At 39.3% G+C, this 72,089-nt stretch overlaps 2 protein-coding genes across 3 annotated transcripts; both read right to left on the reverse strand.

Moving 5' to 3' along the window:
- Window positions 1–20,144: 20,144 nt before the first annotated feature.
- On the reverse strand, window positions 20,145–31,027 carry zfand2a (zinc finger, AN1-type domain 2A). 2 transcript variants are annotated; one of them, XM_018097116.2, is made up of 9 exons: window positions 30,910–31,027; window positions 28,105–28,198; window positions 27,556–27,650; window positions 27,343–27,465; window positions 25,753–25,904; window positions 25,061–25,177; window positions 23,982–24,042; window positions 23,247–23,323; window positions 20,145–20,492 (listed from the first exon to the last, which is right to left on the reverse strand). In XM_018097116.2, exons 2-9 carry the CDS (start codon window positions 28,157–28,159, stop codon window positions 20,393–20,395), a joined length of 780 nt encoding a protein of 259 aa, XP_017952605.2. In that variant the 5' UTR covers window positions 28,160–28,198; window positions 30,910–31,027; the 3' UTR covers window positions 20,145–20,392.
- Window positions 31,028–35,843: 4,816 nt separating this feature from the next.
- Window positions 35,844–48,134, reverse strand: drg2 (developmentally regulated GTP binding protein 2). Its single transcript, NM_001006839.1, is given in 13 exon segments — window positions 35,844–36,195; window positions 36,273–36,326; window positions 37,026–37,084; window positions 38,897–38,985; window positions 39,958–40,034; window positions 42,546–42,643; window positions 43,079–43,169; window positions 43,283–43,355; window positions 43,443–43,533; window positions 44,895–44,955; window positions 45,969–46,058; window positions 46,269–46,429; window positions 48,010–48,134. Coding segments are annotated over 13 exon segments (1,095 nt in total). The 5' UTR covers window positions 48,074–48,134; the 3' UTR covers window positions 35,844–36,108.
- Window positions 48,135–72,089: the final 23,955 nt, after the last annotated feature.

A 72,089-nucleotide genomic window follows, 5' to 3' on the forward strand; every position in this document is an offset into this window, starting at 1 on the left:
CACTGTGACCTACAGCACTTATATTTGCCTATTTGTATCTGTAAGTTACCCTCCCATCTAGATTGTAAGCTCTACGGGGCAGGGACCTCCTTCCTCTTGTGTCTTTGACTCTTAACTTATTGCAACTGTAACTGTATCTTGTATTTATTTGTATTTATTGTTAGACTTTGTATTTATCTATTATCTTATTAACCCCCTGTTTGTATAAATGTATTCTACTGTACAGCGCTGCGTACATAAGTAGCGCTTTATAAATAAAATTATACATACATACATACAAGGATCCTCCAGCGAGAATCCTTCATGCATTTGACTGGACATTTAAACAGCACTATATTAACCATTATTACCATATAATATTGAAAAGCAAACTGCATGGAACTCTTGACATAGCACAGACAGGGATCATTCTCATAATTTGCAGAAAGAAAATATCCTTCTAAGCAACTTTCAGTAATATATTAACTGTGACTGGGTCACCAAGGGCCCCCAGGGAACCCAATATTAACATCTCAGCAACCAGAGCCATTAAACATTTCTTGTAACTAAGAAAACACTGGTAATCACCGTGAGAGATTCGGTGTTCCAATGTAACTGACTAATATCCCCAAAAGTCTCTGGGAATCATATTATACTAGATATCACAGCAACCAGTGTGGCAGATTTTAGAGCAATGCAATGATACAGACTGCCAAGGATAGCACAGAGAGCAGTGTGCATGCCGAACCTTTTCTTTTACTCATGCTGCTTACAGGCCAGATTATATGTTTGTTTTAGGTCAGTGCTGTCCAACTTCTGTGGTACCGAGGGCCGGAATTTTTCCGACCTACGTGGTGGAGGGCCGATAATGGAAGCCAGTTTTGACCACTCCCCTTTTTGAAACCGCACCCACTTGAAACCACACCCATGTTATCACATGACCATACCCATATTAATTGTTGTAGTACAGCAAAAACCTGCCATACTCTGCCTGCCCTACCCTGCCTGTGTGTGCCATACTCTGCCTTCCCTACCCTGCCTGTGTGTGCCATACTCTGCCTTCCCTACCCTGCCTGTGTGCCATACTTTCACTGTGTGTGCCATTCTTGGCTGGTTTGTGCCATACTTGGCCTGTGTGTGCCATACTCTGCCTGCCCTACCCTGCCTGTGTGTGCCATACTCTGCCTTCCCTACCCTGCCTGCGTGTGCCATACTTTCACTGTGTTTGCCATTCTTGGCTGGTTTGTGCCATACTTGGCCTGTGTGTGCCATACTCTGCCTGTGCCATACTCTTTCTGTGTGTGCCATACTCTGCCTTCCCTACCCTGCCTGTGTGTGCCATACTCTGCTTGCCCTATGATGCCTGTGTGTATGGCACACACAGGCAGCCTACAGTGGCACAATGCTGGCACTGCTCCTACAGTCTGCACAATAACTATATATTAAAAAACTTTTTAATTGAAGTACCACCTCAGTATATGTTCTTTTGTAGTGTGCAGGGTTTATTTGTGGGTTTCTACTGCTCCTGAGGTGTGAACAGGGGAACAATGGGGGTGATTACAGCCTGAGCCTGAGGTGTGAACACTGCAGGGGGTGAACAATACAGAGATTAAAAGGTGTGAACAACACAGGGGATTACATATTTAAACAATACAGCCTGATTACAGCCTGAATCTGAGGTGAGAACCATGCAGGGGGGGCAGTTAATCTCAGTACTGATACCATTTAAAGCTTACACAAGAGTAAGCCATCAAAGCAGCCAGGCAGGTGGGGGGCCACACAGAGGGGGGTCGCGGGCCGCATGCGGCCCGCGGGCCGCCAGTTGGACAGCACTGTTTTAGGTAATCTATTCTCTCTCATGCTCCCATTCATACTGTGCAATTTCTTCCTGCAAAACTTCCCTGCCTGTATAAGTAACAGCTTCCCTGGATTCTCCTGCTTATCTATGGCAAATGTGGTATCTATCTATTCCCCCGATCCTATCATAGAGTGCTAAAATAATTCTTTCCTATCTTTCTCACTGATGGGAATTAATAAAAACACAAACAGAACCTCAAAATGGTAGAAAATAGTTAATGCTTTGTGCTTCAGAATGGGCAAAGATAGGCAAAGATGGGCAAAGGGCCATTTGAACTAAAGAAGCCACTTGGATGAGTGGTAAAACTTTTCAAGAAAAACACAGAAAAAGTCCAGTTGTTTTAGACTTAAATCTGCTAGATACTGTATATCATGACCTGGATGAATGAGAATCTTCATAGACAGTAGAGGTTATGTATCTTAATTTTCCTCATCTTCAACTCCATCTTGTGACAGAGTTATATACGGTCAAGGGTTCTAGACCTTTTTTCTTTACATATTTCTTCTGGCCTGCTCATAGTTTCAAAAGCAGGCTTTCAGTCAGTGTTCTCACAGTGAATTGAATAGTCTTAACACTGAAGTACTTCCTTGAATTTCATCAACCTTTTAGGAAAGTTTCCAGCCTATATACAGTGGAGGAAATAATTATTTGACCCCTCACTGATTTTGTAAGTTTGTCCAATGACAAAGAAATGAAAAGTCTCAGAACAGTATCATTTCAATGGTAGGTTTATTTTAACAGTGGCAGATAGCACATCAAAAGGAAAATCGAAAAAATAACTTTAAATAAAAGATAGCAACTGATTTGCATTTCATTGAGTGAAATAAGTTTTTGAACCCCTACCAACCATTAAGAGTTCTGGCTCCCACAGAGTGGTTAGACACTTCTACTCAATTAGTCAACCTCATTAAGGACACCTGTATAAAAGACACCTGTCCACAGAATCAATCAATCAAGCAGACTCCAAACTCTCCAACATGGGAAAGACCAAAGAGCTGTCCAAGGATGTCAGAGACAAAATTGTAGACCTGCACAAGGCTGGAATGGGCTACAAAACCATTAGCAAGAAGCTGGGAGAGAAGGTGACAACTGTTGGTGCGATTGTTCGAAAATGGAAGGAGCACAAAATGACCATCAATCGACCTCGCTCTGGGGCTCCACGCAAGATCTCACCTCGTGGGGTGTCAATGATTCTGAGAAAGGTGAAAAAGCATCCTAGAACTACACGGGAGGAGTTAGTTAATGACCTCAAATTAGCAGGGACCACAGTCACCAAGAAAACCATTGGAAACACATTACACCGCAATGGATTAAAATCCTGCAGGGCTCGCAAGGTCCCCCTGCTCAAGAAGGCACATGTGCAGGCCCGTCTGAAGTTTGCCAATGAACACCTGAATGATTCTGTGAGTGACTGGGAGAAGGTGCTGTGGTCTGATGAGACCAAAATAGAGCTCTTTGGCATTAACTCAACTCGCTGTGTTTGGAGGAAGAAAAATGCTGCCTATGACCCCCAAAACACCGTCCCCACCGTCAAGCATGGGGGTGGAAACATTTTGCTTTGGGGGTGTTTTTCTGCTAAGGGCACAGGACAACTTATTCGCATTAACGGGAAAATGGACGGAGCCATGTATCGTGAAATCCTGAACGACAACCTCCTTCCCTCTGCCAGGAAACTGAAAATGGGTCGTGGATGGGTGTTCCAGCACGACAATGACCCAAAACATACAGCAAAGGCAACAAAGGAGTGGCTCAAGAAGAAGCACATTAAGGTCATGGAGTGGCCTAGTCAGTCTCCGGACCTTAATCCAATAGAAAACCTATGGAGGGAGCTCAAGCTCAGAGTTGCACAGAGACAGCCTCGAAACCTTAGGGATTTAGAGATGATCTGCAAAGAGGAGTGGACCAACATTCCTCCTAAAATGTGCGCAAACTTGGTCATCAATTACAAGAAACGTTTGACCTCTGTGCTTGCAAACAAGGGTTTTTCCACTAAGTATTAAGTCTTTTTTTGTTAGAGGGTTCAAAAACTTATTTCACTCAATGAAATGCAAATCAGTTGCTATCTTTTATTTAAAGTTATTTTTTCGATTTTCCTTTTGATGTGCTATCTGCCACTGTTAAAATAAACCTACCATTGAAATGATACTGTTCTGAGACTTTTCATTTCTTTGTCATTGGACAAACTTACAAAATCAGTGAGGGGTCAAATAATTATTTCCTCCACTGTATTTCTGCCTCCTCTCCCTCCCATCAGTTTGTCTCCCAGCCTACTTCCTCCTCTTCCTCCCACTGGAATACTTACACCTCCTCTCCCTCCCATCATTTCTTCAGTTTTCCAAGATAAGCATTGCTGGGAGAATATATGAATTGGCTGGCCTTGGAAGTTACTTACAATATAGATTCAGATGCTGATTTTCTCATGCAGCCATTCATTACATTGCAGCTCATTTTCTATCCAGCCATGTAAAGTTCAGTTTGGGTTCCAAGTCAACCACACAGGCATCTACTTTTTTAGGGAATGCAGTAAACTTCCTTCTCTCAAAGCAACCAATGAGATGTCTTCTCATTTTCTTACTCTCGTATTTGCAGATGGGGGTTCCACCAGACAGGAACTCAAATGCATTAGCAATAGCATAAACCCCACAGTCATGAGTGTTTTCTTGTTCATTAACATCCAGTATTTCCATAGTTCCTTCAGGATCATTCACTAGTTCACTATAGCATTCATTTATTTGTTTATTAAGTGAGGTACAGTGCTGTTTAGTCACAGCACTGTCTGCAATCTCCACATGATCCATTTTAAAGCAGCTTGTCAACCAGTGTTTCTCTACACTGTCATAATGTATCTGTACTGATGGTCCTTTAACTGCATCAAATCCAATTTGGGAAAGGAGGCAGCTTTGAAGCCCCTCTGTCTCAAACTGGATTTTCAGCAAGGACTTGATAGTCTGTCTGTTGTACTTTCTACCTTTCCTTGCGTCCTTTTTGTCCCTTCTCTCATGTAAGAAGGGTGTGATTTCATGCTCCTTATTCATCCAAGGAGTGAAATCCGGTTCTGTTTTCCATTCCTCCATTTTGTAAGTGGATGGCTCATTTGTGCAGGCATACAGGGGTCTGTATAAGCCCACAGAGTCCCATTCTGGTTTTTTCTCTATTTCTGCCTTGATAGGGCGTTTCTTTGCTTTCCTCTCTTTTCTGGCCATCTGTTTGCTATTTTCCTCCTTTAGGCAGATAGTGGAGGGTTTTTCTTCTAATTCCACCTTGATGGTCTGTTTCTTATTTTTCTTCCATTTCCTTGCCACCTTTCTGGTCTTTTTCTGCTTTTTGCTTTGATGTTCCACTATTTTGCAAAGAGGGGAATCAGGTTCAGGTTTCTGTTCCTCCTTTTTGCAAGTGGTGGAATCATCTTGCTTTTCATTGAATGTCTCAGGTCTCTCTTCCTCTAGGCTGTTGGTTGAGAGATTCTTTTCCTCTTCATTTTCACTATTGGATTTTGTGTTTTCTTCAGGTTCCACATTTGCTGCCTCTTTGGTGCTTTCTTGCTCTGCTTTGCAGGGGACGGAGAGCTCATTTCCCTCTTCCTCTGTTATACAGGTGCTTAAGGCCATGTTTAGTTTTTCTTTAGCAGTGGAGATTTGGGTTTTTTCTTCTAATTGATTTATCTTTATGTTTGATTTCTTAAAAAAACAAAGCTTTGAAAAAAATCCATCTTCATCTTTGTTTTGTGTATTACAACCATTTTTCATTGGACTTGATGATTTGATGAATTTTTGCTTATATTTTTTGATGTTAAACAGTTGAATAAAAGGTTTAAAAAGCTGTCTAAGACAGGAAAAGCTCCTAGAAGAGGCCATGGTATAACCAAAGTCTAAAGGGGAAAAGATAGACTATAAAAAGATAGTTATGTTAAGAAAAAGCGAATTTCTGCATTTTGCCATTGGCGAATTGTTTCGGGAAACTTCTGCAAAAATTTGCAGCGGAAAAATTCATTGCGCATCAAAAAAAAAATCACTGTTGCGTCAAAATGGGCATGGGTGCATAAAAAAAGATTCATGCGACAACAAAAGACACGGGTGACAAAAAAGTATCCCCACAAACACGTTTTGTGCCTTTTTTGCCGTTTCACGAATTTTCCTGCCGTTTTGCGAATTTTACGCTTAAGTGAAACGGGACAGATTCGCTCATCACTAATCATAATCAGTAATACATACAGATTTTCAAGCAGATTTTGTCATTGTAATATTTATAAGACTCTTTATTATCCTATTACATACACACACAAATCTCAAGTGTAATCAGGTCTAATCAGAATATTCATTTAAAAGTATTAAAGAATTGCCATGAATACAAATATTAAACATAAAAAGACTGTAACACTACTAAATTGCATTAAAATCTATATTTAAGTACAGGTATAGGACCCATTATCCAGAATGCTCGGGACCAAGGGTATTCCGGATAAGGGGTCTTTCTGTAATTTGGATCTCCATACTTTAAGTATACTAAAAAATCAATAAAACATTAATTAAACCCTATTGGATTGTTTTGCATCCAATAAGGATTATTTATATCTTAGTTGGGATCAATTACAAGGTACTGTTTTAATACTACAGAGATAAAGGAAATAAGTTTTAAAATTCTGAATTATCTGATTAAAATGGAGCCTATGGGAGACAGGCATTCCGTAATTCGGAGCTTTCTGGATAACGGGTTTCCGGATAAGGGATCCCATACCTGTATATTAAAAACAGACTTCACATTTGGGGACCACTATGTATTTATAGCAGCAGAGTCTACTTCTGATATGCTTTAATACAGCTTCTCATGCAAATGTGATGTCAGAATGTCTGCTTATAATAACTTATAATAACTGTAAATTACAGTAGCAATACTGCTAAGTTTAGTCTCAGCTTTTTAATTAAAGGAGCATTATCACAAAAAATACTCTTTTTGGCTGCACCCTGAAGACAGACAAACCAGGGGTAATACTGTCTCCTAAGAAAGAATGTTTGTAGTCCCCAAATACTCATAAAGATTAATGATACAAGTATAGAGGTGTCATGGAAGCCATTACACAGCATAGGTGGTAAATGAGAGAAAGCAAAGTGACTGTAAGGACACAGGGCTGGGTGCAGTGGAGGAGGAGGAGGAGTGTTCATGGGTAAAGCAAGGGACAAGCAGTGTACAAGGGGAATATAAATGTTCCATAAACATATCCTGCTCCCCTTAGCTCTGAGTGCCTTAAAAAGTCTGTAACTAGTGTGAGTGCTAATCATCTTGTTAAAGATTTTATTACATTCTCAGCTCATTTAATTGTTTGTAAAAATCATATTGCACAGGAAGAACTGGTGAAACTGGAAATCTGATCACTAAAGTTGCTGAGCTATAAAAAGTTTCTTTGCTTTGATTAGTTTTATTTGATTTTTAAGGTTTCCACACCACAGAGTTTTGCAATCTTATCTATACTGGGTGTTAAACTGCTCTCAAGACACCTAGCATTCATTTATGATTTTTTTATTTACAGTATGATGTCTCTAAGGATAAGGTACTGTGAGATCCGAACTGTAAGATAAATTTCAGACATTTTATGTATTAGAAACAACAACAAACTTTAACTTAGGTTTGAAGTTTATAGTAGAAAGACATATTTACACATTCTGTATGCCTAATGGTCAGTTTACTGTTATGGGCTATTACAACATATAAATGACAGACAGTGTGCTAATTTGGGGGTAGGTGGAGTGTAAATTGCTCTAAATTGTGGGTTTTCTATAAGCTTTAGCTAATGCTAAATGCTTTGGCATTAATATGAATTATTATAAGACAAAGTATTCTAGATTATATGGATATGGGGTATTTCACTTAAATAAGACTCTGTGGAATATTCCATATCTGTACTGACATTTTAAATCACTAGTTCGTCTGTATAAATAATTTTTTTAACCATGTAGTCTGTAGTGGTCATATAGTCTTATTACTGTTCTCGAGTAGGGGTAGTAGTAGTAGGCATTATTAATGGAAGTTACTGTAAAACTACTGCTTTGACTTATTCACACTGGTGATGTGGCACAAAGAAAGCATGATTGTGCTCTGCTACATCCTGGATGATAGTAGACAAGGAAATGCAAATGTTCCTGTGGCAAATAGTGTGTGATTACATTATAAAATAGGTACAAGCTCCAGCCCATTCCAACCTAACAGTTCCCTAGGTTAAAGTTATAATGTAATGTGTGATGATCTTAATAACAATCTCCCCAGTATAGTATGGAAATTATGCAATACTCACACAAACTACCTAATGTGAAGGATTTATAAAATTCTTTCCCTAAATCATTGTATATAGGATGGGGAAGTGTTTAAAAAGGTCCTACAGAACTAAAGGTGGCCACGATCTGACGATCTTTCGTGCGACCGATGGTCAGATCCGCCACTAACCTTCAGGGCTGAAACAGGCAGATAAGGAGGTAGAAACAATAGGATTTCTACCTCCTTCTGCCGATTCAGCGCTGAAGGCAGATTTTGGTCAGGCGCCTTCCATGGCGCCCGATCAAAATCTTTTAACTGGCCCGATCGGCGAGTCGACCGATATCAGCAGCTTCCGAATATCGTACGAAACGAGGTTTCGTATGATATTATCGGTGCGTGTATGGCCAGCTTAACTCTGCCATCATGACATAGGCATTAACAAATTAATGGGTGATGTACAACATACAGGGTGTGCAAATTGTAGCTCTGCAAGTGCCTCTAACCTGAGGGCTTTCTCTGGGATATTGGGGGCCTTAATTCCGCTATTCCTAAACGCCATGGGTTAAGTATATCTTATATAAACACACATACACATTTCCCAAAAATGGGTAAGAAATGGCTCTGGCTGGCAGATTAGGGGTTGCTCCTAGTGGACTGGGGGCCTGGTCAAATATGCCCTGATTTTCTAATTGAGTACATAAGCAAGGAAATATTAAATATTAAACTGTCTAAAAAATGTCATTTTTAATATATTTATAGTATATTTCTATTATGAACTAAGGGCATGACATTTTCTGCTCAAAGGACCCATCTTCTCTTTTGCACACTGTACATATCTGACTACTGACAAAATTAGACTAGACAGCAAGAGATATTGTAGATATAGAGGCTGAAGTCACAGCAGTAAGCAGAGATGTAATAAGCAAAACAGGTCAATATCATAAAATCAGTCTCAGAAGGATCAGAAACTGGATAAAGGTAGGTAAATGAAAAGAACAGCTCACAAACATGGTTATGCATGGGTAACTGGACAAAAATACATAAAACAGATAATAAACCATGACACAACAGAACTAGAACCTATTTCACTCCAATTTGGTTGCACAACCCAAGGAATATGTGTACAGTGTTAAACCTAAAAGTAAAGAGGAAATAAAGTGTTGCTAATGTGTGCACACAAGTAAGAGCAGTAGGTAGGAACTTAAAAGAAGAAACAGACTAAAGTATTATATGACCAGGGTATGTAGAGTCACCATGGCCTTGTTGTAAGACTTTGTTCCTGCAATAAACTGCACCTTTCCTTTACTGGCTGGATTTCCTTATTGCCTATCACTCTACTTATTCTTTTCTATTGTGGTAAAAAGTAAACATAACATAATTGAACTCCCTTAGAAAATACTTTTTTTTATTCATAATATATGGATTTAGCAGTGTAAAACCTTGCTAGCACACAGCCAGCCATGGTATGTGACAGTTGATTAACAAATCCCATTGGCCATACAAGAGAAGCTATTACATTTTTACAGGTATGTAAATATTAATATATGACTTCCTGGGCTTGATATTTACTCTTTATACACATCATAAAATCCATTCTTACCATCCAAGCATTGCTAGCATTCAAGTGTTACTCCTCTTATTATCATCCACACATTAATATGTATATAAATGTAATGTGTCGCTATTTGGATCAGAATAACAGATAATGAAAACCATCTAGCACTTCTGCCAGCAGCCTGTACCCTGTTCCTCTCTACCTACTACATGGTACAAACAGAATACTGACCAAATATGCCTCCATATAATATAATAGTTATTGTAAATAATATGCTTTCTGCATAGCAATAACAGCTACTTGAGCTTCTACTGTAACCCCATCAGCAATAAGAGTTGCTGTGTCTAAAGAAGCTGGAATAATGAAAGACAAAAAATGATTTGTTGCCATTGGTTACAGCATAGGAGCAAAAAGCTATATTAAAAAAGCTATGTCGCTACATCAGCCAAACTTTCTTCTAAACTGGCTCATGCTCTTTATGGTCAGTGGTTTTAGATTTTTTTCCCAAGTAACAAGAAAATCTAAGGCAACAAATAGGTATTCACACTAGTGATCATGGCTGGGATTCTAATAAAATCTATGATAGCAAAAAAAATCACTTTTGCCACCATGAAGACTTGGCCTCTGTCCACTACTTTGTGCCCCCATAGTGCGGCCAACTCACAGTTTGGGACCCAGAGAGGTAAGTGGTAGATTGAGTTGAAAGTCAAGGTTAAGAATTAACCCCCTTCTAAGGGCTCTGGTACACGGGGAGATTAGTCGCCCGCGGCAAAACTCCCTGCTCGCGGGCGACTAATCTCCCCGAGTTGCCTTCCCTCTGCCATCCCACCGGCGAACATGTAAGTCGCCGGCGGGATGGCAGACGCGGCGGCGCGATTTCGGGAAATCGCCGAAAAAGACTCGCGAGTCAGAGGGAAGGCAACTCGGGGAGATTAGTCGCCCGCGAGCAGGGAGTTTTGCCGCGGGCGACTAATCTCCCCGTGTACCAGAGCCCTAAAATCTCATGTTGGAACAGTCTCTTACTGATAAGTTCTACTCTGTCTCTGGATGCAGTGCCAGCACTAAAACATTTTGGGTTTGTATTTTTCCAGCATCCAGTGGAAAGCCTTCCCAGAGGAATACAGGCTGTTATAGCAGCAAAGGCAAGATCAGTTATATATTAATCCTTTGCTTTCAGAATGAGATTCATGACAGGCAGCTGTCCGGATACTTTTTGTAATACAGTTTAACTACTGCTTAGGAACAGGAATAGTATCCACAACAACATTAGTGGGCAGCAGAAGGGTCATCTAACTTTATGGTTATTAAATGAAACTGCTGGTTTTTAACTCTTCTTATACATTTATCCTTCAGTTCTTCAGGTCAAGGTAGATTAGGGGGTAAAAATTGTTCACAGTTGTCTGTGTTTGTTGACTGTGCATGTATATTTGTTTGTTGACTGTGCATTTATATGTTTGTTGACTGTGCATGTATATTTGTTTGTTGACTGTGCATGTATATTTGTTTGTTGACTGTGCATGTATATTTGTTTGTTGACTGTGCATTTATATTTGTTTGTTGACTGTGCATGTATATTTGTTTGTTGACTGTGCATGTATATTTGTTTGTTGACTGTGCATTTATATTTGTTTGTTGACTGTGCATTTATATTTGTTTGTTGACTGTGCATGTATATTTGTTTGTTGACTGTGCATGTATATTTGTTTGTTGACTGTGCATGTATATTTGTAATAATAATAAGTTAACACACCTAAATTTGCGTAAACAAAAAGCTGTGAGTGTCAGCATCGAATTTATAGACAAAATAAAAAAGAAAACAACTTTTTGATTGAAGGAAGCCAAGACATAATCCCACCTGTACCTATCTTTCTATACTGAAATTGCGATTCCTATGGCAGCCAAAGTATCTTCAAGTTTCCTCACATTTCTAACGCCATGTTATAGAATAGGAACCGCAGGGACCACACATATACAGGGTTATACAGGATTTACCTACCCACCCAATGCACCTAAACTCATGCTAGCCTGCCTACCCACCCAATGCAACTAACCTCTTGCTCGCCTGCTTACTCACCCACCTATTGCACCTAACCTCATGCTAGCCTGCCTACCCACCCAATGCACCTAACCTCTTGCTCGCCTGCCTACCCACCCAATGCAACTAACCTCTTGCTCGCCTGCTTACTCACCCACCCATTGCACCTAACTGACTGCTTGCTTGCCTACCCACCCAACCACCACTGGTCCTGACAGGGAGCTGGCCTGGGTCAGACTCAGAGGGGCCCAGTATCCCACGGCCCAATCCAACACTGCAAAATATTTGCATGTCTAAATAATACCTGACTGTGCCAAAAGATATGAAATACAGATAAGACATTTCTCTTTAAACAACTGAACGTGTTTCATATTTCAAAAGGTATGAACTATTGATAGTATGATTAATATTTGATATCTGGCACTGCCCTCTGACAGTGAAACCTGTCTTTCCTCTTTTTGTTAACACTGAAGCTTAGGGAAAAATGAGGAACACAGAACAATAAAAATAAAAGTACATTAAATAAAGGAAGGTGCCTCAGGACAGCAGTGAGATACGCAAGTTGGATCGGCACCGAATGGCTGAAGGCAAACAATGTTGCACTTTTACCTGTATTAGTTAATATATAAATATGGTGGGGACATCTGGCTAAGCACAAACACTACCATAAAGAGTCAAAAAGAGCCACACAAACACATCACGATAAAAGGGAGCCTACCCTCTGTTATACTGCCAGACATGCAAATACATTGGGTATGGCAGAATTAAATATGGTAAGCTCCTTTTCTGCCTATTGGTTGTATACGGTCCTTTTTGTGCTCAATGTAACAAAATGAAGGGAGTCACTGTACTTTAAAATGTGCATATATATCCCTCATTTTTTGTTAAAATGTTAACACAGCATAAAATAATGTGTTTCTCCTATACTTGGTGTATTTCTAAGTATCCAAGAGAACAGACATTTATTTCACATGTAAAGGTAATGACAATATAAAACACAAGTATTTGCTTGGCTCTGACAATGTCACTAGTAAAATGCTATACAGAAGCCCAAAACATAATGTATAATATGTATGTATAACTTTATTTATAAAGCGCTACAAGGATTTGCAGCCCTGTACAATCTTACAATATACACAATTACACACAGGGAGGACAAGTGTTATAATAAATACAATAAATAAGTATAAATACAGAGAGATTAATTGCCATGTGGTACGAGACAGTAGGAAGGAGGTCCCTGCCTTACTTAAGCTTTAGTTCTCCTTTAAATCGCTGGTAGCCCCCCTATATGTACACATAAAGGTGTCTTTTATGCTTTACATAAAATTTGTCTGCCTTTGTGTGCCTTATTTACTTAGCAGCTAATATTGGTCAGGCTATTGCTCAGAATTCTAGGAATAGGAATCTGATATGGAATGTGTGCAGTGGGCAGACATATAATTCTTGAGTCATTATTCTGCTAAATGACATCCAGAGGACAAGTATGTAAATGATCAGACATATATCAATTGAAATAAAATGAAATCAGTCAGCTTCATCACTCCATCACGATCATTTATTAAATGTCACAATAATGATGGTAGGGTCGAACGAAAATATCGAGAGACGAGAAGAAAAAAATTGGAGAAATTTGTGAAATTTAAATGACCGTTCATTTCTATGAATCCTCTTCATTTTTACCAAACAGAAATTCCCCCGACGGCTATTTTAGGAGCATTGGCACTCATTACTGGAAAATAATAATGTGTTTCACTTGAAACTGGGTGAAATAGAATACAATGATGGGATTAACTTTCCCTTGAAAATGCCTTTTTTTAAAAAAAAAAAAAAAGAAATATCGAATTATTCTCAAGAAAAAAAGAGACATAAAAAAGTCAAACTTTTCTCAGTACACCATAGTAAATGAGCCCCTGTGTGTATGGATTTTATCCACTGGATAGAGCAGCTGCATTTTAATTGCAGTGTGATTTTCTTGTTTCTAAATTCAGCCATGTTTTCTGTTTTATACAGGAACCCCTGACCATTTAGTCGTGCATCTATTGTTATCATTATTTACTTGCTGATTCATTTTCCTGTGGGTGCCCTTCTTTCAGGATCTACAGGAAACTTGCAAGTTGGATAGATTGTGATATTATTTGTCTATGTTCTGTATAGGAAAATGAAACTGAAAGCACATTCATTACCATTTCATCCCACATCCTTGTTTCTCCATAGCGATTATGTGATGGAAAGAAGGTAGTTAATCAAATAACCCTCCCAGGTTAAAACACCTGTATACTGGAATCTTTCTCATCTGTAAATATAAGATCAGCCAGCAACTGGGGGGAAAGGGGCTTTCAATACTATCCCTCTATAGTTGGCTCATGTTGATTATGGGTGTATATTGCCCCTTTAAGAGAGAAGCTTAATGGTTGTTTCCCATAACAGGGCTCTGTTAGTTATTCACTTGCTAATAAAAGAAAGATGCTACCCTTCTGTTGTCTGTGAGGGCACATCCACATTATGTAAAGTCCCAAATCTCTTGCCTTATTAATAGGGAATTATCTGGTACCAAAAAAGCCTCCCATCTGAGGAAAATGCAAAACCAAATCTTGCCTCTTTTGTGTCCTCTAGATCTATAAAGTACACAATGAGAATACATAACACGTTCAGATATGCAGTTCTGAAGCCAACATGTAGATATCTTAAGGCTAGGAATGATCCTTTAGCAAAGACAACCCTAAGCCACCAATGACATAAAGGTATATATTTCAGAAATGATAAAGATGGTGCAGCTTTAAAAGCAGGTGCCACCAAACACCTTAGTTTTATTTTGATACAATGGCTGTACAATGTACTGCAGGGCCAGTAGCTTAGGATATCTGACTGATAAATATAAAACAAACCTGATGATGTTTGGCAATATGTGTGGAAGGCCACTTTACACTGGTCTGACCAATCCACCCATGGCCCAGGGGCTGAGATTATAAGTATGGATCCATCTAGTTACAGCAGTAATTCCTCATCCTGGTTTTACTAGTTATCAGCCCTTCTCCAAACCAAAAATGAAAGACTTTATGAGACTTTGTCATTTCACTCCCATTAGCCTTACCCACAACAGCAACAGTGAGCCTTCTCTTACTGTTTGTTGCTCACTATGTTTGCCTTGTTCCTTCTTCTGTTATGTTGCCAACGTAAACTGAACAGCCCAGGCACACCATGGGCAGGATGTGGTTAGTATGGACAGTCAACGATTGGCCCTTATTGTCACCTTGGACCACTTAGCTATTGGCCACCAACTACACAGAACGACAATCCCTACGTTATCTCTACGACCTTTCTACAATTGAACTGAAACCTGAAAACTGTTGATCAATAGGGGTGAGAAAATCTTTTTAGCTCAGTTCAGTTTGTGGTGAAATTCAGTTTTGTCAATTACATTTTTTGTTTGTTTTTTGCTTGCCCCCCCCCCCCCCTAAAAAAACCCCCTTGGTCTGTTGTATTGGGGGAAAAAAATGCAGACGTAATTATTTTAATCTGCCCCTTGCCTTCCACATCAACCATTGAGATTGGAGCCCTCCCTGTCTATATAATGAGCTGTCTGTGTATGGGTTCAGTAGAAATTAGTAACATGGGAGCCTTTGATTCTATGTAGAACCATAGAATAGGGCAAATGAGCTTCTTTAACATTACATTACATTAACATTTATTTATAAAGCGCCAACATATTCCGCAGCGCTGTACAAGCTAGAGCAGTGATCCCCAACCAGTGGCTCAGGAACATGTTGCTCACCAACCCCATGGATGTTGCTCTCAGTGGCCAAAATAAGCAGGTGCTTGTTTATGAATTCCTGGCTTTCAGGCAAGTTTTAGTTGCATAGAAACCACAAGTGCTGCCAAAGAGAACCTCCTGTAGGCGGCCAGTCTACATATGAGCTACGATTAGCCAATCATAACCCATATTTGGCACTCCAGCTTTTTGAATGCTTGTGTTGCCCCACAACTTTTTTACATTTCGAATGTGGATCAAGGGTGAGAAAGGTTGTGGACCCGTGATGTAGAGCAATGAATATGCTGTTGTTGAGCAAAAACACCTTAATTATAGATTCCCTTTGACTCCAATGCATTTCAGCAACAGTTTGCTAAGTTTCCCCAATTCAATGCAAGTTCACTTATCAGTTATCATCAAAAGCTATGAGAAGATAAAGTGAACTATCACTCTTTAGGCAAAGCAGGTGCCCATTAGATATCCTAGGAACACTTAAGGTGGCCGCACAAGTGGCGATTTTCGATCTTTCCCACCCTCAATGACGTTTACGACTGAATCGTCAGATATGGGGATAGAAACAATAGGAATTCTACCTCCTTCCGCCGATTCAGCCCTGAAGGTAGATTTTGCTCAGGAGCCTTCAGTGGCACCCAATCAAAATCTTTTAACCCGCCCAATCGGTGAGTCGACCGATATCTGCAGCCTTTTGCGATATCGGTCGCCTTGGCGAGTCACCATACACGCACTGAATATCATCGAAAAAAAATGAGGTTTTGTTCGATATCATTGATGCGTGTATGGTCAGCATTAGGGGAAAATGACATAAACAGTGAAAAAACATCACTAAATGCAAACAAAAATCGAGCAACGGACACACTCTAGGGTTAGTAAGACCCTAGGAAATTCTTTCTTGCCACAAACATTACTTAATGGGAGGATGGGGTGGGTAAGGATTCTGATGGTGATAGTGTACAGCACTGGTGCTGAGCAATACTACCCATCTAAAAAGAATGTTGTTTGACTGCTTACAAATTCTAGTTAAAATGGGGCTATAAGGTACCATCAAAGCCCTGCCTAAAAATCAAACTGATATTTTTCAGGCAGGTTTAATAATCCAGTTGGTTGAGGACCAAATAGCATGTTGATGCTGTCCTCAGCCTATGTGTCTGTGTAGTCCCATATTAGCATCTGATTGTTGGCCTAGGGCAGGGGTCGGGAACCTTTTTGGCTGAGAGAGCCATAAACACCACATCTTTTAAAATGTAATTCCGTGAGAGCCAAACAATATGTTTGCCCGTGGATGCTGCGGGGCAAGGTAGGGTGGGTCCCAAGGATGCCGGATGCGATGCGGAGGAGGGAGTGGCCTTGCTCAGCGGATGGAAGACGTGTTCTAAGGCTTAGAACATGTCTTCTATCCGCCAAGCACAGGGGCAAGGTAGGGTGGGTGCCAAGGATGCCGGATGCGGATGCTCGGTGGATAGAAGATGTGTTTAAGGCTTAGAACACGTCTTCTATCCACCGAGCGCAGGCCACGCCCCCTGTTATTTTTTTTATTAAAGATTTGGCAGCGAGCCAGATGCAGCCATTAAAAGAGCCACATCTGGCTCCTGAGCCATAGGTTCCCTAACCCTGGCCTAGGGGGCCAAATCCAGCAAAAACCTGGCCAAACAAGTGTATCTATTAATAGTATTAAAGTATTGCCAGCTTAAAGTATTTCTCAGTACACCCCCAGGCACTGTAGGGTTTTACTCATGCATGTGATCCAACAAGTTATTATACCTTGCAAAAATTCTCTAAAGCTGGTAGATCTACACAGGTAGATTTAAGTTGCTGATTCAGCCCTTTCAGACCAAATCAGTAGCTTATCTGCTCTTTTACTTTCTCCCACATATATTGGGCAGATTTAAAAAATTCCTTCCGAGCGAGGACTACATTGGCATGACGATGCAGTCCTTTCCCAGCGGCATGCCTCGGCACCCATTATGAAGTAATTGTTAGCCCAAGGGGTAAATAATCATATCTCCGCATGTGTGTGGGGAAGGAGACTGGGAAACATCAGTGGGTAGTATCTCTACCCCTTTTTGTGCCTTTGCGTAAATGTCTTAGTAGCACTGACAGTTTAATTTGTTGATTAGTTTATGACTTATGAGGAATGTCCGCTTTCGAGTAACAAATGATTTCCAAGGGTTTGGTTATGCTCGCAGGCTTTTGCACGCTTTGAAATATGCTTGGAATGGTTTGTTTGTAGTCTCAAAAAGATCACAAGCAGATCATGCAGGTTCTTACTTTGGGTTCTCTATAATTTACATGCTTGTGTAATGAACCACAATAGTTTTGTGGCGCCTTTCATGTATTGTGGTTTCTATGAGTCAAGTGAGCTAAGGGGACCTCAATAAAAATGTAACCCCTATCAATCAGAATGAAATTAAACTAGATGAATGGAAACGTGTACTACTTGTGTTGCTGCTTTACTTGATCATTGTCATGACTTGCTGTTATAGCTAACCCGGTATCTATTGCTGCTTTCTTGCTGTAGGCTTAGCAGACTCACACTGGATCAGACATAAGGAGCTATTTACTTAGGGCACTGCAGTTGCAGGCCCCCAAATTTTCTATATTCAAGTAGGAAAGAGCCCAACCCTAGTTCAACAAACTTATGAAGATAGCACAAGGTGCCAAAATCAAACTCCAAATAAAGAAAAATGTTTAGTGCTTTACCTTAAAACGTAACTTTTACAGTAATCTCTAAACCAAAGTTAAAATTGATCACTCAACATGAGACCTGAATTGTTCAATAATAAATTTACGGATTAAAATCACACTTAATTTGTTTCATTAAGTTAATTACGGATACTGCTCGTTCTTAATTCATTACCATATTCAATTTCATTTCACATGGAGCATAATCTGGTGTAGAAGGCGCAGGTGCCAATTTGATTTATTTACACACTATATAAAATAAAGGGCACTCACTGAATCTCAAGCAGATTCAATAAATGACTAGTGTGGGGATGGTATTAACTGTAATAAGGCGCTGGCTGGCGATACACAGTGCACAGCCTGATCCCTAACACCCCATACTCTGCCCCACAAATTTCCCACTGATTAGAAGTACTTCACTTAACAAGAGTATAACAATATATTTGCACACACCACTGCTGCCTTTCTCTTGCCTCCTGTTCCAAATCTAGAATCATGGGAAAACATAGTGTATTGTGGGGTGGAAAAGGCAATTGCACTTAGCCAACTGCAGGGCAGTAAGTAAATGACCCTATAGTTTTATATGGATAACACCTTTGTACAATAAGGGAAGCTCTCCAATAGAAATAGCCAACAGAGAAGATCAAATAGACACTGATACAATATATTATCCATTTAACGTGCCATAGATCCAAAGATCTACTGTATTACAATGCTAGTACCTTAGATTTTGGCATTTGAGCTATGCATTCCTGCATGTTTTCTGAACTGAAGAGTCAACATCAAAGGCAAATAGATTTATTGATGGTTTCCTTTCTGTCACTGCATACAACTGTCGGCTGTTCCTATCACCAGCCCACCGGACTCAAACCTCTGAGAACTCACAAGACCAGCAAGGCGCCAGTATTAGTAGTGTATTTACACAAGCATGTAAATGACAAAGATGCTCAAGTAAGAACCAGCATAATCTGCATGTTGTCATTCCATGTCGGCAAACAGATCATCGCAAGCCAAGCATATTTCCCAAAACAGATATGCCCCCAAGCCCTAACAAAGCATTCAGTTCATGAATGCAGACATTCCAGAGATAATGTGTGAAAAGCCTTTGAAGGAACATACACTTTGTCAAGGATGCTGGGATGTTTACACAAGGACTAATTTACAGGGCAAACATATATTATGCCTAGTATTTCCAGTCATGGAGGATTCCGACTCTGCTTTGTGTCTGTATTAACAGCTATACATGTGTATCAATACAGTATATATATCTAGATGTACATATACACATTGCCATAGCAGTCCTTATCATATAGTTCTAGTCCCAGCCCAAGCAAACTCACAATCTTAAGGTGGTCATACATGGGCCGATTCTACCTGCCTGTCTATAGGCACGAATGACGGGTCTGCACGCTGTTCTAATTGGATCGTTTGGCCCCAGGGTATCGGGAGAAGATAACAGTGCCCACAAAATGGCTCCTGCCTGCTCTCTGTGATTATGAATTCCAAGACTGAAGGGAACAAGATATATAAAATGTATATATTGTACATAAGATTATTTATGTTTTATATTTATGTTGCTCAACTAACACGATAGAAAAAGATTTGGAATTATTTCTTAGGGTGACAGTTTGCCTTGGTATTTTTGTTTATATTTTTTTTGTATATTTATTTAATGTATTATGTCTTAAAATTATGGAAGGTTATAACAGGTTTAAGTGTGCTCCAGGTCTGGTAACTAGTAACAACCAATAGAAAATTGCAGATATAAGTTTCTAGCCCTAACATTGCACATTTGCTTATTTTATTACAAAGTGTGTTTATTAATGGCTTGATTTATTCAAGGCTGGGCCCACTGATCCCAGTCAGGGTTCTGTTTCTGATTTTTTCATCTGAACTGAGCTCTGAAACCTGCATGTCTCCTTTGTACCACAAGATTAGTCTTTTACATACAGATCACATAGAACATATGTGTATATATTAGGATTTAGGCCAATGCAGTTTAAAATGAGAATGCCACAAATACATTACTAAAAATAGCACTTTATTGTTCCTATAAAGAAGCTCCTTATGTACAAAAATCCCATATGAGAAGAAAATAAAACACACGAGTACAAAAAAAAAAAAAAAAGGATTAGCAAATAAATATGAAAGTGCTTCTCTATAAGTAACGTCTCCACATATAGTAACAACGATAAAAACAACCTCATAAAAAAGTCAGATTTACATCAACAATCTAAATGCTCAAGGTAGATATTGTTGAACATTATGTCACTTTCCTGTGGCTTTTACAGCTTTCCTCTGGAATAGCCTATATTCCTCCCTGCTGGCAGCTAAAGCCTGCTCCAGTTCCCCATCTTCATCCTGTGGGCTAAGAAAGAAACAGAAGGGATTACACATTGTTTAATGACATAAGAAGAATGCATCTTCATGTGAAGAGAAGTTTAGTTTTGTAAACCATGTAGTCTTTACTTTCCTCTTTTATGTTTGGGGGGGGGGGGGGGGGGGGGGGCAAAGAGCTACATGAATAAATGTGCAACATTTTCTGTATTCTAAACACATACAGGATATAAAGACTTGTATGCATATTTTCTGCACTTTTCGTTCAGCAGACCAGGAGGAAAAGGGACTTCAGTTACATTTTTTTAAAGCAAAAAAAAAATTTAGGATTTTTTTAGGAGTTTTCTACTTTTATATTCGGTGTATCCATAACTATAGAAAACTTACATGGTCTGATTTTAATGAACTACATGCTTGAGTAATTGGCTAAGGGCGTGAATATTTTTGCAAGGCATTGCATGAGAAATGTATTATGAGCCCCAAGCATTGCACTACCCTGACAATTAGAGACATGTTTCAAAGAGTCAAAACATTTAAGGATAGTTCAGAGGGGAAATAGTGAGCTCATTATTCACAGGATTTTGTGAGGCATATTTATCAGGGTAAAAAATAGTGTGCACTATTTTCACCGATAAATGTTGTCATCTGACAGTTCTCAGTTGAAAGCTGTTCTATTTGTCACAAACTTAATTTTCATCTGACAGAAGCCAGTTGTCCAAAATGAACAGTAGGTTTTAAACTCATTTCAGCCTTTAAAAAAAACTGGTAATATCAAGATAGTATAACTAGAAACCAATTACTGCAGATTGCAAAAGTGCTCAGAAAGTTTGTGGAGTGTTTTGAAATTAAATTTTCTGGAAGGGTTTAGATTTCCTTTAGATATTCCAGAGATATACACATACTGCTTGCATGTAACAGGAAAGTCAGAATTTTAGGGCAATAGCCAAAATGGGCTATTATGCCAAAATGAACAGTTACAAAGCCACACAATAACAGATTTGCCCTAAATGAAAAATTTGGGGCAGATTTATGGACCCTCAAGATTTGGATTCATAAAAATCAACTGAAGAAACAGCAAGTAAGCTATGAAACTCCCTCTTGGTTCCTGCAATCGGTTTTCTATCAATCCAAATTTGGAGGATTCATAAATTTACCCTTAATGTGGCATTATCTGGAACCTGCCAAAGAAGATATGCTACTATAGAAGTGTTAAAAAATGATACAAGTGGAGTAGTAGCACATCACAATGCAGACTTTATTGTATACTTCTAAACACTGTAGCTACTGCAACATCAGGCCTAATGTATTTCAAATGTTTCAAGATGTTCCAGTACCTATTGTACATATAATATGCAGAATATCTATAAGTCTGCATTCTTTAAAGGAACAGTAACACCAAAAAATGAAAGTGTATATAAGTAACTAAAATATAATGTGCTGCTGCCCTGCACTGGTAAAAGCTGTGTGTTTACTTCAGAAAGTCTACTATAATTTATATAAATAAGCTGCTATGTAGCCATGGAGGCAGCCATTCAAAGGAGAAAAGGCACAGGCACATAGCAGATAACAGATAAAACACTATTGTATTCTACAGAACTTATCTGTTATCTGCAATGTAACCTGTACCTTTTCTCCTTTTTTCCAGCTTGAATGGCTGCCCCCGTGGGTACACAACAGCTTATTATATAAATTATAGTAGTGTTACTGTAGCAAACACACCAGTTTTACCAGTGCAGGGCAACAGTACATTATATTTTTATTACTTTAAAGCGCTTTCATTTTTTGGTGTTACTGTTCCTTTAAAGCTGCTCATCGTCTTGTTTGAATTTAACTTCAAGCAGGACTGGTGTGAGTTGCAAACCCAGAGCATATTGTTACTATTCAGTAAGGAGTATCATTACATAGGTTGGATTGAAACCACAGGGTATTCTGGATCGCCGTTTTTCTTGTCAAAAATTGATTTTCAGCTTCAAACAAGGTGATCAGCACCAATATTGTATGAATTAATAAACAGAGCAAAACTGACTCACATGCACTTCCCAAAGTGATAAGCATACATAGAGGGATAGCATTTCTCCAGTTAGCGTCTTTTTTGTGAACTGCTCTTTTCAGCTTTACTTGTTTCAGTGGCTTCTTCTATTTACTACAGTATTACATACTATCTGACCCTGTGCAAAGGGCACCCAGATGGCTCTAGAATGCTCACGTACTCTAGAGGTTTCTCTGCTGGAATAATTTCCTGCTAAATTATTAACCCTTATGAGTTTTGTAGATTGTACAATACAATATTCCATAGTTGTATGCAACAAAACAGCTACTGTATTATCTAGGACTACTAGTGTGTGTGGGTACATGCTAGATCCAGTTTAACCCTTGATTAAAAATGTTGCTTACCTACACTGACTGCATGGACTTCCCAACGTTTATTGTCTAAAAACTGAAGTAAGGGCAAATACCTTTAAAATCATTGTACTAAGCCACCAAGACATCCATGTGATCCTTATTTCTCATTATTATTTCCTCATTATAGAAGCACAAAAATAATTTTCCTGAAAAGACTGAAGTATGGTCTATATAGGAATTTTCACTGGTTTAAGTTGACAGGAGATTCTGCATCAATAAAATACTCATAGTATTGTTTCATGAGAAAACAACTATAAAACATAGGTAAGGGACCTGCTATCAAGGTACTGTTTAATTAGGACAACAAAAAAGGAAATCGTTTAGAAATTGTAATTATTTGATTAAAATGGAGTCCTATACAAACTACTAACAGTTACCATACCTTAATGTCAGTAAGTTATTGACTCCTGTCTCCAGTAAAGACAGTTCCAGTGCCTTCTTTAGTGCTTCATCTTCATTCTAACAACAAAAAAATGCTCAATCTCAACATCACTATTCAGTGAGATAAACAAATGACTGTAAAGTGCAGATTGTCATTATTTGCCAAATGGAAAACTGATGAAACAGCACCACCCAGTGGTACAATTTTAAAATGATGGGTGTCCAAAGCAAAATAACATCACTTCCTTGTAACTAATTTACTTTTATTTCTTAGCAATGTTTTTAGTATAGGAAATAAAAGAACAGCCTAGATACATGAAAGGGGCACTAAATAAGAAACTGAATTTCCTACTGATGGGTATGGGGGCAACAATTCACTGGAAGCAGTTTCCCCAGACCTAGCAAAGGCTGCAACATTTTGTTATGTCATGATCCAATTCAGCCATTCTAGTGGGCCATGTATGGGATGATTTAAAAGAAAAGGGTTTATACAAAATGTTACAGTGCACTCAAGTACTGCTAGTCATGTGCATCTACTTCCATTCTGTAGAAATTTAGCAATTATGTTCATATTCACTGTCCTGGGAAGGATGACTTCACTGGGGTGGTACCTTTTAATAACCACACCAGTGTGGAAGTGCATGCTTTAGAATATTCTATGTTTATCGTTTCCTTCCATTTGGCAGATATCTGTAGTAATGTCACAGTACTAAAATTCAATATAAAATGTTCTTACCAGTCCATTCTGGATCTCTACACTGATCACTTTCGGTCCCGCAGAGCCAGGAAAAATGTTTCTGGAAAACACAAACAGTGTTGATGACTCACTGGACATATCTTTCAAATCCAATTATATATTAATACAATTCTATATTACCTATAGAGATGCGGCATATCCCAGATTCAGTTCAAGACTGAGACGAATCAAACCTTTTTTTTTTTTTAAATTAGGATTGGCCAAATCTAACCCTTTAAAATCATGTGACTTTAGGAAATTGCAAAATGTAAAAATACCATGTGCATATTTTTTTCCCCCTTCCATACCCTAATCTGCATATGCAAATATGCAAACAGACTATGTATATGGTAATTAGAGAAGGCTTTAGCCATCCTTTAAAGTGTTGTTTTAAAGAGCACACACCATGAAAATATATAAACATTTGAATCCATGTTTCTCATTAAAAAGAAGTCTATTTCCAATACATAAAAATTGTATTTTTATTTATTTATTTTTAATTGGGTTTCTCTCTTTTCTCTCACAGGTGGCTGTTGGCTGAAGGACTTGGAAAGAATAAGCAGAGCTTTAAGTTCTACATTGCACAGAAGTACCAGAAAAGCTTAGCATTTATTTGCAGGCTTCTGCAGAATGTTATTTGGGGGTATCAAACCCTTTACTCAGGTACACAGCAGTACTACTGTGCAGCTGAGGAAGGGGGTAACCCTTAAAATCTTGGACAGATATTGCTGTTAGGTGTCTGATTAAATGGGACTCCTAACACCACCATATTAAATACAGTGCCTACCCAATCTTTTAAATGTGGTACATGTATTGGATTTAACATTTTTTTCATATGTTCCCTTTAACAAGAGCCATGCTATATATTCAAATATTGCTGCTTAATGTGCATGTAATATATTGATTATATAAAAGGTTATAATTTTAAAGCAGCAACCAAAGTGGGCCATGTCTGTATTTTTCCTTTACCCTAGAGATTATAAGCATAGGCTTTACAAGATATCATTGTGACATGTTTAATAATACAGCTTGGCATGCCTATTAGAAACCATGAAAAAAATAAAGGAAATCAATAATACTTTTTTTTATTGGATTTCACACTTCCAGATGTTTTGGTTCTTGTAGATTTTGTGGCTTCGTTGACTTTCAAGCTATAATCTTGAGAAGCTACTTTAGATCTGCTCAGGGCTGCCAACCTATAAAGAAATAAATATTTACTGTACTGAAATAGATTCATATACACTCCAATATACTTATATAAATAAGACCTGTTGCTTCCAACAAAGCAGCATGATAAATACATTCAATCAACAGTATTCATCTTGAACTATAGGTAGGGTAAAGGGACAGTATACCACAGGAGAAGTTCAGCTCTGTATTCATTTGTAAAGGATTTTAGGAGTTCTCCTTTGAAGAACTGGCCTTCCACTCTTCGATACATTTTCCCAAATGGGTTTGAAAGATTATGAAATTTTGAAGGCAAAAAGAGCCCAAAATACTTTAGCATATGAGGCTCCAAAGTTCAAAATTAACCCATTGGGCTTAGCAATTATTTTGCAGTGTATGGGTTTATGATAATCATTGTCTGGCAAAAGTCAGAGATAAATCTCAAAATGTCTCATGCAATATACAAAGCACTTAGGAAAAAGCAAACATCCCATGTAAAAGTTCTCCTACTCATTAAATAAAGCCAATAAAGGAACAGCATTTAGTTCAAACATATATTTAGTAACAAACTACATATTTTAGTGAGAAGGGTTAGTTACATTACCCAGATTTAGAAATGACCGGTTTTCCAGTTTTACAGTCGTGGTCCAAAGGATGTCTGTGCGATAGGCAGAAGTTATTGTGACAATGGTCACATATAACTTTCATTAGCTCTTTCTTTTTGCAGCCTGCCTTGAAGCATCGGTTTGTGAAAATCTGACAAAGGAATACAAAAAGCTATACATAGTGGAATAAGTCATATTACATAAGCTTTCCTTACATTTAATTTTTCTATATTGCATTTGTGAAACATGCAGGATTACTAGAGTATTGATCAGGACATAAGTAATTCTCAGTGAATGCATACCATTGCATACATTTTCAAAAACAGGGTTACTAATCTACAAGTTTATGATCATAAAGCCCCCATATCCACATCAATTAAAACACCTTAAATTAATCTGAATGTCTTATTAACATTTACTACAATGTTGTATGAAATGTGTGATATGTGTGATATGTGTTGTATGAAATGTGCTGACGTTCTGATATTGTGCCTGTCAATGCACATACATTCAGGAAGCAGATTGCAGTGGATTGGCTTTCTCCAACTGGCATATAGATAACCTTAGCCTAAGGGCAGTGGCACACGTGGAGATTTAGTCACCCGCGACAAATCTTTGTTTCCGCAGGCGACTAATCTCCCAGACATGCCATCCCAACAGCAAGAATGTAGTAAATTGCGGGCGGGATGGCATGTGTGTTGCTTTGGTTTCCCGAAGTTGCCTCTCAAGAAAATGTTGTGTGACTTCGGGAAACTGAAGCAACGCAAATGCCATCCCACCGGTGAATTACATTCTTGCTGGTGGGATAGCATGTCTGGGAGATTAATCGCCCGCGGTAACAAAGATTTGACGCGGGGCGACTAATCTCCCTGTGTACCACCGCCCTTAGAATAAAAGGAATAAGGGGTCCTAATTAAGCAAAGTAAGTGGATGAGCTGAAATTATAAACTAGATAAAGATCTGAACTGTCAACAGGAAAATAAAAGATCTTTGTAAAAGATTTATGAAAAATAAAATAGTAATATAAAAAAAAAAAGCGTAGATTTGCTGAGATTTTTAAATCAGAGGCTGTTAGCTTGTTACTTTAAAGGAACAGTAACACCAAAAAATGAAAGAGCTTTAAAGTAATAAAAATATAATGCACTGTTGCCCTGCACTGGTAAAACTGGTGTGTTTCCTACAGTAACACTACTATAATTTATATAATAAGCTGCTGTGTAGCCACGGGGGCAGCCATTCAAGCTGGAAAAAAGGAGAAAAGGCACAGGTTACATTGCAGATAACAGATAAGTTCTGTAGAATACAATAGTGTTTTATCTGTTATCTGCTATGTGCCTGTGCCTTTTCTCCTTTGAATGGCTGCCCCCATGGCTACATAGCAGCTTATTTATATAAATTATAGCAGACTTTCTGAAATAAACACACAACTTTTACCAGTGCAGGGCAGCAGCACATTATATTTTAGTTACTTTCATACACTTTCATTTTTTGGTGTTACTGTTCCTTTAACTGCAGCTAGTGGTGACATTCATGTGATATGCCAAGTCCATGTGTTTTAATTTTGTTTTAAGGAATTTGATCCCTAATACCTTTTGCTTGTGACTTGAGGTGCAATTTCTGTCAATGTGCTGACTAACAGCAATGTCTGCCATTTCTCCTTTGTTTACTGGAACTGGAGTGCCACATAGTGGACAAACAGGAACCAGCACATTCTAAGAAAAAATATCCACAACAAAAGTTATTCATATTATATAGCTATCAACAGTTATACACATAACTTCAGGGTCAGAATTACAAATTACCTTCTTATAGGCAGCTGAACACTTGTGTTGGTCATATGTGATGTGATCTTTACAGAAAAGTTCCTCGCAGGCATCACATTTTAGGGGAAGGAAATCTGAAAATAAAAGAGTACAGAAAGGTAAAGATCAATCAAAGCAAAGATTAACTTTTTTTTTTTGTTTTTTTTTTTTAACTGCAGTAGGATAAGGCATGTAGAGAATATACACTCAGCTGTGAAACTACAAAATTGATTTATTGCAAGCTGAGTGACCATTTCCAATATGCCAAGGGATCACCCCAAGTGCTGCTCAGGAAATGGTTTCAACACTTTGCATTGCTGTATTTGCCCTTGCGTCTCTTGGGCACAGTACCAAACTACATGCAAGGACAAATGTTTAGAGCAACTGGCATTACTAATCAATTCTGAAGATAATATCAATTTCATAGACCTTACTATAAAAAGACCTCCGTTTTCACACAGCGAGCTAGCATACCTGGCTCATTCTACTAAATAAATAAGAGCATGTGCAACTCATTTTAACCATAAAAGGTAATATTTGATAACATACCAAGTTGCTTGCATGTAGCCTCTGAACAATGATGTCCTAGATCTGGAAATTCCATTGTATAAACCTGTAAATATGCCAATTGCCTTTGAGCAACCTAAAAAAAAAAAATTCAGTTATTCGATGAGAGATTTTAAAGTTCCAGTCTGTTCTACATTAAACATCAAAATCAGTGCCTAAGGACTATGGGTCTGACTAACATAACTGCTAAATTACACCAGGGCACAAACCTATGGCAACCACTCAGATTTTTCTTTTCTTTTTTTTAACCCAATCGGATTACTGGTTGGTTGCTAAAGCCGACAGCACTTGTATAATTTAGCATCTAAGACAAATGACTGCTGTAATAGTTTTACTATTTTTTTTCTGAAACAAAAAAAAAAAAAAAAAAAACACTTCTTCTGCTACATGGAAAACATTATTTCATGTAAAGCCTATTAAGGGCAAATTCAGAATAGACAATAGAGACGAAAAGAAAAGAAACTGATGAGAATAATTACTTTCTAGAAAAACAACTTCAAAGAAAATAAAAAGGGGGGGGGCAGTGTCAATTTTATTAGGTACCTACTAATGATTATAATCGCCCATCTAAGAACAGTGCTCCTGTTTGCTTAAAAGTGCACTGGCCCAGGATCCTACTGTAAGAGCACCCTGTTGCTCTCCTAGGTATCCCTCACAGGTGTTGAGAGCATTTCCAGTAGAGTAAAAAGCCTAAAGGTCCCTATATACGGGCCGACTATAGCTGCCGATATCAGTCCCTTGGACCGATTCGGCAGCTAATCGGCCCGTGTATGGGCAGAACAGAGCGGCCTGGCCGACCGATATCTGGCCTGAAATTGGCCAGATCTCGATCGGGCAGGTTAGAAAATCCGGTCGGATCGGGGACTGCATCGGCTCGTTGATGCGGTCCCTGAACTGACTGCCCCATAATCACAAATGTAATACGATCGTTTGGCCCCAGGGCCAAACGATCAGATTATTTTTTTTTTTTAAGTTACTTGCTACCCGATATCGCCCACCCGTAGGTGTGTATGGGCACCTTAACTCAGAAGCAAAAAATGTTTTGCTCAACCTTGCTGGGACCATAGAGAGGATCGAGAAAGATTAAGAAGATAGCAATGTGACACTAATATAGTAGCATCCTGGGCAAGTGCACTGTTCAGCAAACAGAAGCACCAACTTGGTTTCTGAGGTAAATGGTTATAACCTCTGGGGTGTGTGTGTGTGTGTGTGTGGGGGGGGGGGGGGGGGGGTTGCCTAATAAATGATGCCTTTCCTTTTCCTTTTATGTGAGCCAGGGGTTTATGGCAAGTGGCCTAAATGGAGATCAAATAAGTATTCATTAAGAAATGCAAATATTTATGCAGAATATTCCACATAAATGTGTCCCTTTTTGCACCTTAGTTAAAGCACATGTACATTTCTATTTGCTTGTCACTACATCTATCTCCAAAATTCTGAATACAGGTATGGGACCTTTTATCCAAAATGCTCGGGAGCATTTCTGGATAAGGGATCTTTCTGTAATTTGGATACCTTAAGTCAACAAAAATAATTTAAACATTAAATAAATCCAATGGGATTGTTCTGCTGCCAATGAGGATTAATTATATCTTAGTTGGGATCAAGTACAAGTTACTATTTTATTATTACAGGAAAAAGAACATCATTTTAAAAAATTAGAATTATTTGCTTATAATGGAGTCTATGGGAGATGGCCTTTTCGTAATTCCTAACTTTCTGGATAACGGGTTTCCGGATAAACAATCCCATACCTGTATGTGTACATTTACCAAAAGCCACTCTAGCTTCATTATAATCACTCTGACAAAGGAAATCTTCTGAAAGCTTCTTATGGTTAGACAGCCAATAAAGGTATCAGCTTCAGCTTTTTGCTTGTTTGTTGTTTTGTTTCATAAGGCTTACCCTGTAAAACTGCACCTAAATCCTGTAGTTCTTATGGTTTTTTTTTTTTGGTTTTTTTTTTTAAACCACTGAAGTTAAATTATATAGATATACAGCTTAGGGTGAGTGGTTAAATAACTCGTATAACTCTCAAAATATAAGGCACCCTCAGTACTATAACTAAACTGTACATCTCGCCTGGAATAAGAGGCTGCTGGTTGAGTGCAATGCCAAGGCACACTGCCTACCCTTACACACTGCCTAACCCCTTACACACTGCCTACCCCCTTACACACTGCCTACCCCCTTACACACTGCCTACCCCCTTACACACTGCCTACCCCCTTACACACTGCCTACCCCCTTACACACTGCCTACCCCCTTACACACTGCCTACCCCCTTACACACTGCCTACCCTTACACACTGCCTACCCCCTTACACACTGCCTACCCTTACACACTGCCTACCCCCTTACACACTGCCTACCCTCTTACACACTGCCTACCCTTACACACTGCCTACCCCCTTACACACTGCCTACCCCCTTACACACTGCCTACCCCCTTACACACTGCCTACCCTTACACACTGCCTACCCTTACACACTGCCTACCCCCTTACACACTGCCTACCCCCTTACACACTGCCTACCCTCTTACACACTGCCTACCCTTACACACTGCCTACCCCCTTACACACTGCCTACCCCCTTACACACTGCCTAACCCCTTACACACTGCCTACCCCCTTACACACTGCCTACCCTTACACACTGCCTACCCCCTTACACACAGCCTACCCTTACACACACAAGTACTCACCTGTTGCCGCCGGTATCGTCTCGAAACTCCGGCCTCCCCCTGCCTCTCCTTATGTACCCGCTCCCCATTGCTGACTCACTGTCCCGTCTTGCCGAGTCACGGTCCGGTGTCTCCTCCCACAAGAAACTTCCAGACGGTCCCGAAAGCTCCTGCTTTGTCACTGCAAGCTTTCGCCTGCTTCTACTTCCTGTTCCACTCATGCACCTGTAGCCAATAACAATGGCGTCATCAACCACGTGATATCCACTGAACAGGAAGCTGCTGTTAAATATAGCGCTGTCAGTGGGACTATGGAGAACGGGTCCAGAACGAGTAGTTATGACTGATTGGCTACTGTATTGGTTAAACCTTAATAAGGCATTATAGGCGCGGTACATTTAGGTATTCTGTGTGACCATTGTTAGCAGCTGTGCCAAAATATAATGATGGCTGTAGGACACAGCCCAAGACTTTTGGGGTCGAGGAGTAATACTATTACTTGCCTGGAAAACAGCACCTGATTTGGTTCATAAATAAAACCTCTTTAGCCTTTACTGTATTACACTGGTACAGCCAGTCTAAATATTGGTTGCTAGAATTATGGCAAAGCATTGCTAAATACACCAAATCCTATTTTGTATAAGGAGCCATAACGCTGATCTACATGCTTAAATGTAGGTATTGCCAATGCTGTAATTCAGGGTTCCCCAACCTTTTATACCCGTGAGCCACATTTAAATGGAAGAAGTGTTGGGGAGCAACATAAGCAAGAAAAAGGTTCCTGGAGGTGCCAATAAGAGCTATGATTGATTACTTAATAGCCCCTATATGGACTGGCAGCCTACAGAAAGCTCTGTCTGGCATTATACTTGGTTTTTATGCAACCAAAACTTGCCCCCTTACCAGAAATTCAAAAATGAGCACCTATTTTGAGGTCACTGGGAGCAACATCCAAGGGGTTGGGGAGCAACATGTTGCTCACAAGCCACTGGTTGGGGATTACTGCTGTAATTAATGGCTTCTCAGAAGGAACACCAAGCAAAGTGCTGCCTTTGGAATTAAAGGCATGGAATGTAAATACATATGGGCAAAGCTGTAAAATTGTATCGATCACTACTGACTGTGAAGACACACTACAAATTGTAGTATCAGGTTTCTATGAATAATATCCCATATGTACATGGTGGTTGCTAAATTATGCAGCACAACATTACACAAGGTCTGCACTCTAGGTTCACTGTAAAAGCCGTAGGCACATTTTTTGTTTTACTGGTGAGTGGCAGTGTGTGTGATGCTGAAATATCCCTGTCTGTTCACACTACAACTGACTGGATCAGATTCAAGGATATGAATGAGCCTTAACATAAGTAAACAGTAAGAAAAACTGGCAAACACACTGGAGCAATAATGTCTTGTACTATAAAACTGAACATCAAGCATTAAACAGTTTTTTAGATTTTTATTTTTCAACATGAGGCCTAAATAGTTCTGTGCAGTTTTGTTACCAAAAGAAATCCAGGCTCATAAGAGGAGATTTTTAATTATGCATCAGTTTTATTTGCTTTAACATTATTTATCTTTCCTAAGCTTATGTAATTCTGTGAAGACCATTGGTAATGGCACAAGAAGATAACTAGTGTCTTGTTGCTCTGTTAGACCTCCTCTCCTATGGAGTTGCAAAAGGCATTGGAACTACACTTCCCAGCCCAAAGGTAATGCTATGTATAACACTTTTTTTTTTTTTTTTTAGTAATAGTGACACAACAATGATTGAGAGGCTTGTATCAGAATCCTGCTTTGCCTATCATACTGCACAAGTTAATTGTGATATAACATATAAACTAACCAAACAGCTAATCAGCTAGGCCGAATAAACAACAAAGGCAATTTCTGATTTTAATCTCTTATTCCAAGAACAATTCAACAGTGCATTGTTTTTAGGCAGTTAGTCAATAACTGTTTCATAAATAAATTTGAGCTCTGAACATCCCATTCTGTGCTTGGGTGTTTTAATTTGGCTATTGTTTCCTACAGAACTCATCTTACTTTTAGTAAAGAAAAGGCAAAGAACAGATGGTACAGAACACTTCTTGCTGTTTCTTAGTATGATGTTTGAAAAACAACCAATCATGTGACTTAAATTTGCTTTATGGTCAGACATTTTTTTATGCTTAATCTTTGCCAAATCCCTCTGTAGCACCTAGAGGGATCTGGCAGAGACGAGGCATTATAAATGCTTTGTGTTTAGAAAGCAGATTTATATTACACGGTTATGTTTTTCAAACAAGGATTCTGCTATTATCCCTTTAACTGCCAGTCAATTTGGTCACTTGTGGCAATTTTATTTCCAGACTGTTTTTAAACATTTTGCACTCTTTCACTTTAGGGGCCTTTCCTTGGAAGGTACTTTTAGTTTACCTGGGAAAACAAGTTTTCAAAATATGCAGGACGTTTTATGTAATTCCACTCTTGTAACAAGATATAGGCTTCCTTAATAGAAGACACATATATCAGAAACATAAATAATTTTATGCACAACAATACAACTTATTTGGAAAGCGCCATGTCTCCTGAATGCACCAATACCAAATATGCATAGCTTTATGGAGATTTCTCACTTGTATTGGTCAAAAACTCTCAGCAGTACACTACCAAATTTCCAAAGCAACTGCATACTTTAAGGTCCCCATACACGGGCCGATAGTAGCTGCCGATATCGGTCCCTTGGACCGATTCGGCAGCTAATTGGCCCGTGTATGGGCAGAACCGAGCGGCCTGGCCGACCGATATCAGCCAGGTTAGAAAATCCAGTCAGATTGGGGACCACATCGGCTCATTGATGCGGTCCCCGAACCGACTGCCCCATGGCCACAAATGTAATTTGATCGTTTGGCCCTGGGGATTATTTTTTTTTTTTTAGCTACTTGCTACCCGATATCGCCCACACGTAGGTTGGGATATCGGGTGAAGATCCACTCGCTTGGCGACATCGCCAAGCGAGCGGATCTGCCCGTGTATGGCCAGCTTTAGATTTCAAGGCCAAATATTCCACGTACAATAGAAAACGATACGTTTTTGGAAAGAACGGATTCTGCAAAATTATCTTTACATTTCTAATTACCAAGTTGCAAAGCTTTTCTAAATGTATCTTTTTTTTTTTTAAATGAGTCTACAGCATCTTGTCTCCCACATATCATTAGGTACCAAGATAAAACACCCTCAATATGAATGCAATTGGTCCACTGAACAGTTTAAAGCTCAATGTATATAGGTTTACCTAAGTATTTGGCATGTATGGGCCCCAAAATAAAAAATACCCTCATATGATCTACCATTTTTGTCATTGCACCTACTGCAAAAAAAAAAAAACCAAAAAACACATTTACATTGTGTAGGGTAAAGCTACAAAAAAGTTAGTTCACCCCTGAAAGCCATATAAAATTGGAAAGTACACATTCTGTCGAGTCCAGGATGGTTAAATATGTCTTTCTACTTCAAAGTACCAAACCACAAAGTGTTCCTAAAGTTGGCTATTTTGATGACATTTTTCAAAAAACACCTCAAAGCTTCCACTATGCACCATCTTATCTCCCACACATCAATTAGATACCAAGATAAAACACTCTAAATATAAATGTCAAGAGTCCAAAGAACAGTTTGATGCCAATTGTGTATAGGTGTACCCTAAGTATGTGGCATGTAGGGGGCCCAAATTTTTTTTAAAAATACCCCTACACGATACCCATATGGTCTATCATTTTTTGTCATTTTAGCTACTTCAAAATGAACACATTAGCATGATTTTATGAGGGGTCAAGCTACAAAAAAGTATACTCACCCCAGAAAGCCATATATTTTTGGAAAGTACACATTCTCCCGAATCTAAAATGGGTACACGTCTTTCTACTCCAAAGTACTAAGCCGCAAAGATTGTCAATCTTTAAATTTTAAAAAATCACCTCCAAGCTTCCACTTTGCAGCATCTTATCTCCCACATAGCATTAGGTACCAAGGTAAAACATCCTAAATATGTAGGTAAACCCAAGGTCCACTGAACAGTTTGATGGCTAATGTGCCTAGGTTTATCAAAGTACATGGCACATACTAATTTTATGGCTTACATTTACCTAATTCAGAAACACATGGCATGTTTTGTGTGGTAAAAGCTGCAAAAACGGTGACCCCTGAAAACCATATATTTTTGCAAAGTAAACATTCACATAAATCCAAAATGGGTAAATATTTCTTCGTACACCCAAACGCTAAAGCTTTATTAAGTTTTGATGGCATTTCTAAAAATTACCCCAAAATGCTGCAATTTGCCTTATTTATCTTGCACAATTTCTTACATACAAAGGTTAATCACCCCAAATATGAACGCTAGCAGTCTACTAGTTTGATTGAAGGACTATGAAATAAAGCTTCTTTTTAACCAGGGCCAGTGATGGTCAGTGTGCGCCCCTATCCAGAGGTCTACTAAACAGTTTGATGCCCAATTCTTGCATCTTCTGCAGACAAAACCCAACATTGCGTATTATGTGTTGTAAGACCCTCTAACTGTACAGTAACCCAGAGAAAACCATATATTTTTGGACTGACTTGCCAGCCCCCTTGGCTCATTGCCCAACTTATATACATGGTAGAAAAATGTAGGGTTTACATGTCATTTAAGTTATTCGTATATATAATTGCTATTAAAAGCAGTGTTTGCTTGTCCCTTTTTATTCTCTGCCCTGGTGGCTCTGACTTTTAAAACAATGTAATGTAAACCAGCAGATTGACAGACCTGTCTTGTTGGAGGAGACTGGCTTTTGCAACATTGTTTAAAAAGTCATAGCCAAGATGCATAGACCCAAATACTAGACAGATTTTCATTGTATACTTGGTGCTGAAAAACATGCATATGCCCAAAATGAGGGAATGACCTCCATTGTTGGTGCCGCACAAAATGCATAGGCCTAAATGCTGAATGTGTAGGTGCCAAGAATGATACTGTAAAAAGGTATTTTAGACTCAACCAAACAACTCATTTGATCATTGTTAGGAAGGCTCCAAGTCTGAATCCATTTATTTAGTGCTGTTCAGTAAATCCTATGGAAGTCCATGGAAAAGAATATTCCCCCCAGTCACTTTTTAATAATTGGTGGCTATTTTCACGATTTTTTTCACACTACTAAATTCTTCCCACAGTCTTCAAGAGCTACCATTGACCTTAACCCTTTCTGCAAAGAGATGGCAAGAAACTGGGGGAAATGGCTTCTTCTCTGAAGATGAAAGCATGTGATATGCTTAAAGCAATTTATTTCTTGACGACCTGGATAACATCTTCATGTTCCATATTGTGGGTCAGGCCTACTCTCTGGGGACTGTATTTGGTGCTGGTGCCCTTTAAAGACAAGGAAAGCATTAGAAGTTTGTAAACAAACTTAGAAAAGCAATAACAGGCTTTTTAGCACTACTTACCCAAACCAGGGCATATTTAAACTGGCTGGCAAGTGTTCTGTGTATTCGATGACACTGTAACATTAAAAACAAACCTTTAAAATATCCAACACTTGAAATAATAATAATATAAACACACATTCATTATTTTTTCTTTGCCATAAACAAAATAGCTTGTACTTTCACCTACAGGTACAACAAGAACGAGCTTCAATCCACTTGCTTGCATGAGAGCTGAAAAACCTTCTCTCTGCTGACTACTGCACCTGCTATTGGGAAATGAACTGGTGTTTGTCACTGCAGAGTGCTCTAAGGTTAGGAATTCTAAAAAAGGAGTGTTCTGCAGTGACAGAAACACCAAATTAGTTACCTCTGGCTGCTGCACTGCTCAACAGACATGAGAGCAGCAGCCCTTGCTAGCAACATCAGAGCTTGTTCTTGCTGAGCTGTGGGAAAATGTACCAGCGGCTTCTTTTGCTATATAGTAACTTAGTAAATGGCACCACGTTTCAGACTATAGTTTCCCATTAAGAAGCTAATATGACAGAATGATGGTATAGCAACTTAAGCCAAGTTACACGAACTGTTATAAGCTGTGTGCTATTGTTCCCAAACCACTTCATGACAGGTCACAAAGAATAGTGAGGGGATATCTGGGTTACCCCAAGGTTTACTGTGCTAGAAATAATATATTTTCCCAATCATTTTCGTGTGACTAATTATAGCCCTTTGTACAGCTGTCATTATTATCCCATAAGTGAACAAAATTCTCACCACATGCTCCACTGAAGCTCCTTTCCGTAGGATGATTGCATCAGCAAAATCTGGTCTCTCTGTAAATAAAAAATTAAAAAAATGATTTTAAAAGGATTTTTACAACAATACCCCTGCCAAAAACTAAATGCAAAATTGCTCAGGGTAATTTACATTATTTTCTTTAGTTTCAAGATGATTTACGGTTTTACCAACTGCCAAAATATATATATATATAATGAATTTTGTAACAATTCCAGTAACTGTACAGTCAAAGAGATATACCATCAGAAGGAAAACAGAAGTGTTCGGGTGTTGCTCTGCTCAGGAAAGAGATCAGAAACCCTTTCCCATTTTGTTCCTGAGCAAAGCAAACACTTTCCTTTTTCCCCTCTAACAGTATCTCTTTGACTTTCTTTACTGCACAGTTACAGGAACTGACCACCAGGTGACACTGTTAAAAAATTCATTTATTGGCAGTTAAAAAAAATTAAATAGCTCTGAACCTGAAAAAAAAAAAGGTAAATTGCAAAAGTGCATAGGAAAGCACCCTGAGCAATTTTTGGGCCTCAGACTTTTACTTAATTATTCTTTATTCTATGAAAACGTTATTCTAAACAAGAGGCTATAAGCAGTGTAAGTGGAATAAAACTCTATCATATTTGCATTTTATTAAATTTCTGATATTGTGAATTTTCTTTTCTTTTGGAGAAATTTTGACATTTCACACTTTAGTAAATATGCCCCATTTTCCTTAAAGGGATACGGTCATATTTTTTATGGTATACCTTTTATTTCTAAATTACACAAATTATGTAGCAAATAATTCACTCAACAATTTAAAAACTTACACTTGAACCAACAAATGTATTTTATGAAGTTGTAATATTGGTGTGTAGGCGCCATCTCAATGCATTGTGCCCGAGTCTGAGCTTTCAGAAAGAGCCAGCGCTACACAGGGGGAGTCCCAAGCTGGACCTGGATTTCTTACTATTGAGTGCTTTTCTGGTATCTACTGGGAGCTGCTATCTTGCTCCCTTCCCACTGCTCTGCTGATCGGCTGCTGGGGGGGGGTTGATATCACTCCAGCATGCAGCGCAGCAGTAAAGTGTGACTGAAGTTTATCATACCACAGTAGAGCTGGGCGGTATGACCAAAAATTTTTATCACGGTATTTTTCAAAATTATATCGGTATCACGGTATTTGACGGTATATAAATAAAAAAATAAATAATAAATATTGGTGGCCCCCCACCCCCCCAACACCAACCCCCCCCAACACCCCCAGCCCCCCCCCAACAACCCCAGCCCCCCCCCAACCCCAGCCACAACCCCCCCAGCCCCCCCAACCCCAGCCACAACCCCCCCAGCCCCCCCAACCCCAGCCACAACCCCCCCCAGCCACAACCCCCCCCCCAGCCACAACCCAACCCCAGCCACAACCCCCCCTACCACAACCCCAACCCCAGCCACAACCCCCCAGCAGAACTTACCCAACTTGTGGTTCCTCCAGCTCCAACGATGCGTCCTAGCGACGTCGCGTGCGCGCTGACGTCACATGCGCAACCCGGAAGTAATAGGAGAAAAACAGCAGGAGGCGCGCATACCGGTATAGCGGTATGTTTAAAACTCATACCGTTTTTTTTTAAAAAAAAAACGGTATACCGGTTAAACCGGTATACCGCCCAGCACTATACCACAGGTCAAATGGCTGTGGAAAATCTGTTTGTGTTTTTGAAAAACGGATTTCAATGCTGGATTCTGCTGCAGAAGCTCTATTAACTGATGTGTTAAAAAAAAAACATTTTCCCGTGACAGTATTCATTTAAACTGGCTACATACGAGTTGACTTTGAGGATATGCAAACAAACATGTTTAGAATCAGTCCTTACCTCCTCTTTTCTTTGTGTAAATACAGGTAAGTGCAAGGTATTCCCAGAGCATCTCCAGTAAATAATCCAAATTTAGCTTCATCCCACAGCTGGAACAGACAATTGTAATCAAGATTAAAGCACGACATGCAAAATTCACAAAGTTCAAATAAAAACAGAACTTTTAAGGGTTAGGCCTTAGTAAATGTTTATTGTCATTTTTGTGGAGCATAGTTTTTGGGGCATTTATGAATTGTTAATGTTAAAAAAACAAAAAAATATAGTGACCTTTCTACCCATCCTATGCATTCTGTGTTTTTACCTTTAAAGGAGACATATCCTATAAAAATTAACAATGTACCTCTAGATATAGAAGGATTGTGCTAAAAAAGTTGTATTTCAGACTGATTTATTGAGAAATTCGCCCAAAACCCCACTAGCCCCATTTCACTTCCTGCTGGCTGAATTCTCTGGATGAGCTGGGGAGCCGGCGGCCCTCCATACACTGCACTGTAGGATAGGAACCAATCAGCAGCTAGGCTGACCTGATAGGGAACTGAAGCCTGCCTGTGCTTGTGTGACTGCAGGGCTGTGATTGGCTCTCCCACTCCTACTGTGCTTCTGGCAGGGACCGTTAGGACACGCCCACCCCTCATTGGAAACACAGACAGGGACCTGAGAGGATCTATAGGGAGCTCCAATAAAGGGGCCATTGTTACAGATTAATGTTTAGCCCAAAGAGAAACCAGCACTGTATATTATTCATAATTGCCTACAGGGTTAGGGGGTTTTCCCATTTATCCAATATGTCCCCTTTAAGCTGTGTTTTTTCTTCATCTATCTAGTCAATACCTTATTAGGCAAACAATAACCTACTTTAATTATACCTCTGTTTCAATGCCAACACCATTTTTAGACATTTTCAAGTTTTAAACAAAAGAAGCTGATGGCAAAAAAAGCACAAATTATTGACAGAGCTCAACAACCTTTTAGGACAAATAATAAACGTATGCATGCAGCAGATTCGGACATGAATGACAATCTATTCTCCAGCCCAGGATTGTGGGTTAAAGTGATCTCACCTGATTACCACACTATTAGGCTGTCTGGCTAGTCGGTCTACCTCCTCCATGGAAATCTGATCAATTTTGTTATATACCTGTGGAAAAGTACAGGAGACAATATAATGAGCCTCCTTAAGAGGACACAGTTAACAAAGAAAAAAGAAATAAATCAATTTTCAAGATAATATGTACAGTAACAAAGTAAATGCTGAAATATACATTAGAATAATATAATAAAGTATTATTGAAAATAATTAAAATTAGATTAAATTGTATTAATGCTCACTTGTAATTATCAACAATATGGCTAGTCTCAATAAAGTCATGGGAATTGGTAGAACGATAGAGAATGGCTTGGATTTTAGATCTTTCAAAATTATCAAGGGTTTAGAAATAGTTTCCATTTGGCCAAGAATCTAGCACAAATCTTTGGGTTAATAGTTCTATATGAAGTGGCTTCCATTACACATAGATTTTGCATTTCTGTAATGGTTTTCAGAATTGTAGGAGGGGAGGTTTGACTCCACTTTCTGAGTATTACATGTCTAGCTGTTTGTATGCATACTTATAGTGCCTCTTACTGTAGTCCCAAATATTGAGACTCACTAAATAAATGTCCTAATAAATGTCAGTAAATTAAAATGCCCCCAAACCTTAACCTGTTTTAAATTTGTAGCAAAGGGGTCCATCCCCTGGAGCAATAGTTTACTGTGTAAATTAATATTTTTCATACTCCTGTGTCAGTGTACCCATGGCCTAACATTCATTCAAACAGCACCTACAAATAAAAATTTCTTATGAACAAATGCCCTATTTTTATAAGAAAGGTTTTTTATTCTATAGTTCTGTAGAACTTGATCTCCATTAACCTCCCTGGTTAATGGGGACCTTTTACCCTAAGAAAAAATATATTTTAAATCTTGTTTCCTTCAGTCTCGCAATTCACAATTATAGCAAGTAGGCAGGCAACATTTTATGGACGGTGTTATTAAAGGGGTTGTTGATCTTTTGGTCAATTCACTTTTGGTATGATGTAGACATTAATATTCTAAGATTATTTGCCATTGGTCTTTTTTAATTTTGTTTTTCAGTTATTTAGATTTTTGTTCAGCAACTCTCCAATTTGGCATTTTGGGAGCTATCTGGTAGCTAGAGTCTTATTTACCCTTGCAACCAGTGGTTTAAACGAGAGACAGGAATATGAATAGGAGATGGGCTGAACAGAAAGATAAGTGACAACAAGTAACAATAACAGTAAAATTGTAGCCTGACAGAGCAACAGATTTTGGCTAGCTGGGGTCAGTGACCGCCATTTGAAAGCTAGAAGCATAGAGTCAAAAGAGGAAGGCAAATAATTCAAAAAGTATAAAAAAAAAAAATAATGAAAACCAATTGCAAAGTTTATAGGAATAGATCATTCTATAACATACTAAAAGTTAACTGAAAGACAAGCTTTGAATCATCCTAAAATCTTGCGCAAGAATTGGGACCTGATGCACATTCCCAAGTACAGGCTAGTGGGGAATGTGAGGAGTGCAGGGCGTCAAAAAGTGCAGAAATAAAAGTGAAAGGGATTGCTGTGCCTCGAGCATGGAGTCAGGAAACGCAATTTATGACTGACAGATTATTAAATAAGTTTATAACACGTATGGATGTTTTGAAAAAGAAATTTGGGTGTTATGTTTAATTTGAAAAGGATGTTTATTATAGAGCTGTCTCAGTGACAGGTGCTCTTGAGGTTGATGTCCCACGAAGCAGTTTAGTAGCCTGTGATAGATCTCTACTATTGTGGGTCACTAACAGCTTCGAAATACCTTTTCACCGGCAACAACAGGAGTCGATTGTGGAAAGCCCTTCGCATTGCTTTGGTTTTCCGAAGTCACACGGAGTTGCCTTCAGGAGAAAACTTTGCGCAACTTCGGAATACTGAAGCGATGCAATGGCCTTTCCACCGCCGACTCCTATTTTTGCCAGTGGAAAGGAATTTCAGAGCAGTTACTCACCCGTGATAGCAGAGATCTATCACGTGCGTCTAAACCACTCCGTGGGACACCAGCCTTAAGTACTAAAACCACTGAAACCCATAACTATAGTTATATAGTATATATAACTTATGTTATTTGCTGTGTAAACAAGCAGCCTATTTTAGCTTAAAACGCTGGCCCCATGGCTAGACAGCAGCTTGCTTACATAAATTACATTCAAGCCTCTGATAGAAACATGCCATTTGTGCTAAAGATGGGAAACAGTAATGAATCCATATAAAATCCTTTAGGCCAGTGCTGTCTAACATATCACATGTAGTGGGCCAGTCATTTCTCATATAGCATGTTGGGGGACAGGATTATATTAAAATGATATGATGATGAAAATGATGTCATACAGTTAAGTCTATGAAGCCAATGAGCAGACTGAGGGTCTCTCTCCTTGGGGCATTAGCTTTAATGACGTTACCGCTCCTTTAATAGATTGATATAGGTAAATAAGTGACATAATCAAGACTGTAAGCTCAGATTTGCTGCATATAACAAATATTTCTCCTAAGCATATAAAAATTACATTACTTGCATTAGAAAGTGCCTTATTAACACATTTCAGTTACTTACATAGAGACATGGCATGTAAACTCTGTTTCCAACGATAACATCTATGAAATCATCAGGGCTGCAATCCTCTCGGAACAGCACCTCTGCATTAAACATTTCTGGAAAGGGTTAAGTGAAGGACTGTCCTGAGAAGAAAGATTACTAAACAATTGTGTCTTTTGCAAGCGATAAAAATGCCTGCTGAGCGGAATCACCCCATGTGCCATTGCCCATAATTTTAATGGCAGCAGAGATTTAGAAAGAAAAATCCATAACAACATAAAAATTGGCCATCCATCTTTTAAAGGAGAAAAGAAGTTAAAATTACTGGCCGTACCCAATGTATCCAATTGAGAGCTGCAATGTACTTTTAATGTGCATCCCAATGAAAATGTTCAGTGAGCCCAAAAACAATATGCTGCTAAACTGCATTTCTATAATTTCTCAGTAAACCAATTCTCGCTAAAGCTAAACATTCTCTCTATATTAACCAGTATAGACAGTAAGCTATTGCTCATTACTGAGTAGCCCCTGACTCTTTCACAATAGGATACTGTATTCATGCAGAATAAGCTGCACCAGCTTCTCCGAACACTGGGTTAGGGGTACTGTGGAGTTAAATGAGATTCCGCCTCCTTTCTTCGGCTACAAAGGCAAGGTGCAAAATAAAAAGGTTTAGAAGTGGTGTGCAGATCAGTAGGTAGGTTGTCATTATGGGCTCAGGGAGATGGATTCACAACAGTATACTTCAATCATACCTTGAAGTATATGTTAGGTTTGTCTTTGTTTAGACGAATGCCCACTGATTCCAACTCTTTCTCCAGTAATGATCTAGGGGCAAAGAGAATGAAAAAAATGAAAAGACAGTGCCAAGGGCTATGACCCCCATGACTGCTTCAGCGTGAAAGGGTAGCTGACCTTTGAACCTCTCCTTTTGTGGCATCCAACATCATTATAACCACGTCTGATGTCCGTGCCACTGCAATGACCTGCCGACCTCTTCCTTTCCCTGGATTGAAGTAAAAACCATTAGTGCTGCCATTCTGCTTGCTATACTTACAGTAACTTACAGTCCATAGTAGGTGTATGTAAATGAGATGAAGGGGAAACCAGCACTATCACTTATTTTTCAGTGATTACTTTTTTTTTGCTAAAGTGTCACTTATATTCACATATTTTTAACCAAACCCAGATATAACAAATAATTGATTCTCCTGTGTGCCACAAGGTGGAGAATGCAATAAAAGTTAATGTAACATGGAAAACTTACAAATGTCATTGGTGTAAATGAGCTAGGCATGATTGAAAGAAACCCTATCAGCATTCATGCTACTTTCCTTTATCAAGACGGAGATAAACTTTATCACATTTAATATGTCACACAGTTTGTCCTTTTGAAAAGTTTGAACCTCTTTTAGAAACCAATGAATACAGTTGACTAGGTAAAGGCTTGATTATACAAAAGATAAAATATTGCTGAAAAAAAAGATGAAAAAGCCATTTCAGTAAAAAAATAAGAAAACATTTAAATGTATAGGACAGAAATAACTAGTATGCCATATTAAAGTAATAGTTTTCATTTTAAGGTGTTATTGTTCCTTTAAAGTGAATTACTAGTACAGCAGTTAAAGAAGGAAGTCTATAATCAATGGGAGTTGTCACCCACCAGTAGTTATAATCTCTTACCTGAAACCCTAGCTAGTGCCCCTGTATGATACAAACTGCACCAGCAGTGCTACTGCTGTAGGAGCACCACATCTCCACCTTCTTCTGTCTCACAGGAATCCTTTGCTGCTAATGTGCACGGTGAGCATGAGCAGTAGAATGAAAAGCCATGCTTTGGAGACTGTTTTTAGCTCTATGTGCACTGAGCCCAGAGCATACAGGGATCCACAAGAAGGAGGAAGATGGTGACATGGTGCTGGAGCAGTTTTCTGTGAGAAGCCAACTAGCCTAACAATCGGGCAGCCCCCGGGATACTTTTCTTTTCAACAATGTTGCAACCTGTCAAGAGCAAAGTGCTACAAAGCATTATAAAATATGTGTTACATTCCACAAAATAAATACATTAGTTACTGGCAAATACATTAGTTAGCTTCAAAAAGGGGTTGGATGACTTTTTAGCAAGTGAGGAAATACAGGGTTATGGGCGATAGCTCTTAGTACAAGTTGATCCAGGGACTGGTCCGATTGCCAACTTGAAGTCAGGAAGGAATTTTTTCCCCCCTGCAGCAAATGTTTTGCCTTCCTCTGGATCAACTAGCAGTTAGGCAGGTTATATATAGGCATAAAAGGTTGAACCTGAAACACTTGTGTCTTGTTTTCAACCTGACTTACTATGTTACTATGTTCAAATAATATGGAACTGACCCTGAGCTGCTCCTTCAATAATTCCTGGGAGATCAAGAAGTTGAATATTGGCCCCCTTGTACTAAAAGATAAAAACAGATTACAAAAAGTTAAAAATGCTTCACAAAGTGAAAGTGATGTTCAAATATAAGGGAGAAGACACCCGGGGCAATTAATTGCTGCAACTTTTAAAAATTCAGTTGTGGCAACTAATCACAGCAATTTAGTGGCCGTAGTTGTGTAAATGTGGCGCCAAGACCAATTGCCTTGACGTTTTTTTAAAAATGTCCCGGTGACTAATTGCCCCATGTGTCTTCACCCTAAAACATGTTGAAAGTTTCACTAAGTAACATGCACTGTATTCACAACTTGTGCCATAGTGGGAATGAAGACTGAATGCCAGTCTCATCCAGTGTGCTGGCTACTGGTGTTAAGGCTTAGGGCAATTATATGCTGCAAAATGCATGAAGGAGCAGTTACGGTTATGAGAATAGTCAATATGTTCTAGATTTAATGTTACAGTAATGTGCTATATGCTGAATAAAGTGATTGACAGGTTTATAATTCCAGTCCTCCCAAACCTTTGGAAGTATGTCTGGAAAATGATGCTGGTCAAATTAAGGCTCACTTTTGGGTAATTCAGTGTTTGTCCAGAAAACGAAAGGTAAACACCAAACATTTTTTGCCCAGATATGCAGATCAACAAGAAAACAAAGCGGCTAACAAAGATATGAAACACTTAAACAATATAAATGCCCATATATACCCCCCTTTCTGCAAGAACTTATTGATCATTGCACCACTGGTTTGACTAGGGGACCACAGGTCTGGCACCTGGGCCAGGGCCCTCTTTCTTGTCCACAATCTTCCACTGCCTCTTTCACTACCTGTTTCTTAACTTTACCCTCGTTCCTTATTCACCCATATTTGCCACCAGTCACACATAGCACTGCACATTAGATACTTAACAAATTACATTATTTTAGCCTATTGGATACTCCTAAAATTACTTGGACCCAGTTCTCACTCAGCCCGACACCCCTCAATTTGTACCCCTGTCTCTCAAGTTTCCTACCAGCATATAGTATTCTTTACCTCGATCACTCCTGGGATGCAAGTGAGTGTAGTAAACTCGTAGGATGCAGCTTCACTAGCTGTGGATGTCATCAAGCTCAAGAAGGTAGACTGAAAGAAAAATAATGCAAACATAACTTTTGGCACTTCAGCTTTAGTAGTTCCATGACTACAAAGGGTACCCATCCCTCCAATATATTATCATTCAGCTATATGTAAGATACAAATGTAACACTGGACAGCAGGAGCTCTCCTTTCTGGAAAGCTGACAGTAAATTAGAAAGTACTGCACATCACGACATGCAGAGGTAATATACAGACCTTGCCCACAGATGGAAAGCCAATCAGAGCCACCCGGGCATCTCCAGATTTCATAACATCAAAGCCCTCTCCTTTGTTGGCTGCAGATTTGGATGGTTCCAGGAGCTGAGCTCGGTACTTTGCAAGTTTGGCCTTTAGCAGGCCCAGATGGTATTCAGTGGCTGAAACGGAGAAAGCACCAATACATAAGATAGGAAGGCACAAAAGCTTGGAAAATGTGTGCAGGGAAAAAGTCAACTTTTAAAAGGGAATTTGTTATAAAATAACTTTTAAACACTTTCTAATTGTGATGCAATATTTCCTGGCATGTTATAAAAGTTGGATTTTATATATTTAATTCTGTGCCTGTGAAGTGTACAGAGATTTTACACATGTACAGATGGAAACAGTACAAATGGAACAGGTTATACTCTAGGAGGTGAACAGAGCAGAGCAGGTTGTTCTTTGTGAGATATACTGGGTTCCAAGATGTGCTCTAAGTAGTATATTGCGCAGGGCTGTGAAGTAGGGGATGGAAGCAATTTTGGGTACCCACCGAGTCAGAGTTGGAGGTACCATAAACTGAGGAGTCAGAGTCGGAGGTACCATAAACTGAGGAGTCAGAGTTGGAGGTACCATAAACTGAGGAGTCAGAGTTGGAGGTACCATAAACTGAGGAGTCAGAGTTGGAGGTACCATAAACTGAGGAGTCAGAGTTGGAGGTACCATAAACTGAGGAGTCAGAGTTGGAGGTACCATAAACTGAGGAGTCAGAGTTGGAGGTACCATAAACTGAGGAGTCAGAGTTGGAGGTACCATAAACTGAGGAGTCAGAGTTGGAGGTACCATAAACTGAGGAGTCAGAGTTGGAGGTACCATAAACTGAGGAGTCAGAGTTGGGTCGAAGGATTTAAGTTCTGCCCTGATATTGCATGTACAGTGTGTTCCCTAGGAAGTATACCCCCTAGTAGAAACAAAGGGGAGCAAGATGTTCTCTGGATGTTGCATACAGGGGAAAATTGTACTCAGGGAAGTGTACTACTGGGGGCAGGCTGTGCAAGGGGGGGGGGGGGCAGGCTGTGCAAGGGGGGGGGGGCAGGCTGTGCAAGGGGGGGGGCAGGCTGTGCAAGGGGGGGGGCAGGCTGTGCAAGGGGGGGGGCAGGCTGTGCAAGGGGGGGGGCAGGCTGTGCAAGGGGGGGGCAGGCTGTGCAAGGGGGGGGGCAGGCTGCGCAAGGGGGGGGGGGCAGGCTGTGCAAGGGGGGGGCAGGCTGTGCAAGGGGGGGGCAGGCTGCGCAAGGGGGGGGGGGCAGGCTGTGCAAGGGGGGGGGCAGGCTGTGCAAGGGGGGGGGGGGCAGCCTGTGAGTAACTGCACAGAGGGGAACAGGCTGTGCCCCAGTAACCGTACCGAAGTCTATGGAGGGCAAATTGTTTGCTGAGCAGAAAAGGTTTCCAAGCACTGGAATAGTTTGTCTGACAGACATGTGGCCTATTGTAATCCCCACTGCAACATCAGTGCATCAGCACTAATTACTAACAGCCCCACCGCTAATAAGGGCTTGTCACTGCCCCATCCCAACTTAACTGCCCCCATTCATCTGAAACTCCCAGCAATGCCCCATGGTGTGTGCTCCCTTGTATATCTCTATGTCCCGGCACTGTACCATGCACACACTGCTCGGTGGCACTTGTCGGCACTGCCGCCCTATTCTACACAGGCTGCTGTAAAACACTGCTCCTTCTTCCTGCCCCATGCCCGCCTCACCCTTATTCTTCTGGGTCCTGGCGATCTCCCTTTCGATCTCCGAAATCTTTTCCAGGATCCCCATGTCTGCGGCCCTGCTAGCCCACTTGCAGCAACTCTGATGTCAGCACCATGCGACTGTTCCGAGTAGGGAAGGGCGGAGCCATACAGATAACTCCGCCTCCCTGCTACGTATGCGGCGTCAGAGGCTTTACTTGCAGTGTGTGCGGCTGAGTTGTGTGGGGAAAGGGTGAATGTCAACAGGGAGTTTGTACATAAACTACTGCACTTGCCTGAAGTCCGTCTTTTGCTACTGTTGGGACTTGTTGCTGTTTTTCCTTTATAACAGCATTGTACAGATTAGTGCAAGGAATATATAATTAACAAGGGAATACTGTAAGCATAGGGCAATAAAGGCATAAAGGAGGTAGCCCAAACAGCCCCAGCTGTGCCTCACGTTGGCATTAAACATTGCTACAGTCTTTTGTCATTAACCAAAACACCAAAGCCCAGACATGTCTGTCAGTCGTGAACAGCCTTAACACCACTACAGTTGACATATTGCCCAGCAAACAGATATTTGATAAAGTGACTTATATGACATTTAGCTTCCTATGGTGGCCCCACATTGAAAGTCAATTTTTCCCAGAACAAGACTATATCTTTCAGGTGTGAGCCCTCACGTATGGTCATGGTATTGTGTAGCTATATCTCTCACAAACATGGGCTTTAGTGTTTCTATAAATCCACAAAGGAAGTATGTAGCGACAAAAATATAGGATTCACTCAGCACTGATCAGGTATATACTCACGATACTTGGTCAATAAGACTTTATTCCCACAGGGTTAAAATAACACAATATTCAGCAACACAAGAACAGTTGTTTATCCTCAGCTTTCAGAGTTGCCTTTCATGTGAAACCCAGACAATTTCTATCTAGCCCTTAGTCTGTATCCTTGTTCTCTATATCTGGGCAATAGTAAACCCGAGATCTTAATTCCAGTGACACTCCTCGGTGGTTACTAACTGACCTTAGCAATCTGTCACATTGGTGTATATATTAACATTGGAGTCAAACATCACAGGTAATGTTGCCTAAAGCAACCAACCAGCAATTAGATTAGCAATTATACCAGCCTAACCTAACCCTAGCTGTACCTGCATCTCCAGTGTTCAAAACCTCCAATGTTCCACTATCTCTCCAAAAAATGGCTCCAGAACGTATGAGAGTTTCACATATATCTTTTAGTACACAGCAACCTTTAAAAGGGACTTCTAGGATAAAGTATTAGGGGACTGCCTGGGGAAAAAGGCAACCTATGTATAAGTCCCCTACAAGTACAACCCATTCTATTGCCAGTGTTTGTTCCTGGTGATTATATGGCAGTGTGCTAAAAGGAGAAGGAAAGGTTTAATCATTGGTGTTTGCCAAATCTAAGTCAGTTACCTGATACACTGGGCCAATGTTCGCTTAAAACTGCACCAGCCCCTAGTATTTCTGTAGAAGCTTATTTGTCACAATATTATTCCACTCCTGCCATTCCCCATTTCTCTGGGCATGCCCAGGAGAGTGAATAGTTCAGCTATTTGCACCTAAGTTTGGCTTTCACTCTACTGTGCATGAACCTGCCCAGATTGTAGAGAAGACAGAAGAAGCAGAAGAATATGGTGACGATAAACTTCTACAGAAATACAATGGACTGGAGCAGTTTTTAGCAAATGGAAGCACAGGCCTGGGGTATCAGGTAAGTGATAACACTTTGGCACTCCCCAGTGATTATACCTTTAGTTCTTCCTTAATAATACACCTCTTTCAGTAACCTGCCTCGGGGTCCTTGCCACCAAGTTGATGGCACCCCTTTGATCCCCCCACGCCCTGTGTTTCAGCAATTGATGTGCCTCATACAGGGGTATTTCTGGCCTCCGATGATGCCCCCCCCCCTTGGCCCCTCGCGCTTACCTTTACACAGGGCCGGAACTAGGGGTAGGCAGAAGAGGCACCTGCCTAGGGCGCAACGATTGGGGGGGCGCCAGGCAGCCTCTCCTGCCTACCACTAGCCCACTCACTTCAGTCATTGCCCCCACCGCTTGTGCGCATCACGAACCCCCCCGTGACTGCGCATGCGCGCTAAAGCACACGCACGTGGGGGGAATCAGCAAGGTTGCCGACCGGGTTGCCTAGGGTGCCCGGTCAGCTTGGCCCGCCCCTGCCTTTACAGCACCAGAGGAGGTCTAGGGGGGAGACATTGCTAGTGTAGAGGGCGCTCTCTGCACTAGCAGAGCCAAATTTCCGTTTTAAAAAACAGAAATTCCACTCAAAGTTACCAGGAGTGTTTTTTTGCTGCCATTCCAAAAGGAGGAACTGTACCCTGTATACCAGGGATAGCCATGATTCCTATAAATACAGTAGAACTGTCATTTTACATTTTTCAAGGGACCAGGAAAAATGATGTAAAGTCCAGGAAAATGCGTGCAACTTATTGCTCAAGTACTCAAATATATAAGCACAGGAGTTAGTTTAACTTTGAAATACAATATTTGCTGTTTTAGTAATGAAGGTTAAGCAGTGCAATGTTAATGCCACACAATGGGATAGTCAGATGCACAAACTAAAGCAATAAGTGATTTCTTCGTGACTGTAAGTGCAGACTAAGTGGAACTGATTATTTACAGGCATAGTATTCATCTGGTTAGTATTGTAAAACATTCATAGAGGACAAATTCTAATTTTTGGGAAAATCAGGATAACATTTTTATGTAAAATGCCATTCACCCATTGAAATTTGTTATAAATTGGTGGGACCACAAAAACAACAGTGTAATATGTGGGAAAATGTACAAATGAGGTTTTAGTTTAGAAGTTTGCAATTTACAGTACACCTTGCTGTATGGATATGGAGATCCAAATTACGGAAAGACCCCTTATCCGGAAAACCCCAGGTCCTGAGCATTTTAGATAACAGGTCCCGTACCTGTACTGTATATAATTACCAAAACTCACTTTTTTTCTGTAGTACCACTAGATGGCAGCAGTTTACTGCAAGTGTAATGATAAAGCTGTTATGGTGCTTAAGTTCATTTATTGGTTTTTAATTTGTTATGGTACAATTTAGAATTATACCAGATGAAATATGATATCCAATTGCATGGAATTGGTAAATATAACCAAATTGACTTTCATCTTATACAGCCTAATGAGATACGGAAGCATCTGCAGCACACTTAAAAATTATGGGGGTCATTTAATAAGTGCAGAGCAGGGTACAAAGTGCAATAAACAAACACAACCTGCACTTTTTTTCACTGTCCGTCATGTATTCTTCCCATTAATACAGTGCTGCCTGCATATGCAAATTAGGATTTGGTTCAGTATTCGACTGGAATACCGAACCAAATCCTAATCCCACATAGGATTTCGGGTTTGGCCTGCCTTCATAATTGTGGTTGGGAACACCAGATGGTATGAGGAATGGCCTGCAAGCTTTGCAATCCAGTGATCTGGTTCAATTGCCAAACAAATGTATAATGCATACTGTAATCTAAGCAATTTCGCTATCAATGTATATGGCCAAATTATACCCTGTAGCAGATCTCAGATTTATGTGGCTTTATAGGAACAGTATAAGGCCATATATGACTAGATTTGGTTGTTTGGTTGGTTTAGCCAGTTTTAACTATACAGCCAGTGTATGGCCACCTTTCGAAACAGAAGCAAATCCACAGCCTTCTTTAAAAAAAAAAGGTCTTTCCAGCTTTCATATCTGAACTACAGATTTAAATATATGACATGCTTTGCACTATCTGAAATGTAATAGCTCAACGATTGTTATTTTGGGGACAAGATGAGAGTTGTAGTTCTGCCACACAGGTTCCCTATCAATACAGCTTACAATTTGATTTTATGCAAGACTAGTGTTTACATTTAGTCTTTCATTCTCAAGCCAGTTTGTAAGGGCCAAAACACATAACCCATCACTGGCTTGAGTGTCAAATAAATCATATTATTGAAGGCAACAATCTCTAGCTTTCATGGCTAGTTTGATTTAGAAAATTGGGCATAAATAAATCATGGATGCCAGAAAAGTTGCAGTAAACCAAAGAGGGTGTTGTATAAACAAATCAATAATGGTATAATTATACAATCAACCAATCTGTTCTCTTCATCACGAGGCCTCTCCGAGGGGCCCAGAGTTTAATCATACTTACACTAAGTAATTGTGTGGAACTAAAAACATCTTTGCATGTATTTTCATAGACAATCATTTTTGCAAAACGGTCACGCAACATTACACAAGTACAGCCTCTGTTGTATTGAGTAGACTTGGCTTCCACACTTACGGTCCTTGGGCCAAAAACACAAGACGTTCTGCTGTGAGTGGATTGGGATAATCTTGGTAATTATTTTAGCAGGCATATTACAGGGGGTACAGAAATAGAATACAGGGGTCAGAAATATACAGCCAATCAAACTTAATGTATAAGTGGATCAGACATGGACATCATATTTTAGGCCTTCACATTCATGGAATAGCCATCCTGGTAAAAGGGTCCCCTAGTTATTATTCCTTTCCACTTGTTAATAGAGTTTGCATGAAACTACACCATGGGGTCCACTGGAACCTGGCACAGGCACCTACTCTCCTTCTTCGTTTGCCTCTGATGTATGTAAGCCTCTGATGGGGCATCGACAGGTGAGTCAATTTTTATGGGACCTACCCTACTTGGCACCATGTTACTAATAGGGAGGAACAATAATAGGTCGCATTCTTATGCACTATTCAGGGTGGACCTCTACCACTGGTTATACACATCCCATTCAACATTTCTCTACATTTCTGGCATAAGGATCCAGCCCCCTAGTCACAGGTTGTATACATAAGAACAACCCCTGGGGAGGGGAAAAGGAAAAAAGAGGCTACAGGCTTCCACGCTGCCACTCTACTTCTTCCTCTGCACTATTATCTCCTTCTACCACTTCCATTTCTATATCTTTTCTACTATTACAGGTAAGATCATTGTGCAGTTAGCTCTGTGCCCTTTCTTTTTGCACAGACTCCCAATATCAGTGCTGATATTTTCAACAACCCTATGCTTCCTAGGAGACCCGTGTGACCTACCTGGCCTACTTTCTGATCAAAGAGAACCAATAAAATAAGGGTGCCCTTTTTATATACCAGGTAGTACTAATCATTACTAGTACAAGCCTGGTACAAGTGCTACCCTCTAGTGGCTGCCCTTGGTAGAGAATGTGAAAAAGACCCTCAATATCATTATTACTCAGTAAATTCCCAAACTAATACAGATCTAATGGAAAAAATTATATAACTTTAGACAACAAAATTAGAGGCATATTATATAAAATATTATATAACATCAAAGGAAAAACATTTCCCTGTACCCTCATTCTGTCTCTTTAAATTAGTAGGTTTCAGTAAATGAGATTAATAATGCAAAACATCACAATAAATGGATTAACCTTATGCAGTATACTACAAACATGCTTATTTTGCTGCATATTGGAACGTTTATATTTTATACCCAGGGATGTGTATTTTTAAATGTATTTGCTGCAATCATACAATCCATCCATCTGTTTATACATTAACAGTAAAAAGAAAGTTGGGTGTAGCAGGTGCTGTGCTCAAGCTGGCATGTGTATGATAATATAAGTAAGGCAGGCACCGGGGCATTACACACCCATATCTCAATGAGAAGCAGTACTGCCTCATGTTGCACCTACATATGAGTGATTGGCAGATATCTGACCAGAGTAGTAAGCATTGCACTGTTAGACATCTGCTGTCATATCCACAGGACCAGGTTTACTTAGTGCCCACTTACAGCAGTGGACTGGCAATCGCTGCAACTCTTTTTTTCTGCTGCACACAGTGAGCAATGAACTGAAACTGATACAGTGAGCAGTCATATTAGATCCCTTGTAAAAACTACTTGTCATTGTATAGAACTTGATTAGATTTGCCCGTGGTCCAACCCAGTTCAACATGACACAACTCTGGGGCACAACCATCTAAAAAGAGGCTTCATCCCTATCAATCTCATTTTTACCTGCAGCTTGGTCTGGACTGGGATTCAAAATAGACCCTAGCATTTTAGACTTCAAACAAATAAATCCCAATAAATAGTGACTATGGCATCTTGGCATATAACATGTAAAATTGTTAGATCTATGGGGGGGGGGGGTTGAACTTTTATTTTTTAACCAGTGGCACCAACTACAACTAATTTTATAGCAATGGTACATCAGTGTCAATACAGGTAGGGGATCTGTTATCCGAAAAATCCAGAAAGCTCTAAATAATGGAATGTCATCTCCCATAGCCTCCATTTTAATCAAATTTGAAAATATATTTACTTTTCTTCTGTAATAATAAAATTGTAGCTTTTACTTGATCCCAAATAAGATATAATTGATCCTTATTGCAGGAAAACAATCCTATTTGCCATATTTCAGTTATTTTTTAGTAGACTTAAGGTGACCATACACGTAGCAGTAGCAATCTTTCGTGTGACCATTGGTCGCAGGAAAGATCGTTCCCACCCCGAGTTGATGTTCAGGGCTGAATCACCAGATATGAAGGTAGAAACAATAGAAATTCTACCTCCACCTGCCGATTCAGCCCTAAACGTAGATTTTGCTCGGGTGCTGTCAAAATCTTTTAACCTGCACAAGGTTTTGTGCGATAATATGGGTGCATGTATGGCCAATTTTAATGTATGAAGATCCAAATTACATAAAAATACCTTCTTCAGGTCCCAAGCATTCTGGATAACAGGTCCAATACCTGTGTATGGCATATGTCAGCGAATGCCAAGATGAAAACCTTTGGGCTAAGTTACAAACATAGGTGCTAAACTGTACCAGCAATGTAAGCAACAAATCAGAAATTAGTTCTGACTACTAACTTATACAATAGCACAGCTTTGATTGGTTACTATATTTACCTGAAAGGTTTCTATCATGTACTTGTAATATTAAGGCTGTACTATGTAATGTTAAAGCTGAGAAAAAGGGAAAGAGAGAAAAGGAACATCCTCTTAAGAGACTCCCATTTCACAGAAGGCATAAAGGGGAAGAAGTAGCAATGGCAGCACTGAGTGCCTGAGCTATTGGGCCTTAAGTGGCAGAATCTTAACAATGAAGTATGTGTAATTGTTCTTATGCTATAGGAAACATTGCTGAGGGTCTCTCTGGGTTAATGTGTATAATCACTGTTAGTATGATTAGCTTACTAGAATGACCTTAATAATATCATAAATGTCTGTACAGCTATATCCAGGTTTTTAACTGTGCACCTAAAACCCATTTGCATTCTGAGTATATTCTTGCTCAGAGTTTTGATAACCCAAACAGCGTAATTAGTGTCTTTTCAAGTCTAAAGTGTTTTCGTTTGGTTGTGCATTTCATGACTGTAAGTGTCCGCAGAGTAAACCACTTTATTTTACCAAATTGATCTCAGGGGAAAATTAAAAGAGGGTTATATTAAATTTTAATATATCAGACTGCTGGTACTGAAAGCAATATAAATTCTAGCATTTTTTCTATGTTTTACAGTGGTTCAACATAAGTACAAGTTGATAGATAGATAGATAGATAGATAAATATATAGATTTGCATTATTAACATATTTAATATAACGCAGAAAAGTTATGTATACCTATTCATACAATATCCTTATAAATGTTTTTGAATGATGCCTCAATTACAAATCATGTTGTTCAACCTGATGCAGTATACAGAGGATGGCAATTGGTAAAAGCACCCCAACCACACTATACAGGAAGAGACTTTGGCACCTTATACAGTGAGAGCAATGGCCCCTTAAGTGTATTAGATACACTTAGAACAGTTGATACACTTAATAAATAACAAATAAAGTGATAGTCAGTCAGTACTGGCACCCCAAGGCATTATATACAGAGAAAAAGTATTGCATTTTCTGCTCATATGAGCATTTTCTGCTCATATGAGCTTCTCTTAACTTTCTCTTCACATCATGATATCCTTTTCCATTGTTAAATTGTTTCCTTTTTCTAAATTTTCACTCAGATCCTTCCTGTGTGTTACCTACCTTTCCTTACTCTGCTCCCTCTGCTCTTTTATTTTTAACACTCCCTCTTCCTTTAATATTTGTTTATCATTACTCTTTTTTACTCCCCTCCTATCCGTTCTGTTCTTTTCTTCTCTCATTTCCCCTGCACTCCCTTAATTCCTTTTCTACTACTTTCCCTAACATCCTGCTTTTAATCTCTTCTATAGTTTTCAGTTTTCTCCTTGCTATAATTTTACTTTTTGTGCAATTTTTCTCTATTCCTTCTTGATAGGGTTTAAATAGCTTAATGCTGAATTTACACAATTTTGTTTTCAATCATGAAGGCCTGTGAATGTGTTACTTCAATTGTTATGATTATCCTCATTATCTTGTCTTTGTCCAAGTTGCTTTTGGCCTTGATTATCTCAGCTAATATTCAAGGCTAAGAGATCATAATAAAGCTTCAGCAGCTAATTAAATAATTTCTGTATTTCTACTAATAATTGCAATGTACCCACCCATGATACGTAAGCATAATGGGATGTGTTTTTCTATCTACTATATAAGTAATATCAAAACAAAATAAATTTGGACTTGTTTGCAATACACATACTGGTTGTATCGTTTATACAAGTTCCCTGATCAGCGCACATGCGCAGGCGATATCAGATGTTTCGCCGACGCACAGATTAAATCGAACCGGTTCGTGACTGCTTAGATATAGTGCAGAGAAGCACAGACGGAGTTAAAAAGATTAACCCTTACACTTCTAATCTTTGAACCTCACTACATCTGATCCTCACACTGTTACGCCAGGGGTCAAGTGGATAGCAGAACAACCACTGCCCCATACTGTCTTTTCCTCTCAGTTCTCCTTTCTATTTCCTTCTCCTTACCCTTACTTATATAAAAGAGTAAAGGTGAGCAAAGCTGTTTTCCCTTCTCAGGTTAAAGTGTTCCTGGCAGTTCTGTAGTTGGCCAGGGGTCTCAGGTTTCCCTAGTCTTTAAATAGAATGATACAGAAAACAGTAAAAAAGAATTAAGAGAGTGCAAGGAAAACTTGACCCTTTTGGACCCCACTTGCTGGAGGGGGTGATTGGTGCTGGACAGCATGAGGAGTAGGTAGGCCTCACTAGGCGTAACTGGTGTCAGGAAAGATCTGTAGCAGCTCGCTCTAGGAGTGAGAGGCAGGATCAGGGTAGTTCCATCTGTGTATAACCAAGAGATTGTATGCAGATAAAGAGTTTATTACTTGTTTCAAGAACCACTGCGGTTGCAGGAAGTTTCAACTGGCGAGTCCAAGTTTAGTCACAACAAAGAAAGTCCAAGGGATAAAGAAATACCGTATCTGCTAAGTAGTTACATAGTTAATTTTGGTTGCAAAACCACTCCATTAGAACCCCAGTGCACATGTATCACATACTTATACAAGCCTATCGCATATATAAACTCTACATTCCTATTCTGAGTAACAGTAGATCTTAAAGGGGTGGTTCAACTTTAAGTTAACTTTTAGTATGTTGTAGAAATTTTAAGTAGCTTTTCAATTGTTCTTTATTATATATTTTTTTTTGTTTTTTGTGACAAATTTATTTGTCTTCTGCTGATTCTTTGCAGCTTTCAAATGTCAAAAAACTATTGCTCTGTGAGGTTACAGTTTTATTGTTATTGTTACTTTTTATAACATATTTTTCTGTTCAGGCCCTCTCCTATTCATATACCAATCTCTTATTCAAACCACTCTCTGGTTGCTAAGGTAATTTGGATCCTAGCAACCAGATAATTGCTGAAATTCCAAACTAGAGAGCTGCTGAACAAAATGTAAAATAACTAAATAACTATGAATAATTAAAAATGAAGATCAGTTGCAAATTGTCTTAAAATATGACTAAAAGTTATCTCAAAGGTGAACAACCCCATAATATCAGTATAACAGAAGAAAAATTCATTCAGTGCTGTAATCGTGGTATAAGAAAACTGATTGCAGCTCCCCTAATTAAATCTACTGTGCTAAATCCACAAATCAATAAAAGTATCTGTGGGGAAACGCAAACACCAAATCCTGGGGCAATAATTTATTTACAGTACAATAATTAAAAGCAATATTTAATAAATAATTTAGCAAATATTAGCAAGGTTGCACAGAGCTGAAGGCTACAAACCCTTTACTGAAGGGTATAAACCCTGGTCAAAGCAGTAGTTCCAAAACTGAGGGACTGGCCCCCAGTGGGGCCTGAAGCAGTGACAGGGGGCTCAGCCTGATTCATACAGTGAAACTTTCCTATATCTGTAACCATGTTATAAGCTGAGGGAGCATGATTTTGCATATAGGAGCCAATGCACAGATACATGGGTGGATAGAGGGAGTGAGATTATTAACCTGGGTGTTTTGGGTGTGAGGAGGAGGAGCACTGCACCACATCTTACACAGGTACTGTGGATTTCTAGCTATGCCAGTTTTATAACAATGGATACCACTGTATGCTGTTCAGAATTACCACGCACTAGAAATGCATTTAATTGACAATATATTATATAAAGCTGCAGCTAATGAATTACTTGCCGGTTAGAATCAGAAGGCTGTTATTCCTAGGAGTGCAGGAATAGTCACATAGCCATTAGCACGGATATTACACTTTGCAAAGAAATCCTTCAGGGTAAGAATCTGTTTTTCATTCTAAAGATGTCACTAAAAACCTTGCAGTTTCTCTTCTGTAAAGTTTATAAAGAGGGAAACCGACTGCAGCATTAAGCATACTAGCACTGGGATAGTGGATCTTTCTATTTCTTGTGCTGTTGTCTCTGTGGCCCTATGACTGAAAAACTAATATTCCCATCATTTCTGGCCAGCTGCTGTTAGCTGGCCTAAAATAACCAAAAAAATACGGAAAAGAAAAAAAGAATCAACATTTGCAAGTGATATGCTTTTTATTATGGTAGAAAGTACCACCTCTCCAAGGCAGCTGTTAATTTCAGGGCTCCATTGTATCCAGGTGCCATGTAGTTTGCACCTTGACCATTCCATAAAATAGACTGAACCAAAACATTGGAACTGGGCTCATGTTTCAAGGATAGTGTATCTTTGTGAATAGCATTTATGCATGAACAATTTAGTGCTGGATTTAAACTTTGTGCTTGCTATTGCATAAATGAGGTGTGTTGGGCAATTTGGCCATCAATGTAAATCTTGTTTCTTAGGGCCGATGGCCTGACCAAGAGGATTTGTGGGTAAGCTATAAAGAGTGGCGGCTTCTCTAATACTGCATTCACTCTCTGAAACCAGCAATGCCATTTTATAAAAGGTTTGGAAGGTAGCAAGATAGCCTTTCCCTTACAGCTGTATTGCTAAAAATACTGCCATGCCCCACTTAGTGATAGATATGAGAATAGCACTTAATAGTAAAAATCCATGTCTGGCTCAGCCAAGTCATGACTCCTCCACTTATATTGAGCAGTAGCTTATCTAAAAATACTTCTAATGTGTAGTGCTGGCTCTTTCTAAAAGCACAGAATCAGGCACAATGCACTACACACCAATATTACAGCTAAAAAAATACATTTGTTGGTTCAGGAATTAAATTTAAATGGTTAAGTTATATTAAGTTATAGGTAATTATCTGATTATCTGCAATGTAAAACAGTGTAATTTATAAATAAAAAGTACACCATAAAAATCATGACAGAATCTCTTTAAGCTCTTAGAAAATGCTGTATGTATGTTGCTCTTTATATTGCATTTGGAAGGATTGGCCCTGAAGGTTTATGCCTATAAGCTTCAGCCTCAGCCTGGGCTTGGGATAGAATGGCTACAAGTTTATAGGTAGACTAACTTCAGCTTATCATTGGCCCCTTTAATTCCTACCTGTTCCAGCTCATATAATTGATATTATAAATCAACCCAATTCCTTCTGCTCTCTTTTGCTCTACGTTGGCTGAACCATCTTAAAAAACAGACTAAAAAATATATATATATATATCCTTTACCTTAATAGGAACTATCCTATAGGAGTATTTGACACCATAAAAGCTAGACACTCCAGGGACCACCTCACTGGCAGAATCAGAGCCAAGTGCTGCATGTGGTAGGGCTCACCAGTTTGCTTTTAAAAACAGTGGGGCTCCAATAGATGTTTCTGATCATTTTTAGGGCCACGTGTCCCCCACCCACAACAAACGAAAGCATATTAAATATAGTATCATTACAATGCATTTTTAAAAAAGAATATAAAAGTCATAAACAGCCCAAGGAGCCAAGGTAACTGAACATGACTACAAAAATTGTTTGTTATAATTATGATTACAGCTAGCCTCGTTACTAATTACCTGATTAGAGCCATTTAGAAATCAGACTTGTGCCACAATGTGGAGCGTTAGGTGTGTTTTTTTCCATTCAGAAACACGCAGCCCTTTGGCTATTGAGTTAAAGCAGACCAGTAATTACCTCCAAATCAGTTCCCCCAAATTACCTAATCTAATTACCTATCTAATTTAGGCCTGCTACAATTGTGTTCATTTCTGTAAAAGGTTCAGTGGGAAGAATTATAGAAGAGGCATTTACCAAACTCTGCTAGCTGTCAAATGTGCAAAAATAAACATTAATTGTATTGACTAAATCGCAATTGCAAGTCGTTGGCTATATTAAGTAATTGACCTAACCTGGGTTTCAGCATTAGAATTAAAGATAAAATAATCCAGCATGTAGTTTTCTAGTTAAACTACTTAATTCCTGATAGAGAAAGAGGCAATCAATGAAGCTTTTGTGTTTTGCCAGAGAAGCGTTTCGTACAATTCCAAACACTGCCGCCCCAACTCCAAAGAGTTAAGAGGAAACAATCACTAAGGCAAATGTTGTTTGTGTCTGTGCATAGAGCTGTAAGCCTTTTGTTGCACTTAACTCGCAATGTTGTGTTGTTACAGTAGTGTAAAGTGTAGTGTTGGATTATTATTTTGATAAATATGTAGGAAAAGGTAGGGAAAGTCTTTCAAACCAGAAATACATACATATATACATATATATGTATGTGTGTGTATATATATATATATATTTGAGCTAAGAAGTATCCTCACTCTGAGCCAATCTTCAATTTTCATTGGTGCTGGGTCAAATATGAGAGTTCATTCAGTTTAGGACCCGCACCCAAGGTCCTTGATAAAGGCCCTAATGTGGGGTAAAAAATTGGATACACATTTATAAATATTAAAGGACTAGTCCCTTTATATGGAGTGCGGGTTCTTCTTAACTGTTTTATATATGTGGTGGATTAATGAATGGCGCCCAAACACCTCATGCTACTTCTTATTGTGCTAAATGACATATGAAATCACAGGCATTTTCTATTTGACCAATGGGAGGTGGCCTGGGAAAGTCTGGGAAGATTTGTAGACCCTGAACTCCCCAACAAAAGATGTGACAGGTTAAACACCCAGAATCCTCCCTGTGTAATAACCAAATTCTGATGGAGAAGCTGCTCAGAATCAAGTCCAGTCAGACATATTGCCGTGGTCATATTGGCTTGTGTAAGCAATTGACGGCCATAAAGACTTTTATTCATTTATTACACAACAAATTAGCTGTGAAATATGCAAACATTTAATGGTTCTAATTACAAAAATTCAAAAAAATAAAGTTGTGTATTGTATGTATCTATATTCAGGACCTTAGCGGTGAAGTATAAGCACTAGATGGTTTCTCTCCCTGTCTATCATTTATTGTCTTGCTGTTCACCTTTAACTTAACTTTACTTATGATGTAGAAAATGCTATTTTGAGACAGTTTGCAATTGGTTTTCATTTTTTATTATTTGGGGTTTTTGAATTATTTAACTTTTTGTTCAGCAGTTCTCCAATTTGGCATTCTGACAGCTATCAGGTTGCTAGGGTCCAATTTACCCTAGTAACCAGGCAGTGATTTGAAAGAGGAGACAGGAATATGAATAGACTAGGGATAAGTCACAAAAGTAACTTCAGTAATAAAAGAATAGCCTCACGGGGCAATAGTTTTTTGGCTGCTGGGGTCAGTGACCTCCATTCGACAACTGGGAAGAGTTAGAAGAGGAAAGCAAATAATTAAAAAACAATTAAAAATTAAGACCAATTGAAAAGTTACTAAGAATAGGCCATTCTATAACATACTAAAAGTTAACCACCCCTTTAAGTTGGCCACTTGTGTGTAGATTTGCTTAGACAAAATCCGTTTACAACAACCTGCACATAAAATAGTCTCAAATATGGCTAATCAACTAAAAGGTAATTGACAGAAATGGACAGGTCCCTATTTCACAATTCCACCGAGGGATCTGATTGATTTGATCAGCACAATTTAGTCATCGGCTTGTGCCCAACTTGCTCTGGTATCTGGCAAATCATCCCACATAAATCATCTACATATTAGAGAACCTCACTTCCATGGACAGAATTATAGTCTTCACCCATCAGTTTGCTGGGGCCTGTATTGGCCAATTTAACCTACCATATTGGAAAATGTGAATATACAAATTAGATTATGGATACATTTTGGTATTTAACCACATTTTTAAAAATGATAAATTTAGTCAATCCCTAATCTCAACTATATGCACAGGATACTGACAGTGCTTCCCTCATTAGCAGCAATGCAGTTGCAGTGATAGCTTCTGTTTTGGTCTCTATTCCTTAGTAGCAACAATCAAAATGCCCTGTGACCATAGCCCTTAAATAGATAATAGCTTCCCCTTGTGAGGGTGCGTGCTACATTAATAGCAGGAATTTTATGTATACAAAAATGCCTTTATATTATACTGTTGATTAAATATTAGATATATGGTAAATACGAGCTGTTTATAGACGCAGTATATAAAATATTTAAAACAATTATGTCATAAAATATTAAAGCTATTTGTGGAAATGTATAGCTCAGAGTAAAAGGGGAAAAGACAAAATAATAGGTGTCTTTAATAACTTTTAATGAAAATAATACATTTCTTTTTGGTCTTTTTAATATTATTGAAATGTAGTTGGGAAAAATAAACCTTTCTGTATTGTGATGTCATTATTATTATTGAAGGGGAAGTGAAGCTTTCAAAGACCTCCCTTGCCATAGCAGGAGCTCCCAGCATTAAGCCTTAGCAATATACTGGCATATTCTAGGATGGGGATCCTCAACCTTTTTTACCCATGAGCCACAACCAAATATAAAAACAGTTGGGGAGCAACACAAGCATGAAAAAGTTCCTAGGGGTGTCAAATAAGGGTTGTGCTTATTACGTAGCCCCTATGTGGTCTGACAGTCTAGAGTAGACTCTGTTTTGCATTAAACTTGTATTTTTGCAACCAAAACTTACTTCCATGCCAGAAAGGGGGCCGAGCTGAGCTACATTCAAGCTAGGTGTTTCATGGACTGGTAACTTTACAATACGTTTGAGTAGCCCAAACATTCTATGGTTACTCCTATTGGCTACTGTAGCAATCACGTTTGGGCAATGGCACAAAGCACAATAGTTAGCTTTTTGCTGCATATGATTTTCAACTTGGTGGGCAGGTAACAAAACTCTTGGAATTGCTCCTCTGTAGATGCCATAGTAGTTTTACAGACCCTGCATGCTTCGTGCCCTGTTTTGTAGTGATAATTGTCTCACTAGCAGTTGCACCTTATCCTAAAAGAGGTGCAATTTTTACTATAGGCGATGGTAACTATAGGCGATTGCTGAAAACTAGAAGCCAGCACTACACTGGATCCTTTTAATAAATGGGTCCCACAGTGTTCACTCCTCGAGTCACAACAACGAACAACAAGTTCAGGACAGCACTCATACGCCTTTATTTGCATTATTGGCACAGATTGCACATTTCAGGTTCACATTGACCCTTTATCAAGCTTTTCACCTATATCAAGCCCTTGATAAAGGGTCACTGTGGACTTGAAACGTTGCAGTCTGTGCCAATAATGCAGATAAAGGCATTTTAATAATATAAATACATTTCCTTAGAGTGCTATCTAGTACTTTGAGACTGTGGTTGATTAGACCAGTAGCAAACTTTTTACATTTCCCTACAAAAGTAATCATGCAGCTGCTTGTCATGGGATTGTCTTTTGGACATTTGGCGAACTGGCAGTCCACATTTCCAAGCAACAATTGCCTGATAAACAACTACACCGGTCTTTTATGGGATTGCCATATCAGTTAATGGGAGGAGGGTGGAGATTGGGGTGTTGGGACCCTTCCAGTTTAGCTACTACATGTGCTTTTGACCTAAAGACATTCCGCCTGATGATACAATTAATCAGATGACTATTAAAGGGCTGAATCTGTCCACTACATGTGTTGCCATTGCCAATCTAGGCAGTACATATACCTGACCAAATATAAAAATGTAAGTTGGCAAGAGGTTAGCAGTACTAATGAAAATAACTATTGACACAGGCAGTTATATGAATATAAAATATAAACTTTAAAAGCCATGTATGCAGAGCTACACTGTATATTTGTATTAATCTATAGGTGTGTGTATATGCACATTTTCTCCAGTAGAGATTGATGTACACTGTGCTGTCTACAGGCACCAACACCACAAGGCCAAGGAGCCAACAATACATTCAGTAAAGGGGAAGATCACATTTCATCTGTTCCATGGGGGGAGCCCCCCGGTGCAGATGAGTTAATGGGGCAGAAGCGATTGACAATGGTGACAGAAGTGTCCATTGAATGAAAAAGGGAGGGTGTCAATAAAAGAAGAATAGGAGACAAAGACAAAACACACAAACCCAAGGAAGGGACAGATGGAAGGAGGCGAATGGGAGGAAAACAATTAGGAATCGATGGACTTGAAGCTTCATAACTCATCTCTAAATCAAAGGGCCCCGTGTGTTTCCTGGACAATGAGAAAACAATTATATAGCGCCCACATATCCCGCAGCGTCGCGCATTTACTGGGCAATTATCGGCTCCCAAATACTAATAGTTCTGTTTGCTTAGAAAGTAGCGCTCCCGTTCTTTTCAGTGTGTATTAAAGGCCCAGCCAGGAGCGACTTGCCCTTTATACTCACACTGCCCAACAGATCCCTATACTGTAAGTGGCAACTCGATCCGTTCTGAGCCACTTAGGATAAGCACAGGGCTTAGTACAGACAGAAAGCAGACCCTGCGACTGCGACTTGTAGCAAGGTCAATTAATATGCAAGGTCAGCACATGTATGTATCTAATATATGTATAAAATGTATGGGTTGTAGTTTAAGTTATGCTACTACTGAGAATAAGAGTTCTGGGACAAACAACATTAGAAGATCATATAACCAAAAACGTTAATGAATTATATTTAAAATCTTAGATAATTAAGCATAACACCTCCTCAAAAGCTCGTAACGGTATAACTAAATAATTCAAATAAATTATCATATATGCATATGTGTTTTATTAATGGAAATCATTGTATATTATACTGTAGGCTGGGGCCCTACACCTACAAGTCGGGTAATTGACTGCTGACTTATTAGTATTATAACGTGAAAATGATTATCTGTAGGGCAAACAAAAAAAAAGCAGAGAAAACAATTTAATTTCACACTAGTTCAAATGTGTTTTTTTTTTTTCTTCTACGGTTTTTTTAATGGGTGTCTGTCAGTTCGATTTCTGCCTCTAGGCGGCGCTATTTGCCCTCTTTCGCTTGCCAAGCAAAATAATCCCGCTCTGTTTTAATTAACGTGTAAATTGAGTAGATTAAATGACTCTAAATAATTATCCACAGATCCTATAAACAGGACAACATATTTAATTAAGAAGCTGTATGGATTTTGAAAACTGTTAATGTTTTCATTGCGAATTGCGGATCTATTTTTGCTGTGTGGGTTTGTTGTTGTTTTAAATATTGCTTCATTGTTTAATTGAGATTTTTGATGGTGAATATTTTAGTGAATATTTTTCACAACGACACCTCGAACCCAAGTATGTGGACACGTCCCCCGTTAATAAAAAATCTGCACCATGCAAGGTGGTTAATGGGCAGGCTAAACTTATTTTATGGGTGTTATGGAATTAGTGAGGGGGGTAATGAATAAGGAAAGTAAAAATAAAATCCAATTTCATTATATCAATCAAATTTAATTGGCAATTTGTATAAGCTATGGGCAGGCTGGCTTTAGGTAAAACTATTAGAGGGAACTGGGGTTGCTGGTGAAGATTTTGCCTAGTTAATTAGCGTCTGAACTGCAGTCGAGAAAGATCCTTAGATTTACTTTCTACAAAGAGAGAGCAGCATAGACAATTCATTAAGCAGGCGGCTTGTAAATTAGAGCTAAGTTAACCTGATTTCCCTTAATTAAAACATCTTTTCTCGTTTACGATGTGGATATAAGTAGATCTCTGGGGTTTTGAATTTTCTACAACACCAGATGGTCAAGCTTGAAGCAGATAATAGTTAACGCTTTCTCTCTACCAGATCAGAACAACGTGAGTCACCGACCCATCTGAGGATTAAAATGAGTGATTACAAAGGGCTGTTAACCCTATACAACCCAAGCCAACAAAAGCAAAGCGGGCTCAGGGCCAGAATGGAAATAAACTGGGCTAGGCCAGGACATTTAGTCCACCAACCCAGAGTACCAATGTAGAATTAGCTTAAACATGTCATAGGCCCATACCACAAGCCCGGCCCTTTATCTCCCTGGGAAACCTACTAGCAGCAATCTACTATTCAGGAAAGCCAAAAAATGAAAAAGAAAAACCACATTTATGAGACTGGAAGAGGATAAAGCTTTTTTTCAAAGATAATATTACTAAATGTGCCAGTTTTGCTGATGCTTAGTAATGGGGACATCAGTTTGATAAGAGTATATGTGTAAAGGCGTTGGTGGCCCTTAATTGGATTACTATTAACAAAAGGGACCGTTAGACCATTTATAATGTCAGTGGAAAGCCTCTGTGTGAAGGGGAGTAGGCAGGGTCATCGGATCACCTGACACATACAGGGCAATTAGTCAGGCTGCAGTAATTGCATTTAAACTACACCGGCTCTTAATTAGCAGTGTTGCGTGTGTTTTTAACATTTTGTCCTCGCTTATGTTTCTTTTATGAGATCTGCTAAACCTAGGTGTAGGAGTGATTTATAATCAGGGATAAGATAAGGTGAGCAGATCAATAAGGGACACTTCTAGAAATGCATTTTGTACAGATATTACATTTTTTTTTAAATTGAAGTTAAATACAATTAGCATAGCCCTAGTCATTATAGAAGTGTCATTGGTTTCTTAAAGGAATATTGTCATGGGAAAACATGTTTTTTTTTTTTCAAAATGCATGACTTAATAGAGCTTCTCCAGCAGAATTCTGCATTGATATGCGTTTTTCAAAAGTATATGTGTTTTTTCAAACAGATTTCTTTATATTTAATTTTGAAATGTCACATGGGGCTAGCCATATTCTTTATTTCTCAGGGTTCTAGAGTCATGTGACTTGTTCTCTGATAAACTTCAGTCACACTTTACTGCTGTGCTGCAAGTTGGATTTATCCAGGATAAAATGAAAAAACAGCAGCACTCCGGAAATGTTGTAGAAAAAAGTGACTTTACTCAAGTGCACACAGCAACGTTTCGGGCTTAAACCAGCCCTTTATCAGCAAGTTGGATTTATATCACCCCCCACCTCCCTTTCCCCCCAGCAGCCAATCAGCAGAACAATGGGAAGGTAGCAAGATAGCAGCTTCCAGTAGATATCAGAATAGCACTCAATAGTAAAAAATCCAAGTCTGGCTTCAGACTCCTCCAGTTACATGGGAGTAGAAGAAACTATAAGTTACCTGAAAGAAGCTCTAATGTGTAGCGCTGTCTCCTTCTGAAAGCTCAGACTCAGGCACAATGCATTGAGATGGCGCCTACACACCAATATTACAGCTAAAATACATTTGTTGGTTCAATAGTAGAGTGAATTATTTGCTATGTAAACAGTGTAATTTAGAAATAAAAAGTATGCCATGAAAATCATGACAGAATCCCTATAAATGCCAACAGCTAAATGAATGCATGCATAGTCTCGGTTGGTTGGATCCAAATGCCTTATCTGAACAGTGGTCTAAATAGAAGGGTCCTCTACAGGGTCTTGCCCCCCAAAGCAAAATATTAAAAGCCTTCTCTGCCGTCTCAGAGGGAGGCTTTCTACACATTTTTTAAAATTGTGCATTGCCTAAGACGTTCCTCTATGTTCCTTGTGGTCTGTTTGTGCAGTCTTTTGGTGGTCAAACCTTTGGGAAACATGGCTATATATATATATATATATATATATATATATATATATATATATATATATATATATATGTTGTATGATTTCAGCCATTCAAATTATAATCAGACTTCCAGTAATGTCTTCTGAGACTCACTTAGTTGGATCATAGTTGTTATAAAGTGCTAGATGCTGATAGGAAAGTAGAAAAGTCTTTTTTGGGTCAGTGCCTGAAGGGCTTTAACCTTACTATATTAATGTCAACTATATCATATCCTCAATAAATCCATTCAAAAAAACATTTTGTAAAAATTGGATCCAACTGGTCAAATAAAACTCAGGGGCATCCAATAGACTCCATAGATCAGAGACTGCCAAACTGTAGTGCTGCCCCCCAAGGGGCCGACAGAATTTGTTGGTGGATGCCAATTAAATTGGAAATTGTGGGTTAATTCTCACTTGCTGTCTTGGACATAACTGGGACTGCTGGCCTGCAGGAGGCTCTGCTTGGAGTACAACTGTGTCTCTGTGCTTCCAAAACTTGTCTCCAAGCCAGAGATTTAAAAATGGGCACCTACTTTGAGGCCACTGAGAGCAACATTAAAGGGGCTAGTGAGCAACATGTTGCTGCCGAGCCACTGGTTGGGGATCACTGCCATAGAGTATCAGCCAGTGTGTGGTCAACAATGGTCTACAAAGAGATCTAACGTTCATAAATATTTCTCTCCTATTGCTGCACACGTGTCCTGCACTTCACACAATAATGAAGATAAAATACATTAGTATAATAATATTATTTGTCATTTAACTTTACGTGGAGGCTAGCCTGTTGATAAATCCATAGGATGTTCCATTATAGTATTATATATATAGTATATATAATATACTCTATTAGTGATTCAGTTGGCTTTTTTAGTGGACCTTTTACCTGTAGCTGATTTGCTTCCTGACAATGCCGGTGGGTATTTCTTATTCCTTCTAAAGATAGAATGTCAAGAACATATGAATCCTTCTGTCTGTTTAAAATATTCCACTCCCAACCCTGTGACTTTTAGCCTTTACATTGAACTTTAGCCAATGAAGACCACTCACAACTTAATGGCAAATTAATATGCTGCCTCAGTAAGTCTTTCTTCATTTAATGGTTACTTCTTTAAAACTAGGAACCTATTAAAGTCAATTGCCAAATGGCTAGTAGGTAATTCATTTGGATGTAGGGTGCATGGCTGTATTAAAACAAATGCAGTCTACATCATATATGACTGCTAGTTAGCTATGAAGAATGCAGAATGTAGGGTTGATGTGCCAGCTGGCCTTCCTTTCCCTTGTACACCCCTGTATGGGTGCTGGAAGTGGCAAGCAGGCCCAGTCTGGCAATCTCTAGATTCTGGCAAATGCCAGATGGGCTGCTGTAAGAGGCCACGGACAGTCACTATTTATTGGGCTGGTGGGGGCTGTTTGGGCCTCTGTGTACTTGAAATGCCAGGGCCTATTTTGTATCCAAGTCCAGGGCTGGTGGCACAAGAGAGGGGGCAGCAAGATTGAAAGTACACTTGGCAAAGTGAGAATATCAGTGATAAGGTGTAACTTTGTTTTCTGGCTGAAAGTTCAATGAAGGTAAGGAATGGGGAAAATATATGTATTTTATTCAACTTTATAACAGCAACGGCAAATGCTCTGCCAGCCAAGCATAGTGGAGCATGACTTTAGCAACAGAGGCTGATATATATTTGCTGCATCTGCTTATAACTGGGTCATGTGGAAAACCATGTTCTTACTTCTGCCAGGGCTCTGCTACACTGTTTTTATTAGTGCTGCTTTAATCCATCGTCTGTATTCTTAATTTAGCAACATTCCATTGCCTCAGCTGCTTCCACCTTCTTGAGCCATTCAGAGATGCAACTTGGCAGCCAAGGGGTTAATTGTCATCTTGGTGACTAGCAAGCTACGCTTCCAGTCTAGAGAACTCAAAAAGGTGATTTGCCATGCTACATTTAGGAAAGTTTAGAGAACAACCAAATATTTTTAGTACAATAATACAGCTGTGAATATTTTTTTACTCTGGACTAATGCCAGTTGAAATGGTGATGTGTGGTGCATGAGAGGGAAGCCCTGGGACCAGGCCCATGACAGGAATGCCACTTGTCCCCCCTAATGAAGCCTTGTTGGGAGGGGTAACAAATGAGAGGAAACAGTGAGTTATAACCCACTTTTGTTAAAGGTTTATCCAGCAGCCGTTGTGTGTTCTTCTGTTATGTAGGGCTGGTTAGTCTCCAGTGTCACCTGAGCAAAGGCCACTTTTGCATTAAAGGCTTACCAGCTTAGACAATAATGATTCAGTGGACTTCTATGGAAGCAGACAGAGCAGCCCAGGGGGCAGATGTCCTCTTTTCCCCACTAGCCTCTGTGACCAGTGATCCAAATTGTTTCATGTGTCGGGTCCATGGGCCATTCTCAGTGTAATTACTTAAAAAAAGTTTACCTTACTGTATGATCGTATAATAAGTGGGATCCCAGCTATCCTAACAGATTTTAAAGTCCTGTACGTTTTATTCTTGCTGCCAGCAGGGGCATTGATTGGTCCAGAGCTGCACAGGTTGATCTAGTGGACCAGTACAATTTGGCTAAAAATAAGTTGGCCCTGGTGCATCTGATCAGCCTTTGAAAATGCAAAGGGTTCCTAAATTTGGCCATATATAGGACAAGTTAACATTTATTTTGTGTGATTTATTTCTACACAAATGAATGGACCTGAAATGATCTAAGAGAAGCTGTAGTATATTTAACTTCTACATATTATAATGCCCTGACCCATCCTTACAAGGCTTCCACATATGATAATGCCCCATCCACATACTAACAAGGGATAAATACATTTTTAGTTTGGGCTGACCAATTATGCAGTGCTCCCACTAATTTTCTTTAGGCCTTGGGCACAAATTTACATAGTAACATAGTAAGTTAGGTTGAAAAAAGACGTACGTCCATCACGTTCAACCATAATGCCTATATATATAACCTGCCTAACTTCTAGTTACCTTTGTTGTCCATTGTGTTATAATTTTTTTGTCATTCTTGATGTAAAGAAAAAATTATGACTTTGATCGCTTAGGATCTCACAATGGTCTGAACTAAGACTCATAAGCAGGCCCAGACTGGGGATCTGTAGATTCTGGCAAATGCCAGATGGACTGCTGTAAGATGGCATAGACAGGGTCGGACTGGGCCGCTGGGACACGAGGAAAAATTCCGGTGGTCCCCGGCGGACAAGATCCGACCCTTGTGGCGCTCCCCCTGCCCGACCATTCCTCCCCTGATGCATTAAATGTACATGTGCTCAGGGGAGGACGCTGGGTGGAGGGGTTAGGGGACACAGCTGGCGGGGGCACCTACAGGGCCACTGGGGCGCGACCCCCGGTGGGCCCTACACCCCCCAGTCCAACCCTGGCCATAGTCACTACTTAGGGGGTTGGTGGGGGGCTGTTTGAGCCTCTGTGTACTTCACTAGCCCAATTGCTTTACTAAACCACTTTACACCAGTATACTGGCTGACTTGTTTGTACAGCTTCCAGCATGACAGCATCACTGTGTGAAACTCAGAGACGTGAGCAAAGTGTCCAGAAATTGGGTAAATGTGCTGTGCAGTGTATGATGCGCTCGGCTTCGGTTTATTAAGATATGTGGATGGAGTGACATTTGCATCAGTAAGCAATATGGGGAGTAATGGTATGACTTTAAAGCTATTTACTTTTGCTATAGTTAAAATCAAATGGTTTTTACAGGAATTTGGAGGCAAGCTAATGTATAGTCTTCTAATTGGAATTAGACAGATTAAGGAGACTGCCAAATGGGAAACAAACTCA

Source organism: Xenopus tropicalis, chromosome 9, assembly GCF_000004195.4.
Source record: "Xenopus tropicalis strain Nigerian chromosome 9, UCB_Xtro_10.0, whole genome shotgun sequence".
Classification (NCBI taxonomy): domain Eukaryota; kingdom Metazoa; phylum Chordata; class Amphibia; order Anura; family Pipidae; genus Xenopus; species Xenopus tropicalis.

Bases quoted from the DNA above. Each gene is read 5' to 3' on its own strand.
- zfand2a (XM_018097116.2), bottom strand. From the start codon at position 28,159: ATGGAATTTCCAGATCTAGGACATCATTGTTCAGAGGCTACATGCAAG. The intron at 27,651-28,104 runs GTATGTTATCAA...TTTTATTTTCAG, and splicing joins GGCTACATGCAAGCAACTTG to ATTTCCTTCCCCTAAAATGT. The intron at 25,178-25,752 runs GTAATGTAACTA...ATTTCTTTATAG, and splicing joins CCGGTCATTTCTAAATCTGG to GTTGGCAGCCCTGAGCAGAT.